This window comes from Choloepus didactylus, chromosome X (genome assembly GCF_015220235.1).
Source record: "Choloepus didactylus isolate mChoDid1 chromosome X, mChoDid1.pri, whole genome shotgun sequence".
Classification (NCBI taxonomy): Eukaryota; Metazoa; Chordata; class Mammalia; order Pilosa; family Megalonychidae; genus Choloepus; species Choloepus didactylus.
Window position 1 is genome coordinate 100,735,015 of NC_051334.1, and position 72,089 is coordinate 100,807,103.

General features: G+C 38.7%; 2 pseudogenes; one reads left to right on the plus strand and one right to left on the minus strand.

The window, feature by feature from the left end:
• Positions 1 to 19,440: 19,440 nt before the first annotated feature.
• On the minus strand, positions 19,441 to 20,131 carry LOC119523390 (annotated as a pseudogene).
• Positions 20,132 to 38,859: 18,728 nt separating this feature from the next.
• Positions 38,860 to 39,444, plus strand: LOC119522008 (annotated as a pseudogene).
• Positions 39,445 to 72,089: the final 32,645 nt, after the last annotated feature.

Sequence of the window (72,089 nt, forward strand, 5' to 3'; positions counted from 1 at the left end):
AGACTGAGAAGAAAGGACACAAGACAATGGTTCAAAAAGGCATAAAGAAATAAAGGCATGTGGTACTGTTAACCATTTGGGTAAATATAAATATTAGTATATTTGAAGAGAGTGTTTGGTATGTAACTCCATTTCTAAAACCCTACAGGTGCTAAAATGCAAATGCATAAATAGTAATGATAAAACTGTGGTTTTGAACACAAATGTACAATGATAAAAGTGATAACAAGTACAAAAAATATGGGGGGACAGAGGGGTATAGAAAAATTGTATGTGTATGCTATTGAAGATGAGTTGCAATCAAGCTAAATATGATTGTTGTATACTTAGGGTGTTCTTTATTTTTTAATTCAATTTTATTGAGATATATTCACCTACCATACAGTCATCCAAAGTGTACAACCAATGGTTCACAGTACCATCATATAGTTAAGAATTCATCATCACAATTTTTGAACATATGCATTACTTCAAAAAATAATAGAAATAAAAGTAAAAAAGGACACCAAAAACATCCTACTCACCTCCACCTCCCCTATTCATTTAATTTTGACCTATTTTTCTACTCATCTGTCCATACACTGGATAATCAGAGTGTGAGGCACAAGGCTTTCACAAGACACAGTAACAAAGTGTAAGCTATATACTTATACAATCCTCTTCAAGAATCAAGGCTGCTGGGTTGCAGTTCAACAATTTCAGGTATCTCCTTCTAACTATTCCAATACTCTAAAAACAAAAATGGGATATCTATATAATACATAAGAATAGCCTCCAGAATGAAGTCTCAACTCCATTTGAAATCTCTCAGACACTGAAACTTTATTTTGTTTCATTTCTCTTCCCCTTCTGATCAAGAAGTCTTTCTCAATCCCATGATACTTGGTCCAGGCTCATCCCTGGGAGACATGTCCCATGTTGCCAGGAAGATTTACACCCCTGGGAAGCCTGTCACATGTTGGGGGAAGGGCAGTGAGCTTACATGCAGGGTTGGCTTAGAGAGAGAGGCCACATCTGAGCAACAAAAGAGGTTCTCTGGGGGAGGCTCATAGGCACAATTATAAGTAGGATTAGCCCCTCCTTTACTGTAACAAGCTTCATAAGTGCAAGCCCCAAGAATGAAGGCTCACCCTTCTAAATTGGTAGTCCCCAATGCTTGTGAGAATATCATTAATTCCCCAGGTGGGCAAGTTTAATATTTCCACATTTTCCCCCACTCACTCAAGGGGGCTTTGCAAATACATTTTTATTCTCTGCCCAAATTATTCCAGGATGTTGGGGCTTCACAATAACCTTTACAAACCAACCAGATCTCACTCCCTATTCAAAGTTCCATGTAATTATGGTGTCTTAATAAACTTACCATACAAGTTAAAATATATAGTGTACTACAGAAAATATAGATTTTTCCACCAAATAAACCTCTCTTCATTTGGACTTACGCAGAAGTTGAAGTTTTAAAACACCATCAATATTGTCTTTTACCCTTTAGTCTGATTTGCCTTAGTCCTAACCTGATCAATTTCATTCATATCTCTAATTGAAATCTCAACTCTTTTTCACCTTTTGTAACAGTTGCTGCATGGGGTAATCCTGTCTTTCATATCTGCAGAACTCTGGCTCTGAGTCTTGGGTGTCACACAGATACCCGAAGTTCCAGGGACTGATCAGTTTATACACAAAGAGTGCAGCATCTCAGAATTTAGAAATAACCATTACAACCCAGGAATAGAAGTGACTGTTGGAAGTGATTACAATACAGGAACTTTTACCATAAGCCTTACCCTGATAACTTATGCTCTCATTCAATTTGCAGAATTTGCACATTATAGTTAGTCCATATTAGTGAGGCATTATAATGTTTCACTTTTCATTTCTGGTTTACTTCACTCAACATACTTTCCTTAAGGTCCATTCACCTAGTTTCATACCTCACAACAACATTATTTCTTGTAACCACTAAATATTACATTGTATGTGTACACCAGAGTTCTCCATTCAGTTCTTCAGTGGATGTACCCTTAGTCCACCTCCATCCATTGCAAATCATGAATACTGCCACCATAAAACCAGTGTTCAAATGTCCATTCATGTGCTGTTCTCAGTTCTTCCAAGTAAATACCCAATAATGGGGTTGCAGTCCCATACGGCAATCCCATACTTAGCTTCCATGGGAACCACCACATTGTCCTCAATATGGGCAGTACCATTCTACTTCCCCCCAAACAGTGATTAGGTACAGACCTCACTCCACCTTTTATCCAGCACTGGTATCCCTTTGTTTATTCTTAAACAATTCTTCACACACTATATAGTCCATAAGTAAATTAACAATGGTTCTAAGTATAATCAGATACTTTGGCATTCACCACCACAATCTATATGAAGATATTTCCATTTCTTCCACAAAGAAAGAAGAAAAGGAGAAAAAGAGAAAAAAAAAACACAAAAAAAAACAAAAAAGGGAAAATAAAAAATTGTCAAATAAAAAATAAATGAAAAAATAAAAATACAATACAGTACAATAAAAAGTTCAGACAATGTCACCAGCACCAAGAATACCGTAACACTCCCTTATATCCCCCTCTTATAGACACTTAGCTTTGGTGTACTGTCTTTTTCAAAATTAATGGAAGCATATTACAATGTTACTGTTAACTATAGACACTAGTTTGCATTGATGATATTTTTTCCTCAATACCATCTGTACTGGTTTACTAATGCTGCTGTTATGCAAAATACCAGAAATGGATTGGCTTTTATAAAGGGGGTTTACTTGGTTACACAGTTACAATCCTAAGACCATAAAGTGTCCAAGTTAAGGCATCAATAGGGTACCTTCACTGAAGGATGGTCATTGGCATTTGGAAAGCCTCTGTTATCTGGGAAGGCACATGGATGGCATCTGCTTGCTCCCAGGTTGTGATTCAAAATGGCATTCTCCAAAATGTTGCTCTGGGGTGTTTTGTCCTCCATTAGCTGCAGCTCCTCTTCAAAATGTCACTCTCAGTTGCTCTGAGGTCACTCTGGTTGTGAGCTCTTTTCCTAGGACTCTAGTGAACTACTCAAGACTCACCCCGAATGGATGGGGCTACATTTCCATGGAAACATTCAATCAAGAGGTCACACCCTAATCACACGTGTCTCTCACAGTTGGGTGGGTCACATCTCCATAGAAACAGCCTAATCCAAAGATTCCAACCTAATCAACACTAACACATCTGCCCCTACAAGATTTCATTAAAAAATATGGCTTTTTCTGGGGGACTTAATATACACAAACCAGCACACTATCCCACTTTCAACACCTTGCAAAGTTGACATTCATTTGTCCTCCCTCAAGTGAAAACATTCTTAAATTTGTGTATTTAATCACCATCATTGACCACTCTAGGATTTACTAAGTTATACAGTCCCAGTCTTTATCTTCTATCTTTCCTTCTGGTGTCATAAAAGACCCTAGCCTTCCTCTTTCCACTATACTCATAGTCGTCTTTGTTAGTGTACTTACAATATTGTGCTACCATCACACAGTATTGTGCTATACATCTCTGGATTTATACAATAATCCTCTTGAACATTCTATACTCCTTCATCATCAAATGACCAATCTCTACCCTCTTTCTATCTCCTGATAAACTGTGTTCTCAGCTTAACTCTAAAAGTTTGCTCATTAATGTTAGTTCATATTAGTGAGATCATACTCTATTTGTCTTTTGTTTCTGGCCAATTTTACTCAATATGGTGTCCTCAAGGTTCATCCACGTTGTTACATGCTCCATGACTGTTTTGTCTTATAGTTGTCTAATATTTCGTTGTGTGTATATACCACAGTTTTCCACTCAGCCATTGATGGACATTTCAGCTGTTTCCATCTCTTGGCAATCATGAATAATGCCACTATAAACATCACTTTACAAATGTCCTAGCTTTCAGTTCCTTTGATTATATAACTAGTAATGGGATTGCTGGATCAGATAGCAATTCTATACTTAGCTTCCTGAGGAACTGCCACACTTCCCTCCAGAATGGCTGCTGTTCTAGTTTGCTAATGCTGCTGGAATGCAAAACACCAGAAATGGATTGGCTTTTATAAAGGGGGTTTATTTGGTTACACAATTACAGTTTTAAGGCCATAAAGTGTCCAAGGCAACACAGCAGCAATTGGGTACCCTAACTAGAGGATGGCCAATGGCATCTGGAAAACCTCTGTTAGCTGGGAAGGCATGTGGCTGGTGTCTGCTCCAAGTTCTGGTTTCAAAATGGCTTTCTCCCAGGACATTTCTCTCCGGGCTGCAGTTCCTCAAAAATGTCACTCTTAGTTGCTCTTGGGGTGTTTGCCCTCTCTCAGCTTCTCCAGAGCAAGAGTCTGCTTTCAACAATCATCTTCAAACTGTCTCTCATCTGCAGCTACTCTCTCAGCTTCTGTGCATTCTTCAAAGTGTCCCTCTTGGCTGTAGCAAGCCCGCTCCTTGTGTCTGAGCTTATATAGTGCTCCAGTAAACTAATCAAGGCTCATGATGAATGGGTGGAGCCACACCTCCATTGAAATTATCCAATCAGAGCTACCACCCACAGTTGGGTGGGGTGCATTTTCATGGAAATAACCTAATCCAAATATTCCAACCTAATCCCCACTAATATGTCTGCCCCACAAGATTGCATCAAAGAACATGGCTTTTTCTGGAGGACATAATATATACAAACCAGTACATCTGCATTAATCTTCATCACCGGAAACAGTGACTAAGTGTGACTTTTTATCCACATCCTTTCCAGCACTTGTAATTTTATTTTATTTTATTTTTTTAGTAATGGCCACTCTAGCAGGTGTGAGATGATATCTCATTGTGGTTTTGATATGCAAGTAACTAGCAAGTGAAGTTGAGCATCTTTTTACATGTTTTTGACCCACTTGTATTTCCTTTTAATGAAAGTGTCTGTCCATGTCTTTTGCCCACTTTTTAATTCAGTTGTTTGTCTTTTTGTTGTTGAATAGTATGATCTATTTATATAAAAGGATAGTAAACACTTATCTGATATGTGGTTTCAAAATATTGTCTCCCATTGCATAGGCTGCATTTTAACTTTTCTGACAAAGCCCTTTGATGAACAAAGTGCTCAATTTTGAGGAGAGCCCATTTATCTATTTCTTATTTCATGGCTTGCACTTTTGGTGTAAGGTCTAGGAAACCACATCCTATCACAAGACCTTTAAGATACTTCCCTACATTTTCCTCTAAAATTTTATGGTCTTAGCTTTAGTGTTTAAGTCTTTGATCCATTTCCAGTTAATTTTTGTATAAGGTATATGATAGGAGTCCTCTTTCATTATTTTGGATATGTATATCCAGTTCTCCAAAACTATTTATTGAAGAGATTGCTCCATCCCATATGTGTTGGCTTGACAGTCTTATCAAAGATCAAGTGTACATAGGTGAAAGGATCTATTTCTGAACACTCAATTTGATTTCATTGGTCAGTATATCTATCTTTATGACATTACCATGCTTTTTAACCACTGTAGATTTGTAATATGTTTTAAAGTCAGGTAATGTGAGACACCTCACTTCATTACTGTTTCTCAGGAAGCATTTGGCTCTTCCAGCCACCTTGCCATTCCATATAAATTTGGTTATTGGTTTTCCTATTTCTGTAAAGTAAGATGCTGGGATTTTAATTGGTATTGCATTGAATCTATAAATCAGTTTTGGTAGAATTGACATCTTAACTATATTTGGTCTCCAATCCATGAACATGATACGTCCTTCCATTTATTTAGGTTTTCATTGATTTCTTTTAGCAGTTTTTGCAGTTTTTTTATAAAGGTTTATGTGGTTTTGGTTAAGGTTATCCCTAAATATGTGATAATTTTTGTTATTGTAAATTGAAGTTTTTGCTTGATTTCCTCTTCATGTTGCACATTACTAATGTATAGGAACACTACTGAATTTTGCATGTTGGTCTTCTACCATGCCACTTTGCTGTATTCATTTATTATATCTAGTAGGTTTGACATAGATTTTTGGGGATTTTATACATATAAGATCATGTCATCTGCAAACAGTGAAGGTTTTATTGCTTACTCTCCAATTTGGATGCCTTTTTCTCCCTTTTTCTTGGCTAATTGCTCTAGCTATATCTTCCAGCACAATGTTAATAACAATGGTGACAGTGAGCATCCTTTTCTTGTTCCTCATCTTAGATGGAAAACTTTCAGTCTATCCCCATTTAATATGACCTTACCTGTGGGGTTTTCATTCATTGCCTTTTATCACATTGAGGAAAGCCCCTTTTATTCCTATCCTTTTGATGGTTTTCATTAAGAAAGGAGGTTGAGTTTTTTCAATTGCTTTTTTTGCATCAATTGAGATGATCATGTGGTGTTTTCACTTTGATTTATACATGTGGTGCATTACATTACTTGATTTTCTTTCTTACTGAACCAGCCTTGCATATGTGGAATAAATCCAACACGGCCATGGTGCATAATTCTTTTAACATGCTGCAGGATTCAATTTGCAAATATTCTGTTGAAGATTTTTGCATCTATATTCATTAAAGATATTGGCTGATAATTTTTTTCTTGTAATATCTTTGTCTGTCTTTGGTATTATGGTAATGTTGCCTACATAGAATGAGTAAAATAGTTTTCCTCCTTGTTCCAGTTTGCTAATGCTGCAACTATGCAAAATACCAGAAATGGATTGGCTTTTATGAAGAGGATTTATTAAGATACAAATTTACATATCTAAGACCATAAAAGTGTCCAAACTAAGGGATCAACAGGATGATACCTTCACTTAAGGATGGCTGATGGAGTCTGGAAAACTGTTAGAAAGCCATGTGCCTGGTGTCTGTTGATCCTCAGCTCCTCAGCTCCTGTGCATTCTTGGTTCTTTCTCCAAAGATGTTTCTCTCTAAGTGCCTGGGAGTCCTGTCTTAGCATATCCAGGGTCAAACACTGGACTTCATCTCTTAGCTAAAACTCCCTCTGTCTGCATCTCCATGTATCTCTAAGAATCAGCATGTGTCTGGGCCTGGGTGGCTCTTAATTTTATTGAGATTGTTCACATATCATGCACTTATCCAAAGATTCAAATTGTACAATCAGTTGCCCATGATACCATCATACAGCTGTGCATCCATCACTAAAATTATTTTTTTCAATTTTTAGAATATTTTCATAAATCCAGAAAAGAAATAAAAACAAAAAAGGAAACTCAAATCCTCCCATACCCCTAACCAACCACCTCCATTATTGACTCATAGTATTGGCATAGTACATTTGTTACTGTTGATGAAAGAATGTTAAACTACAACTAACTGTAGTATATAGTTTGCAATAGCTATATTTTTCCCTATATTCCCGTCTATTATTAACTTCTAGTTGTAGTGTCATACATTCATTCTGGCTCATGAAAGATATTTCTAACATTTGTACAGTTAATCATGGTCATTTCCTACCACAAGATTCACTGTTTATACATTCCCAACTTTTAACCTCCAACTTTCCTTCTGGTGACATATGTGACTCTGAGCTACTCCTTTCCACCACATTCATGCACCATTCAGCACTGTTAGTTATTCTCACAACATGCTACTGTCATTTCTGTCCATTTCCAAACATTTAGGTTCAACCTAGTTAAATATTCTGTTCATAATAAGCAACCACTCCCCATTCTTTAGCCTCATTCTATATCCTGGTAACTTATATTACATGTCTATTAATTTACATGTAACAATTAGTTCATGTCAGTGAGACCCTGCAATATTTGTCCTTATGTGTCTGACATTTCATTGAATATAGTGCCCTCAAGGTTTCTTCATCAACCCATTTTTTAAAGATGGTTTTGTTCACAAACCATACTTTTTGCCCTATGTGAACAATTGATGGTTCCCTGTATAGTCACATATTTATGTATTCACCACCATCAGCACCATTTACAAAAGGAAATCTCCATTTCTTCCACAAAAGAAGGAGGAAGAGTCAAAGAAGGTAGAGAGACAAAAGAAAAAGAAAAAAGAAAGAAAAAAAAAAACAAGAAAAAAACCTTGACAGCTAGGAAGCAACAAAAGGAAAGATAACATTAACCTAAAGTAGAATAAAGAGTCAGAAAATATCACCAATGCCTCGAGTCCCATACCCTTCCCTTATGTCCCCCTCTCATATGCAGTTAGTTTGGGTATATTGCCTTTGTTACAGTAAAGGAAGCATAATACAATTTTTCTGTTAATTATAGTCTAGTTTGCATTGATTGTATTTTCCCCCCAATACCTCCCTATTTTTAACACCTTGCAAGGTTGACATTCATTTATTCTCCCTCATGAAAAAACAGATTTGTACATTTTATCACAATGTTGAGCACTCTAGGTTTCACTGAGTTATACAGTCCCAGTCTTTATCTTTTCTCTTTCCATCTGGTGTCCCACATGCTCCTAACCTTCCTCTTTCAAACATACTGACAGTCATCTTTGTTCAGTGTACTTACATTGCTGTGCTACCATCACCCAAAATTGCGTTCCAAACCTCTCACTCCTGTCTTTTCCTATCTGTCTGTAGTGCTCCCTTTAGTATTTCCTGTAGAGCAGGTATCTTGTTCACAAACTCTATCACTGTCTGTCTGTCAGAGAATATTTTAAATTCTCCCTCATATTTGAAGGATAGTTTAGCTGGATATAGGATTGTTGGTTGGTGTTTTTTCTCTGTCAGTATCTTAAATATATGACACTACTTCCTTCTTGCCTCCATGGATTCTACTGAGAAATCTGCACATAATCTTATCAAGCTTCCTTGGTAGGTGATGCATCAATTTTCTCTTGCTTCTTTCAGGATTCTCTCTTTGTCTTTGATGTTTGATAATCTGAGTATTGTCTTGGCATAGCTTATTCTCACATCTATTCTGTTTGGGGTACACCGAACTTCTTGGATCTGTAATTTTATCTCTTTCATAAGAGATGGGAAATTTTCATTGATTATTTCCTCTATTATTGCTTCTGCCCCTTTTCCCTTTTCTTCTCCTTCTGGGACACCCATGACACATGCATTCATATGTTTCAGGTTGTCACTGAAATCCCTGAGATGTTGCTCAAATTTTTCCATTCTTTTACTTGTCTGTTCTTTGTGTGTATGATTTCAGGTGTCTTGTTTTCCATTTCCTGAGTGTTTTCTTCTGCCTCTTGAGATCTGCTGTTGTATATCTCCATTGTGTCTTTCACCTCTTGTGTTCTGCCTTTCACTTCCATAGATTCTGCCAGTTGTTTTTTCAAACTTTTGACTTATACCTTATGTATGCCCAGTGTTTTCATTGTATGCTTCATGTATTTTGCCATATCATCCCTAAACTTTTTGAACTGATTTAGCATTAGTTGTTTCAATTCCTGTATCTAGTTGAAGTGTAATTTTGTTCCCTTGACTGGGCCATAACTACATTTTTCTTAGTGTAGGTTGTAGTTTTCTGTTGTCTAGATATCTGGCTTCCTTGGTGTGCCAGTTCAATGTGTTTTGCCCCCTCAGAATGCTGTTATCTTTGATGCAGTCTTCTGTGGGCAGATGTGTTGGTGTTGACTGGATTTTGGAGTCCTTTGGGTGTTTCTGTGGAGATATAATTCAATCACCTGTGGACAAGACCTTTGGTTGGATAGTTTCCAAGGATGTGTTGCCCCACCCATTCAGAGTGGGTCTGAATTAAGTTGCTGGAGAACTGTATAATCTCAGACAAAAGGAGCAGGCCTGCTACAGCCAAGAGGGACACTTTGAAGAATGCACTGGAACTGAGAGAGGAGATTCATCTTACAGAAACATTTTGGAGATGGCCTTTGAAAGCAGACTTTTGCTCTGGAGAAGCTAAGAGAGGACAAACACCCCAAGAGCAACTAAGAGTGACATTTTTGAGGAGCTGAAGCCTAGAGAGGAATGTCCAGGGAGAAAGCCATTTTGAAAGCAGACTCTGGAGCAGATGCTGGCCATATGCCTTCCCACCTAACAGAGGTTTTCCAGATGCCATTGCCCATCTTCCAGTGAAGGTACCCAATTATTGATGCATTACTTTGGACACTTTATGGCCTTAAGACTGTAACTGTTTAACCCAATAACCTCCCTTTTATAAAAGCCAATCCATTTCTGGTGTTTTGCATTCTGGAAGCATTAAGAAACTAGAGCACTTGGTTACCCCAATCAGGTTTTCCCAGACCAGAATAGGATCAGGTCCCAGAAGTGGGCAATATTCAGTATCAGGTTTCCCTGAGGGTCTTTTAGAAGATTGACACACCCTTTGAGGCCTCAAGCCACTGTGATTTTCCTAACCTGTCCAGCTGGTGGAACCTGTTGGCCTGTAGCTCCTGACTGGTGTAAGGAGGTGTGGCCTGCTTAGTTTCTGTTTTAGCTGTTTACCCCCAGGCTCTTGAGTCTGGTTCTGAATGGGAGGCAGGTACTAGACCTGGGTACCACCTCCTTCCTCTTAGGGAAGATACACCCCTTAGGGAGTTATCATCTGCATTTAAATAGGTTCTTTGTCTCTCTGCCTCTATTTCCACCCTTGTCTGGGTCAGAGCACTGTGAACTGAATATGGCTTAGGCTTTCTCCACTGAGCCACTCAAGGTGAGAGAGAGAAAAACGAACAGAATGCCCCCTTTCAGGGCCATTCCATGGTCCTCAGTTTCACCTGTCAGCCAGAGATAGCACCCAGTACTCTGGGCTCACCCTCCCAGAACAGAGATGTCCCCTGGCTCTTCAAGGCCGGTCATCACCAAAAGCTTCTGTCTGCTTGTTGGGGAGTTGTAGCTTGCATTATGCAGTCCACATTTGCCAATTAAAACCACAGTTGGTGCTGGACTGAGGAATATTCACTTTCTCAGAGAGTGCTGTGCTCTATCACAGTGAGGCTTTGCAGTTTGGGCTGCCATGGGGGGAGAGCTCTCCCAGCTGAAGCCCACAGTTTCTATTCACAGATTCCATGCTGTGATCTCAGGCATTCCTCCCAAACCAGGTTGATGCATGATGTGTGGACAGTCACGATTATCCCACAGACATTATTCCAGATCATTTACTAGTTGTTCCTAGTTGTTTATTAGTTGCTCCAGGGGGACAAACTAACTTCTACTCTTTTCTATGCCACCATCTTTTTCCATATCCTGGGTGGTTCTTTTAAAGGACTCCAGTAAACTAATCAATACCTATGTTGAATGGGAAGAGCCACAGCCCCATGGAAATAATTCAATTGGAATTATCACCTATAGTTGGATGAGTCACATCTCCATTGAAACAACCTAATCCAAAAGTCCCACAAGACTGGACTAAAAGTTTATAGCTTGGGAAGAGCTAAGATGGCAGCATAGAGAGGAATGGAAGCTAGTTAATCCCCTCTGGAACAACTAATAAACAACAGAAATAACCAGCAAATCACCTGGAATAACTGTGGGGAGACTAACATGAATGCCCACTCTTCATACACCAACCAGAATTGGGAGGAATGTCTGAGATTGCAGCATAAAATCTGTAAGTAAAAACTTTGGTCCTGAGCCAAGAGCCCCTCCCTCATGAAAGCCTCACAGTGCTAGAAAGCAGCACATTCTGAACAAGCAAATATACCTCAGCCCAGCCCCAACTGGGGTTTTAATGTTAACTGCTCAAAACAGACTGTGAATCCCCAACAAGCAGAGGCTTTTGGTGATGACTGACCTTGGAGAGTCAGGGGATGTATGTGTCTCAGGATGGGGAGCCCAAATGATTAGGTGCTATCTCTGCCTGATGGGTGAATCTGGGGACTTTCTGTCCCTTTCTCTCTCTCTCAACTGGGGTGGCTCAGTGGAGAAAACCACAACCATTTTTGGCTTGCAGTGCTCTACAGTAGAGAAAGCCTCAGCCATTTTAAACTCACAGCACTCTGACCCAGACAAGGGTGGAGATAGCAGAATCAGAGAAACAAAGAATCTATTTATATGCAAATGACCCCTCTCTAGGGGGCATGTCTTCCCAAGAGGAAAGAGGTGGGGACCAGCTCTACTACCTGCTTTCCATTCAGAACCAGACCCCAGAGTCTGGGAGAAAAAAAGCCATGGGCCATACCTCCTTACACCAGTCTGTAGTGACAGGCTGACAGGCACCACCTGCTGGGCAGAAAAGAACAGGGAGTGTCAATCCTCTAAGACACATCATCAGGGAAACTGGACACTGAATATTTCCTCCTTCTGGGACCTGAGCCTGTTCTCATCTGGGAAAACCTGTTTGGGGTGGCCAAGGCAGTCAGATACCTAGACAACAGAAAATTACAACCTACACTAAGAAAAAATGAAGTTATGGCCCAGTCAAAGGAACAAACTTACACTTCAACTGAGATACAGGAATTTAAACAACTAATGCTAAATCAATTCAAAAAGTTTAGGGAAGATAAGCCAAAATACATGAAGCATATAATGAAAACACCGGGCATACATAAGGTAGACATTGAAAGTTTGAAAAAAACAACTGGAAGAATCTATGGAAATGAAAGCCCCAACACAAGAGATGAAAGACACAATGGAAACATACGACAGCAGATCTCAAGAGACAGAAGAAAACACTCGGGAGTGGGAGAACAAGGCACCTGAAAGCCTACACACAAAAGAACAGATACAGAAAAGAATGGAAAAATATTAGCAACATCTCTGGGAACTTAAGGACAAAATTAAATACAAGAATGTACATATTATTGGTGGCCCAGAAGAAGAGAAGAGAAAAGGGGCAGAAGCAATAATAGAGGAAATAATCAGTGAAAATTTCCCATCTCTTATGAAAGACATAAAATTACAGATCCAAGAAGCACAGCACAACCCAAACAGAATAAATCTGAATAGGCCTATGACATGACACTTAATAATCAGATTATCAAACATCAAAGACAAAAAGAGAATCCTGAAAGCAGCAAGAGAAAAGTGATTCATCACACACAAAGGAAGCTTAATAAGACTATGTGCGGATTTCTCAGCAGAAACCATGGAGACAAGAAGGAAGTGGTGTGATATATTTAAGATACTGAAAGAAAAACTGCCAACCAAGAATCCTATATCTGACAAAACTGTACTTTGAATATGAGGGAGAGTTCAAAATATTCTCTGACAAACAGACAATGACAGAGTTTGTGAACAAGATATCTACCCTACAGGAAATATTAAAGGGAGCACAACAGACTGATAGGAAAAGACAGGAGTGAGAGGTTTGGAACACAATTTTGGGTGATGGTAGCACAGAAATATAAGCACACTGAACAAAGATAACTATTAATATGTTTGAAAGAGGAAGGTTAGTAGCATGTGGGACACCAGAAGAAAAAAGGAAAGATAAAGACTGGGACTGTATAACTCAGTGAAACCTAGAGTGTTCAAAAATTGTGATAAAATGTACAAATATATTTTTTCATGAGGGAGAACAAATGAATGTCAACCTTGCAAGGTGTTAAAAATAGGGAGGTATTGGGGGGGAAAATACAATCAATGCAAACTAGAGACTATAATTATCAGGATCAATGTATTATGCTTCCTTTAATGTAACAAAGACAATATACCAAGGTAAATGCAGATAAGAGGGGGGCAAAGGGGAGGGGTGTGAGAATCTTGACATTGGTTGTGTTGTCTGACTCTAGTCTGCTTTGATCTAAGGTTATCTTTCCTTTTGCTGCTTCCTAGCTGTCATGTTTTTTCCCCTTCCTTTTTTCTTTTTCTTTTGCCTCTCTACCTTCTTCAACACTTCTTCCTGCTTTGTGTAAGAAATAAGAAATGTAGATGTCCTTATACAGATAGTGGTGAGGGTGGTGGATGCATAAATATGTGACTATACAGGGAACCATTGATTGTTTCCTTAGGATGGAATGTATGGCATGTGAACAAAACCATCTTAAAAAAAAAAAAGGATGACAAAATCTTGAGGGCAATATACTGAGTGAAATAAGCCAGAAACACAAGGACATGTATTGCAGGGTCTCACTGATAGGAACTTATTATAATACAGAAACTCATAGACATGAAATATAAGTTACCAAGATATAGAACAAGGCTAAAGAATGGGGAGCGGTTGCTTAGGATGGGCAGAATCTTCAACTAGGATGAACTTAAATGTTTGGAAATGAACAGAGTTGATGGTAGCACATTGTGGGAATAACTAACAGTGCTGAATTGTGCATGAATGTGGTGGAAAGGGGAAGCTCAGAGTCATATGTGTCACCAGGAGGAAAGTTAGAAGTTAAAAGATGGGAATGTATAAAACAGTAAACTTTGTGGTGGGCAACGCCTGAGATTAACTGTACAAATATTAGAAATCCCTTTCATGAACCAGAACAAATGTATGACATTAAAACTAGAAATTAATAATAGAGGGGCATATAGGGAGAAAATATATACCTTTGGCAAAGTTTATACTACAGTTAGTACTATTTCAATGTTCTTTCATAATCAGTAATGAATGTACTATACCAATACTACAAGTCAACAATGGAGAGGGGTGGTTTGGGATATGGGAGGATTTGAGATTTCTTTTCATTTTTTTTATTCTTTGTCTTCATATTTTTCTGGATTAATAAAAATGTTCTAAAAATTGAACAAAAATTAATTGTGGTGATGGATGCACAGCTGTATGATGGTTCCGGGGGCAACTGATTGTACACTTTGGATCTTTGGATAATTGTATGGTATGTGAACAATCACAATAAAAAAAGATTATGGCTCTTTTGGGGGGACATAATATATACATACTGGCACATTCCACCCCCTGGACCCCAAAAAGATATAATCTTTCCATATACAAAATATATTCATCCCATCAAAATATCACAAATACTTAAGTTATTTCAGTAACAATATTTAAATATAAGATCCCATCAAAATCGGTTACAGACATGGTCTGTTGAAGGCAAAATTCTCTTCTGGCTGTGGGCCTGTGAAACTCAGAACAAGTTATCTGCTGCCAATATGCAAATGAGGAACAGTCATAGGATAAATGATCCCATTGCCATAGGGTGAAACTGAAAGGAAAACAGGGTTCAAGGGACCAAAACTCTTCCTAAAACCTGCAGTGCAAACTCCATTAGATTTCAAAGTCTGAGAGTCATTTACAGAATAATATTTTATCCTTGGGGCTTGAGAGAGTGACAGTCCCACACTTTCCAAAGGCTTATGTGGCAGCCCTTTTCTCTCCAAATCCTGGGGTGAGTGTGCCAACATATCCATGCATTGGGGAGACCACCTTCTCAACCCCACCTCCCTCAAGCATTGGGGTGCCAAACAGACTATGCTTCTCTGGGGCAACAGTTCTCCTCTCTCCACTATGGGGTGGTGGCCAGGCTCTCCCCAATCCCCAGGAAATGTTCTCCATAATCTCCAAGGCCTGGGGCAGCAGCATTCTTCCTGAGGAAACTCTGCCTCTTGAGCAAGCTCACCCTTTCCATGGGCATGCATTGCTCTGCACTCCTTGCCCAAGATTTCTTGACTCCAGACATCAATTTCCATGTTTTCTTGAAGAACTTTCTCCTTCAATCTGTCCTTTTTTTGTCCCTTTCAATCCAGACTGGCAATTTTTCCATTTGTACAGGTGTTGCAAAAAATGTGTTTGCCTCACATGCATATTACAGCGGTCAAAACCATCAGACAAGAGTACTTTCCACAAATCCTTTCTGGAAAACTCCTTCTCCAATCCTGGCTTGTACTGAAATGGTGATTATGTTCTATGTTTGGTTAAATCCTCATGTGGGGCTGTAGCCACTGCAGTTTTGTTTTCTGGAAGCCCAGAGTTTCCAGATCATCAATTTCTGATTTCTTTTTACCCAAGAATTCAGTTCTTAGCTTGTTTCTCTCTTCTCACATTTTATTATAAGCTGCAAGAAGCCAGGATGAATTTTTGATATTTACTTTTGAAATTTCCTCAGTTACATATCCCAGCTTGTCACTTTCAACTTCTGCCTTCCATTCAAACCAGAACTCAATTTTGTCAAATTCTCTGCCACTTTAAAACAAGGATTGCCTTTCTTCCAGTTTGCAGCAACACATTCAACAATTCTGTTCAAGGCCTCATCAGAGCTGTCTTTAGTGTCCATATTTCTACCAACAGTCTCTTCAAAGCCTTCTAAGCCTTTCTATCAATCTCCTTACATTTATTCCAGAATCTCCCCCTTATCCTTTTAAAAAGCCATTCAAACATGGTCCAAGGGACATGTGTCAGCGTGGGTTCCAACCCCACTCCTGGTACCAAAATCTGTTCTGGTTTGCTAATGCCAACATTATGAAAAATACTAGAACTGGATTGGCTTTTATAATGGGGATTTATTAAGATACAAATTTACAGTTCTAAGGCCATAAAAGTGTCCAAAGTAAGGCATCAACAAGATGATATTTTCACTGGGGGATGGTTGATGGTGTCTGGAAAGCCTCTGTTAGATGGGAAGTCTCATGGCTGGTGTCTGTTGACCCTGGTTTGTGCTCAATCTCCTCTATCAGCCCCTGTGAATTCTTGGCTCCTTACCCAGGATGTTTCTCCCTAAGCACCTGGGGGTCCTCTCTTAGCATATCTAGGGGCAAACTTTGGGCTTCTTCTCTTACGTAAATGTACTTCTGTTTGCATCTCCAAGTACCTCTAAGCATCAGCATCAGCAAGTGTCTGGGCCTTTGTAGCTCTTTTAAAGGACTCCAGTAAACTAATCAAGACCCATGCTGAGTGGGTAGGGCAGCACCTCCAAGGAAATAATTCAACCAGAATTATCACCTATAGTTGGGTTAGTCACATCTCCATGTAAACAGCCTAATCCTAATATCCCACAAAATTAGATTAAAAGATCATGGCTCTTTTTTGGGGACATAATATATCCAAACTGGCACCTTACTCTTCAATGTTTTTTGAAGATTTTGAGCAGGATTGGTACTAACTCTTTCTTGAAGGCCTGGTAGAATTCGCTTGGTGAAGCCATCTGGTACTGGACTTTTTTTTAGGAGATTTTTCATGATTGATTCAATCTCCTTACTTGTGATTGGTTTGTTGAGGTTGTCTATTTCTTCTTGAGTCAATATTGGTTGTTCATGCATTTCTATGAAGTTGTCCATTTTGTCTACATTGTCTAGTTTATTTGCATATAGTTGCTCATCATATCCTCTGATTATCTCCTTTATTTCTGTGAGGTTGGTAGTTACATCCCCTTTCCCATTTCTGAATTTGTTTATTTGCATCTTTTCTCTTTCTTTTTATAAAACTAGCCATGGTCCTATTTTATCAATTTTCTCAAGGAATCAATTTCAGGTTTTGTTGTTTCTATTGTTTTCATGTCCTCAATTTCATTTATTTCTGCTCTAACCTTTGTAATTTCTTTCCTTCTGTTTGCTTTGGTGGTAGTTTGCTATTCTTTCCCTAGTTCCTCCAGGTGAACAGCTAATTCCTCAATTTTTGCTCTTTCTTCTTCTTTAATATAGGCATTTAGGGCAAGATATTTACCTCTCAGCACTGCCTTTTCTGTATCCCATAAGTTTCGATATGTTGTGTTTTCATTTTCATTTGCCTCAAGATGATTACTAATTTATGTTGTAATTTGTTCCTTGACCCACTGGGTGTTTAACCGTGTGTTGTTTAGCCTCCATATATTTGTGAATTTTCTGGCCTTCTGCGTGCTATTGATTTCCAACTTCATTCCATTACAATCCAAGAAAATGTTTTGTATAATTTAATTCTTTTAATTTTTTTTTCACAGAAGGGCAGAATTAAATTTTATTTCACCCTGATACAAACTATGTAAAAGATTTACATTTTTCCACACCGCAGCAAAACTTTTCAATGGAATAAGGTATCTTACCATAAATAAAATGTTTATTTGTATAACTGAATATAACTGTTTATATTCTTCAAAATAAAAGATAACGTGTTTGTAAATGATTGTTTAAAAGTTTTAAATCCAGACGTAAACATATGGCTTAATTATTAACATTCTATATTGTACACTGCCAAATTATTTCTTTATCAATTAACACCCATTTATACTGATGCAATTCCATCATTGTTTTATTAGTTGGAATACAGTCCAAAAAGTAGCAATTCAAAATACCAAGCATACACTTCAATTAAATATTAAGCCATGTGGTAATTATACCATATGTATCAAGTTCTGACTACCCTTTATTACCCAGAAATTTGTTTTCAAATAATTTTAAACAGTAATCATAAAATACTGACTACATAAAATCAAAGGATTGCTATTTTTGTTTGCACAAAAACTAAAATATCATTTGATTAAGGTCAAAATTTCAAAGATGTTCATTGGCAGATAAAAACCAAAGCAAAATTTTCTGATGGATTCTAACTTTCCACAGTGGCTGGGTTTCAAACATGTACAAAGTACGTGAAATTAAACTCTATACTACAAGGAGAATCATCTTAGATCAAATCACCTTAGAAATTACAATTTTTAAGATCGAGTCTTAAATATTTCAGAACATAGTACGGTATGATCTAATCATTCTTCTAGTTGATTACAGAAAATTAAAATCACAGAACCATTCCTGTTCCCTGAACTAAAGATTCTAATAACTGAGTAAGTCTAAACTTGGACTAAAAAACAGTTGAAGAAATAAGTAGCACAGAAGTTTTAAGTGATGTCTGGTTTCATTATAAGTATAAATACATCATAAATACCATATGTCTGTGATTCAGAATGTCAAATTACAGCATTTTTTAACAACAGATGTCTATGGCAGGGAAGCAATATTTGGTCTCCTATGAAGGATAATAAAGGAAGAACATGTGTTTTTTCTAGAAAGGAGAAAAGAGTATTAAATGGAAATGATAAGGAAAAAAAAAGTCTGGTCCCCCAAATAAAAGGCCCATTAATTGAAGAGAGCAATAATATTACTCTTTCATTAACACTTAAAAGTATTATCCCTATTAATAGGAATTATATAATGCCATATTCTTTTATATTATCATTTTGATGCATAACTATACCACCTTAGTTTGTATTACAATTATTATGTATATATGAATACATATATAAAAATACAGCCACTGTATGGTGACTAGGCAGTTTTGGAATAAATCCATTGTCTAAGTTATGATGTGCTTAAATCATTTATATCTTAATTACTCATTTATACCTGAACAAATTTTCTCTAAGCATACTAATAACTTCCAAATGATGTAATGAATATTCTCATTGCAGCATTTTATTATTTTTCTGAATTACATTTGGGGAAAAGAAGCCAGCTGCTTCACCTATTTTAATACCAGTATTACTCTGGGATCACATTATACAAATACATGAATAGAAACTTAAAAGGGCATACATTTCCCATGAGGAGACATTTAGTTTGTGTCATTGGCATGTATTCACAAAACATTCTAACACTGCAAACAAGAAGTTTCAGGATTGGGCACATTTAAAAGCTTCTACTCTACTACAGTGATGCTAGTGTACTTCTACCAAAGCCTCCTAGTGATGTCAATCAACTGATGGTAGCACTTTATCAATGAATTGCTGGATATCCATCATTTCCTGGTGACATGAACTGTGCATCAAGCCCCCATAGGTTTTGAAGGTTACATTGGCTGGATTTACTAATGTTTTTAGCTTTTCAGTAGTAAGGGAATCAAACATTAGGGGGACTAAGGGGTCGCAATCTCCATGGCACTGGAGGATAGACATACCTTTATTAGCGCCAGTGATAGGACCCTGTGGAAGCGAATCCCGAAGTGGAAGTCAGCAACTGAGTGCAATGACACCTGCCAGTTTCTGCTACATGGTAAGAGCAGTATATAAAGATAAAGCTCCTCCCTGGGAAAATCCTCCCAAAATAATCCTGTTAGAAGGAATTCCATTCTTCACTTCTTGGTCTATCCAAGATTTGATATTTTCTGCTGCCTGCTTGATTCCAGGTTCATCTTCCTGTGAATCAGGTGAAAGCCCAGTAATATCAAACCAAGAAGGCATACTCATATCCATATTTAATGTTACAGGCATAACCGGTGCATGTGGGCAGATATATTTGATACGTGAACTTCTGATACCTGCAAAGGCTTCTGCCCATCCGTGCCGTGTCTCCCAATCCGTGAAGAAAAACAACCGCCGCAGCGGCCTTGCGGCCGGCGGGCGCGATAGCAGGCAGCGGGGCTGACATGTTATTGTCGCACATGCATGGCTTGGCGGCCGCGGTCGCAAGCGGAAGGAAGAACCGGGCGCCAGTCGCGGCCCGGGTTAAGCAAGCAACAAGCGGTAGTCCCGGCCGGCACCTCCCCACCCCACCCCGGGCGCGCGCTCGGACGCGTGCGCTCTTTTAAATTTTTTAAGACTTGCTTCGTGACCCAACGTATGTCTATACTGTGGAATGATCCATGAGCTCTTGAGAAACGTGTATCTTGCTATTGTGGGATGTTGTTTTCTATAAATATCCATTAATTCTAGTTCACTCACTGCAGAAATCAGCATTGCTGTTTCCTTATTGATCCTCCGTCTAGATGTTCTAGCCATTGATAAGAGTAAAGTATTGAAGTCTTCATTGTCAGTATTTGCCTCATGTATTGTGGGGCACTCTGGCTCATTGCAAAAATAATTACGGTTGTTTGGTCTTCTTGAAGTATTGTCACTTTTATTAATATATAGTGTTCTTCTTTGTCTCTTTTAATTGTTTTAAAGTTGATGTCTTATTTTTCTCATATTAATATAGCTACCACCACTCTTATCTGGTTGTTGTTTGCGAAAAATATTTTTATCCAACCTTTAACTTTCAACCTATTTTTGTCCTTGTGTCTAAAGTGAGTCTCCTCACTTTAGACAGAATATAGATGGGTCCTGTTTTTTAATCCTTTCTGCCAATCTATTATTTTTACTGGGGATTTTAAGGCATTAATATTTAATGTTATTACTGTAAGGGCAGTACTTTCTTCTACAATTTGACTTGGGATTTTATATGACATATCTTATTTTTTCTGTCTCTCCTTTTATGCTTCCTGATAGTCTTCATTTCTATATTCTTCTCCAAACCTCTCTCTCCTGTCTTTTCCTGTCAGTCTGTACCACTCCCCGTAGTATTTCTTGTAGAACAGGTCTCTTGTTCACAAAGTCTGTCAGTGTCTGTCTGAAATTATTTTAAACTCTTCCTCATTTTAGAAGGAGAGTTTTGCCAGATATAAAATTCTTGGTTGGGAGTTTTTCTCTTTCAGTATCTTAAATATACCACTGCTTTATCTATTCCATGTTTTCTGCTGAGAAATCCATACATAGTCTTATCAAACTTCCCTTCTAAGTTATGATTGCTTTTCTCTTGCTGCTTTCAGAATTCTCCCTTTAAGTTTGATGCTGGACAATCTGATCAGTAAGTGTCTTGGAGTAAATCTATGCAGATCTATTCTGGTTGGGGTACACTGCACTTCTTGAACCTGTAGTTTTATGTCTTTCATAACAGTTAGGAAATTTTCAGTGATTATTCCCTCCAGTATTCTCTCTGCCCCATTTCCATTTGCTTCTCCTTCTGGAACACACATAACATGTATATTCATGCACTTCATGTCATCATTCAGTTCCCTGAGACCCTGCTCTTATTTTTCCTTTCTTTTCCCTATCTGTTCTTTTCTATGTATGATTTCAGATGTCCAGTCTTCTAGTTTACTGTTCCTTTTTTCTGCCTCTTCAAATCTGCTGTTGTATCTCTCTGTTGTGTTTTTCATCTCTTCTATTATGTCTTTCATTCTCATAAGTCTTGCCACTTGTTTTTTCAAGCTTATTAATTCTTTATGGTCACACAGTGTCTTCCTTATATCTTTCACCTCTTTTGTCACATAGTCCTTCAACTCATTGATTTGATTTTGAAAATTTGAACATCTTTATTTAGTTGTTTCAACTCCTGTACCTCAGTTGAGGTGCTGGATTTTTTTTTTCCTTTGCTGCTCCATATCTTCATACTTCCTAGTATGACTCATGATTTTTTCTCTCTAAGCATCTGATTTTCTTGTACAAAATTGGCATCTCTTTGGGCTTACAAAAGAGGTGAAGTTTGAAAATATAGACATTATATTCCTTTACCCTGTTTTCTGATTTATATTAGTACCATTTTTTCAGTTTGCTAATGCTGCCAGAATGCAAAATACCAGAAATGGATTGGCTTTTACAATGGGGAGTTATTTGGTTACAAAGTTGCAGTCTTAAGTCCATAAAGTGTCCAAGGTAAAGCATCAACAATAGGGTACCTTTACTGGAGAAAGGTCATTGGCATCTGAAAAACCTCTGTTAGCTGGGAAGGCATGTGGCTAGTGTCTGCTGATGCCAGCTCCTGTGCATTCTTCAAAATGTTGTTCTTGGGGAATTTGTCTTTTCTTAGCATCTCCTGAGCAAAATTCTGCTTTCAAAGGCCATCTTCAAAATGTCTCTGTAAGCTGCAGCAGCAAGCTCCTTCTGTCTGAGCTCTTATATAGGGCTCTAGTAAACTAATCAAGGCCCATGCTGAATGGGCAGGGCCACACCTCCATGGAAATTATCTAATCAGAATTATGACCCACAGTTGGGTGGGTCACATCTTCATGGAAACAATCTAATCCAAAAGTTCCAATCTAGTCAACACTAATACATCTGCCCCCACAAGATTGCATCAAAGAACATGGCATTTGGGGGGACATAATACATCAAAACCAGCACAATATTCAGTGGTTAAATGCTTAGAGATTTCCACCTATATATTCAAGAACAAGAAAATGTCGCCCACTGTCACCACTGTTATTCAACATTGTCCTGAAAGTTCTAGCTGGAACATATAGGCAAAAAAAAAATAAGCCCTCCAAATTGGAAAGGAAGAAGTATAATATTTTCTATTTGCAGATGGCATCCCACTATACATAGAAAACTCTGAAAAACATCACAAAAATTATACTAGAGCTAATACATGAATTTAGAAAAGTGGCAGTGTACCATGTCAACATCCAAAAATCAGTGGTGTTTCCATACATTAGTAATTAATCTGAAGAGGGCATCTAGAAGAAAAACTCCATTTAAAATAACAACTCCATTTAAAATAGCAACTAAGAGAATGAAATATCTGTGAATAAATTTCACCAAGGATGTAAATGACTTGTACACAGAAAACTGCAAAACATTGCTAAAAGAAAATAAAGAAGTCCTAAATATTGGAAAGAAAATCTGTGTTCATGGATTGGAAGACTAAATATGCTTAAGATCCATCCAAAGAAATTTTCAGATACACTGCAATACCAATCAAAATTCCAGAAGCATTCTTTGCAGAAATGGAAAAGTCCATCTTCAAATCTATATAGAAGGGTAAGAAACCTCATGTCCCAAAACAATGTTGAAAAAGAATAAAATTGGTGGACTTAAACTTCATTTTAAAAATTTATTACAATGCTACAGTAATCAAAACAAGGTAGTATTGGCACAAGTACAGATATGTAGACCAAAGGAATGCATTTGATTGTTCAGAAATAAACCCTCACATATATGGACAATTGATTTTTGACAGATGTGCCAAGTCCACTCAATACGGAAAGAGAAATTTATTCAACATATTGTGCTGAGAAAACTGGATAGTCATATGCAGAAAGTGAATGTCATTATGTATCATACACATATCCCATATCATATGCAAAAATTAACAATGGATCAAAAAAGTAAATATTAAAACCAACTACAAAACTCATAAAAGAAAATATAAGGAAACATCTTCAGGACCTTGTGTTAGGCAATGGTTTTTGGACTTAAACTCAAAAGATCAAGTAACAAAAGAAAAATTAGATAAATGAGACTTCATCAAATTTAAAAACAGTTTTGCCTCAAAGGACTTCACCAATGTATTAGTTAGGATTCTCTAGGGAAACAAAACCAATGAGAGATAGCTATAAATATAAGATTTATAAAAGTGTCTCATGCAACTGTGGATATACATGAGTCCAAATTCCATGGGGCAGGCAGCAAACTAGCAACTCCTGAAGCTGTTCAATGAACTCAGGAAATGAACTGGCAACTTCAATGAACTCCTCAGGAAATGCTTTGCTGGTCAGCCAAAGAAGAAGTGAAGGTCCTCTATCTGTCTCACTTAAAAGTCTTCAACTGATTGGAATAAATCCAGCTAACTGCATTATCTCATTGTGGAAGATAAGACCTTTGCTGACATCATCAGTCACAGTTGCAGCCAATTGACTGATTATTCAATAAAACAGCCTTTTGGCTTATTAACAAGCCACAAACATCCTTGCAGCAATGGTTAGGCCAGCACTTGCCTGACCAGACAGCTGGGTACCATCATCTGGCCAAGTTGACACATGAACATAACCATCACAGTTCACCCCTTGTCAACTTGGCAGTTATACACATCACCTAAAACCATACTTTATCTCTAAGTAGAGAACAATAACAGACATATATTTTGCCTGAAAATACTCTGCTGTGCAGCCTACAACCGGAAATGCACTAAATCTCTCCAGAATAGGGTGAAAGTCCTTGGGTGACATTAACTCTTCAAATTGATTGCCTTCATCTTAAATACAGTAAAATGAACAATACAGCTTATGTCATGTTATAAGGGGATAAGACAGAGAAAAAAGCAAAGATATTTGCTTTACAGGCAAATACAAACATACCATAACAAAACAAGGATGAAATATTCATGCCATCATAGTCCTCATTTCTGTAACTGGTCACATGGCCATAGTTAGTATTTATCATTACCTTCCTCCACTACCCATTCCATGTTCTCATTATGCTCAGCAAGCACTTCAGCTGGCCATGGTTCTTTGCCTGGTGGGGTGACCCAAACCTTCATTCCTGAAGTTTCTTGGCCATTGTTAGCCCTGCCTGGATTGATTGGGTTTTTGCAGTTTTCCATTGACTTTAATCACAGGGCATGGTAGTATTAAGAGATGCCCTAGGGGATCTCCTCTATTCCAGAAAAATACTTTATTTCCATTATGTAGTTGCAGTGCTATTTCCCCTTGATAGTCAGGATCAATCACTCCAGCCAGTACAGTAATCCCCTTCCTTGCCTGTTGATTCAGAGGCATAAGAAGCCCAAAGTGGCCAGGCAGTAGTCTTCACTTCCAGTTCAATGGGATTATTGCTGTTTCCTGGTGGACACACTCCTCCTTTTGGAACAAAGACTTGTAGACCAGTAGAGCTGAACCTTGCAGGGTCAGGGAGTAAAAATTTACCTAGTGGATTACTAGGAGTGATAGTGAGTGGTGCCACTCCTGTTTCCACCCCTTGATTCCTGGACCCATGAATCCTGGCTATGGGAGAAACAGCACCATAGAGTGGACACTGATTCAGAGCAAACACAGCCTCCTGGAGAACACTGCCCCAGCCATGCAAGGTATTGCCACCTAGTTGGCACCATAATTGAGTCTTCAACAGGCCATTCCACAGTTCTATCAACCCAGCTGCCTCTGGATGATGAGGAACATGGTAAGACCAGAGAATTACATGAGCATGTGCCCATTCTCTCACTTCATTTGCTGTGAAGTGGTTTCCTTGGTCAGAAGCAATGCTATGTGGAATACCATGATAGTGGATAAGGCATTCTGTAAGTCCATGGATGTTAGTTTTGGCAGAAGCATTTCATGCAGGGGAGGCAAACCCATATCCAGAGTATGTGTCTATTCCAGTAAGAACAAATCACTACCCTTTCCATGATGGAAGTGGTTCAATGTAATCAACCTGCCACCAGGTAACAGGCTGATCACCTTGGGGAATAGTCCCATATCAGGGACTGAATGTGGGTCTCTGCTGCTGGCAGATTGGGCACTCAGCTGTGGCTGTGGCCAGGTCAGCCTTGGTGAGTGGAAGTCCATGTTGCTCAGCCCATGCATAACCTCCATCCCTACCACCATGGTCACATTGTTCATGAGCCTATTGGGCAATGACAGGAGTTGCTGGGGAAAGAGGCTGATTGGTATCAACCAAACAGGTCATTTTATCCACTTCATTATTAAAATCTTCTACTGAAGTCACCCTCTGGAGAGCATTCACATAGGACACAAATATCTTCATATTTTTTTGCCTGCCCAGAAAGATCTATCCACAAACCCCTTCCCCAGACATCTATTTCACCAATCTTCCAATCACATTCCTTCCAAGTCCCTGACCATCCAGCTAAACCATTAGCAACAGCCCATGAATCAGTATACAAATGCACCTCTGGCCAGTTCTCCTTCCAAGCAAATTGAACAACCAGGTACACTGCTTGAAGTTCTGCCCACTGGGAGAATTTCCCCTCACAGCTGTCCTTCAGGGACATCCCAGAAAGGGGCTGCAGTGCTGCAGCTGTCCACTTTCAGGTGGTACCTGCAAATCATGCAGAACCATCTGTAAAACAGGCCTGAGTTTTCTCTTCCTCAGTCAACTGATTGTAAGGAACTCACCAAGATGCCATAGCTGTGGGCTGGGAAAGAGAAGGTAAGGTGGAAGGAGTGGGGGCCATGAGCATTTTGGCTACTTCCTCATGTAACTTACTTGTGCCCTCAGGACACACTTGAGCTCTATCTCATATATAACATTTCCATTTTATGACAGAGTGCTGCTGTGCATGCCCAACTTTATGGCATGGTTGATCAGACAACACCCAGCTCATGATAGGTAACTCAGGTCTCATGGTAACTTTGTGGCCCATATTAAGCGTTCTGTCTCTACTAAGGCCAAGTAACAGGCCAACAGCTGTTTCTCAAATGGAGAGTAATCTGCAGAGGATGGTAAAGCTTTACTCCAAAATCCTAAGGGCCTGCATTGTGATTCTCCCATAGGAGCCTGTCAAAGACATCAAACAGCATCTCTATTTGCCACTGACACTTCCAGCACCATTCAGTCAGCTGGATCATATGGTCTAAGTGGCAGAGCAGCTCATACAGCAGCCTGGACCAGTCACAGAGCCTCATCTATTTCTGGTCCCCACTCAAAACTAGAAGTTTTTCTAGTCACTCACTAAATGGGCCAGAGTGGTACACCCAAATGAGGAATATGTTTTCTCCAAAATCCAAAGAGGCAAACTAAGCATTGTGCCTCTTTTTTGGCTATAGTGGGGGCCAGTTGCAACAGCTTATCCTAGTTTTAATGTATTATGTCCCCCAAATGCCATTATCTTTGATGTAATCTTGTGTGGGCAGACGTTATCAGTGTTGATTAGAATGTAATTCTTTGAGTGTTTCTTTGGAATGCACCCCACCCAGCTGTGGGTGATGACTCTGATTGAATAATTTCCATGGAGGTGTTGTTCTGCCCATTCGGGGTGGGTCTAAGTTGAGTTACTGCAGCCATATAAATGAGCTGATGGACAGAGGGAACTCAGTGCAGCTGTGAGTGATGTTTTGAAGAGGAGCTACAGCCAAGAGAGACACTTAGAAGAAAGCACAGGAGCTGCAGAAGAGAGATAGTTTGAAGACAGCTATTGAAAGCAGACTCTTGCTCTGGAGAAGCTAAGAGAGGACAAATACTCCAAGTGCAACTAACAGTGACATTTTTGAGGAACTGCAGCCTAGAGAGGAATGTCCTGGGAGAAAGCCATTTTGGAACCAGAACTCTGGAGCAGATACCAGCCATGTGCCTTCCCAGCTAACAGAGGTTTTCTGGACACCATTGGTCATCCTCCAGTGAAGGTACCTGATTGCTGATCTGTTACCTCGGACACTTTATGGCCTTAAGGCTGTAACTGTGTGGCCAAATAAACCCCCTTTTATAAAAGCCAATCCATCTCTGGTGCTTTGCATTCCAGCAGCATTAGAAAACTAGAACAGATTTTGGTACTGGAAGTGGGGTGCTTTTGCTGCTCAGTTTGCAAATATGAAACATGTTGGAATGGCTTTTCAAATGGATAAGGGGAAGATTCTGGAAGAATTGTGAAGAGCTTGATAGAAAAGGCCTAAACTGCTTTGAAGATACTGTTTGTGGAAATATGGACTCTAAAGGTACTTCTGACGAGGCCTTGAACAGAAATGATGACTGTATTGTGAACTGGAAGAAAGGCAATCCTTGTTTTAAAGTGGCAGAGAATTTGGCAAAATTGAGTCCTGGTTTCAGATGGAAGGAAGTATTTGAAAGCAACAACCTGGAATACTTAGCTGAGGAGATCTCCAGACTATGGGTGGAGGATGTACCCTGGCTTCTCCTTGCAGCTTATAGTAAAATGCAAGCGGAGAGAGATAAACTTAGAATTGAACTCTTGGGTTCAAAGAAACCAGAAGCTGATGGCTTGGAAAATTATAGGCTTCCAGGGGGTGGAATCCCAGAAACTACAGCCCAACATGAGGATGTAACCAAACATGGAACCCAGCTGTCATTTCAGTACAAGCCAAGATTGGAAAAGGAGTTAAGCAGAAAGGATTTGTGGAAAGTCCTATTGTCTGATGGCTTTGACCCCTGTGTGCTTCATGTGAAGCCAACAGAATTTTTGTGAGATCTTTATAGACAGAGCTGCTGCCAGTCTGGACTGGAGGAGACAGACAAGGAACAAATTGAAGGAAAAATTTATTCAAAGACAAGAGCCATGGAGGTTGAGGTCTGGAGTCAAGAGGTCTTGGGCTGGGAGAGCAGAGTGGCCCACATGAATGGAAAGGGTGAGTTTGCCCAGAGGTTGAGGGTGGGCCTTTGACCTTGATGCTCTGGAAGAGTTTTGTCACCCCAGGCACCAAAGAGGGTGTTGCACATTCCCAGGGAATTAGGGAGAGCCTGGCTGCCACCACACTGTTCTGGAGGGGCTGAGCATGTGCCCGAGATGGAAAGGAATCTGGGTGCTGCCCCAATGTTTGAGGAGGGTGGGGCCAAGAAAGTGGTCTCCCCAATATATGGATATGCTGGAGCACTCACCCAAGCATTTGGAGAGGAAAGGGCTGCCACAAAGGCCCTTAGGAAGGGTTAGACACCCACTCTCTCAAGCCCCAAGGATGCAATGTCATTCTGTAAATGACTCTCAGACTTTGAAATCTAATGGAGTTTGTCCTGTGGGTTTTAGGAACTGTTTTGGTCCTGTGAACCCTGTTTTCCTTACTGTTTTTCCTTATGGCAATGGGAATTTTTATCCCATGAATGTCCCTCCTCTGTATATTGGAAGCACATAATTTGTTCTAAGTTCACAGATCCACAGCTAAAGGAAAATTATGCCTTAGGACTGACCATGCCTATAATTGATTTTGATGGACTTTTGTACTTAACTATTGTTACTGAAATGATTTAAGTTTTTGTGATATTGTGATGGGATGAATGTATTTTGTATATAGAAAGATAATGTCATTTTGGGGTACAGGGGTTGAAATGTGCCAGTTTGAATGTATTATGTCCCCCCAAATGCCATTATCTTTGATGTAATCTTGTGTGCGCAGACATTATCAGTGTTGATTAGATTGTAATTCTTTGAATGTTTCTTTGGAATGCACCCCACCCAGCTGTGGGTGATAACTCTGATTCGATAATTTCCATGGAGATGTTGTTCCGCCCATTCAGGGTGGGTCTAAGTTGAGTCACTGGAGCCATATAAATGAGCTGCCAGGCAGAGGGAACTCAGTGCAGCTGTGAGTGATGTTTTGAAGAGGAGCTACAGCCAAGAGGGACACTTAGAAGAAAGCACAGGAGCTGCAGATGAGAGATAGTTTGAAGACAGCTATTGAAAGCAGACTCTTGCTCTGGAGAATCTAAGAGAAGACAATACCCCAAGTGCAACTAACAGTGACATTTTTGAGGAACTGCAGCCTAGAGAGGAATGTCCTGGGAGAAAGCCATTTTGGAACCAGAACTCTGGAGCAGACACCAGCCACGTGCCTTCCCAGCTAACAGAGGTTTTCTGGACACCATTGTTCATCCTCCAGTGAAGGTACCTGATTGCTGATCTGTTACCTCGGACACTTTATGGCCTTAAGACTGTAACTGTGTGACCAAATAAACCCCCTTTTATAAAAGCCAATCCATCTCTGGTGTTTTGCATTCTAGCAGCATTAGCAAACTAGAACAGAAAGGATATCTCAACAGGCCCCACACCACTGGACACCTAGAAATTTTACTGAAGTGGAAGGCCCCTGTATTTTTGTGGGATTTATCTCTGATCCTCTGCCATGCAAATGCCTTAACAACAAATCTAGAGTAGTTGCTACTTCTTGCTCACTAGGTCCAATCAACATGATATCATCAATATAATGGACTAGCATGATATCTTGTGGGAGAGAGAAATGATCAAGATCCCTGTGGACAATATTATGACATAGGGCTGGAGAGTTGATATAACACTGAGGTAGCACAGTGAATGTGAACTACTGGCCTTGCCAGATGAATGCAAACTGTTTCTGGTGGTCCTTACTAACAGCTATTCGGAGAAAAGCATTTGCCAGCTCAATATCTTCATACCAGGTACCAGGGGATGTGTTGATTTGTTCAAGCATTGATACCACATCTGGAACAGCAGCTGCAATTAGAGTCACAACCTGGTGAAGCTTGCAATAATCCACTGTCATCCTCCAAGTCACATCTGTTTTCTGCATAGGTCAAATAGGAGAGTTGAATGGGGATGTGGTGGGTATCACCAACCCTGCATCTTTCAAGTCCTTAAGAGTGGCATTAATCACTACTGTCCCTCCAGGAATCCACTATTGCTTCTGGTTTACTATTTTGCTAGGCAGGGGCAGTTCTAGTGGCTTCCACTTGGCCTTTCCCACCATAATAGCCCTCACTCCACGAGCCAGGGAACCAGTGTGAGGATTCTGCCAGTTGCTGAGTATGTCTATTCCAATTATGCATTCCAGCACTGGGGAAATAACCACAGAATGGGTCTGGGGACTCACTGGATCCACTGTGAGACAGACCTGAGCTAAAACTCTATCGATCATCTGACCTCCAAAAGCCCCAAATCTGACTGGTGGACCAGAGTGATATTTTGGGCCTCCTGGAATTAATTTCACTTCTGAACTGGTGTCTAGTAATCCATGAAATATCTGATCATTTCCTTTTCCTCAATGCACAGTTACCCTGGTAAAAGGCCATAGGTCCCCCTGGGGAAGGCTGGGAGGAAGATTATCAGTATAAATTTTTGGCAGTGTAACAGGGTCCTTCCCCAAGTGTACCCAGCCTTCCCCTCATTCAAGTGGCTCTGGATCTGTAAACTGTCTTATGTCTGGGAATTGATTAAGGGGACATGACTCTCTGTTTTTAAAATTCAAGGGAGAAGCAGTGCTAAGGGGGAAATTTATAGCACTAAACGCATATATTAAAAAGGAAGAAAGAGCCAAAATCAAAGATCTAATGGATCAACTGAAGAAGCTAGAAAATGAACAGCAAACCAACCCTAAACCAAGTAGAAGAAAAGAAATAACAAGGATTAAAGCAGAAATAAATGACATAGAGAACAAAAAAACAATAGAGAGGATAAATATCACCAAAAGTTGGTTCTTTGAGAAGATCAACAAGATTGACAAGCCCCTAGCTAGACTGACAAAATCAAAAAGAGAGAAGACCCATATAAACAAAATAATGAATGAAAAAGGTGACATAACTGCAGATCCTGAAGAAATTAAAAAAATTATAAGAGGATATTATGAACAACTGTATGGCAACAAACTGGATAATGTAGAAGAAATGGACAATTTCCTGGAAACATATGAACAACCTAGACTGACCAGAGAAGAAATAGAAGACCTCAACCAACCCATCACAAGCAAAGAGATCCAATCAGTCATCAAAAATCTTCCCACAAATAAATGCCCAGGGCCAGATGGCTTCACAGGGGAATTCTACCAAACTTTCCAGAAAGAACTGACACCAATCTTACTCAAACTCTTTCAAAACATTGAAAAAAATGGAACACTACCTAACTCATTTTATGAAGCTAACATCAATCTAATACCAAAACCAGGCAAAGATGCTACAAAAAAGGAAAACTACCGGCCAATCTCCCTAATGAATATAGATGCAAAAATCCTCAACAAAATACTTGCAAATCGAATCCAAAGACACATTAAAAAAATCATACACCATGACCAAGTGGGGTTCATTCCAGGCATGCAAGGATGGTTCAACATCAGAAAAACAATCAATGTATTACAACACATTAAAAACTCGAAAGGGAAAAATCAATTGATCATCTCAATAGATGCTGAAAAAGCATTTGACAAAATCCAACATCCCTTTTTGATAAAAACACTTCAAAAGGTAGGAATTGAAGGAAACTTCCTCAACATGATAAAGAGCATATATGAAAAACCCACAGCCAGCATAGTACTCAATGGTGAGAGACTGAAAGCCTTCCCTCTAAGATCAGGAACAAGACAAGGATGCCCGCTGTCACCACTGTTATTCAACATTGTGCTGGAAGTGCTAGCCAGGGCAATCCGGCAAGACAAAGAAATAAAAGGCATCCAAATTGGAAAAGAAGAAGTAAAACTGTCATTGTTTGCAGATGATATGATCTTATATCTAGAAAACCCTGAGAAATCAACGATACACCTACTAGAGCTAATAAACAAATTTAGCAAAGTAGCGGGATACAAGATTAATGCACATAAGTCAGTAATGTTTCTATATGCTAGAAATGAACAAACTGAAGAGACACTCAAGAAAAAGATACCATTTTCAATAGCGACTAAAAAAATCAAGTACCTAGGAATCAACTTAACCAAAGATGTAAAAGACCTATACAAAGAAAACTACATAACTCTACTAAAAGAAATAGAAGGGGACCTTAAAAGATGGAAAAATATTCCATGTTCATGGATAGGAAGGCTAAATGTCATTAAGATGTCAATTCTACCCAAACTCATCTACAGATTCAATGCAATCCCAATCAAAATTCCAACAACCTACTTTGCAGACTTGGAAAAGCTAGTTATCAAATTTATTTGGAAAGGGAAGATGCCTCGAATTGCTAAAGACACTCTAAAAAAGAAAAACGAAGTGGGAGGACTTACACTCCCTGACTTTGAAGCTTATTATAAAGCCACAGTTGCCAAGACAGCATGGTACTGGCACAAAGATAGACATATAGATCAATGGAATCGAATTGAGAATTCAGAGATAGACCCTCAGATCTATGGCCGACTGATCTTCGATAAGGCCCCCAAAGTCACCGAACTGAGCCATAATGGTCTTTTCAACAAATGGGGCTGGGAGAGTTGGATATCCATATCCAAAAGAATGAAAGAGGACCCCTACCTCACCCCCTACACAAAAATTAACTCAAAATGGACCAAAGATCTCAATATAAAAGAAAGTACCATAAAACTCCTAGAAGATAATGTAGGAAAACATCTTCAAGACCTTGTATTAGGAGGCCACTTCCTAGACTTTACACCCAAAGCACAAGCAACAAAGAGAAAATAGATAAATGGGAACTCCTCAAGCTTAGAAGTTTCTGCACCTCAAAGGAATTTCTCAAAAAGGTAAAGAGGCAGCCAACTCAATGGGAAAAAATTTTTGGAAACCATGTATCTGACAAAAGACTGATATCTTGCATATACAAAGAAATCCTACAACTCAATGACAATAGTACAGACAGCCCAATTATAAAATGGGCAAAAGATATGAAAAGACAGTTCTCTGAAGAGGAAATACAAATGACCAAGAAACACATGAAAAAATGTTCAGCTTCACTAGCTATTAGAGAGATGCAAATTAAGACCACAATGAGATACCATCTAACACCGGTTAGAATGGCTGCCATTAAACAAACAGGAAACTACAAATGCTGGAGGGGATGTGGAGAAATTGGAACTCTTATTCATTGTTGGTGGGACTGTATAATGGTTCAGCCACTCTGGAAGTCAGTCTGGCAGTTCCTTAGAAAACTAGATATAGAGCTACCATTCGATCCAGCGATTGCACTCCTCGGTATATACCCGGAAGATCGGAAAGCAGTGACACGAACAGATATCTGCACGCCAATGTTCATAGCAGCATTGTTCACAATTGCCAAGAGATGGAAACAACCCAAATGTCCTTCAACAGATGAGTGGATAAATAAAATGTGGTATATACACACGATGGAATACTACGCGGCAGTAAGAAGGAACGATCTGGTGAAACATATGACAACATGGATGAACCTTGAAGACATAATGCTGAGCGAAATAAGCCAGGCACAAAAAGAGAAATATTATATGCTACCACTAATGTGAACTTTGAAAAATGTAAAACAAATGGTTTATAATGTAGAATGTAGGGGAACTAGCAGTAGAGAGCAATTAAGGAAGGGGGAACAATAAAAAAAAAAAAAAAAAAAAAAAAAAATTCAAGGGAGACTTTTGTTCACTTGACCTAGAATTCTTCTGCTTATATATTTCAAACAAGAATTTAGTCAATTGCTCGTCTATTTTACTACCTGGTACTCCATGATCTACTAGCCAATGCCATAAGTCTCTGCAAGCCAGATTATTTTGATTGCTGCTTTGGGCCTGTTTTCCATTATGGGAGCCATGCTTACCTTATCTGTGGTGATTAACTATAGCCACTTGGCTTCTGTTGACTTGGGACATGATTATCCCCATTGTGTTTAAGGTTTCCAGCTCAGTGACAGTTCTGATGGTAATATCTGACCTACAGAGAAGGGCAACTACAGAGCTCTTCAGGGATGATGGAGCTAGTCTCACAAATTTATTCCTCACAGTCCCAGTAATAGGTGTGTCCTCTGGACATTCCAAGGGTATGCGAGCAGGTCTTCCATGATAAATCCACTCCAACATTCCAATCTCTCTAAGTCTTTGAATCCCCTCCTCTACATTATACCAGGGCAGTTCTGGCATTTCAACCTCCCATAACATTGGCCTCCTTTTGATCCATGTTTCAGCCAACCACCCAAAGAAACTGTTCACGCCCTTTCTAACCCCTTGAGCTACAACATTGAATGAAGAATCTCTCCTTAGTGGGTAAATTCAGCCTGATCCAACCTTATATTCCACCATTATCCCACAACCTTAATATCCATTCCCACACATATTCCCCTGGTTTCTCTTTGTATAAGTTGGAAAACTCATAACAGTTCTTTTGGAGTATAGTGTACTTCCTCATGGGTCACACTTTGTACCTTACCCTTCGGGACCTTTTGGGAATTTTGTCTTGTTATAGGTCTTGAAGCAAAGACTAGCGGTGGGGGTGGGTCATGAAAAGAATTATAAGTTTCCTTCAAGCCATTTACCTCAAGACATTCTGCTGCATTTTCATCTCGTAAAACAGGATTAATCTTTCCAGACAGAGGACTGAGGGCTGCTACCGCAGGGGAGATGATTACACCATTAGCAGGTACTGAAGGATCAATTGCTTTAGGTGGAGGTTGGATTGCAGGCTCCTTAGGGCAGACTGGAGGTGAGGAAGCTGTTTCCTCAAGGCAGACTGGAGGTGGGGGGCTGTTTCCTCAGGACAGTCCACTACAGGTAAATTTAACAAAGACTCAGCAGAAACCGGGATTCCAATGTCCTCACTACCATTTTTATCAATCCGTATGTCCCCATCCCAAGTTTCAGAATCCCATTCTTTTCCAATTAATGCCTTTACTTTAACAGTAGACACCCTGAGAGGTTGAGATTTTAGCTTACATTGTGTCTGGTTTTCAGAAATCTCAAGTCTGCGACCACAGGAAATAAGATTTTCTTTCAGGACACACACAGAAGCATTTACATCTGTAATACGGCACTTAAGTTTTAAATTTGAAGACTTTAGCTCATTCCTTTCCCTTATAACTTTATCCAACATATCTAAGAGCCTCCAGCCAACATCATTATACCTCTTAATTCTGCAAAACTCTGTTAAGGTGTCAAAAACACTGTCACCCAGAGCCTTGCTTCATACAAGAGTATGATTAGGAGAATCAGATGGTTCTATTTTGTGTATTTCCATTGCCAACTCATGCCTTGGACTGTCAGTGCCATCTTGATTATTGGAAATGGAGTCATTAGTGCCTTTGAATCTAATCAGAGTAGAAAACAACTTGTAAAAGTCCATTTTAAGATTGTTTTTCAAGAACCATTACTAGTACAAAGTTGTATTAGTTAGGGTTCTCTAGGTAAACAGAATCAATGAGAGATATCTATGAAGATTTATTAAATGTCTCACACAACTGTGGTATGCATGAGTCCAAATTCCATAGGTCAGTCAGCAAACTGGCAACTCCAGTGAAGATGTTCAATGAACTCCTCAGGAAATGCTTTGCCGGTCAGCCAAAGAAGAAGTAAATGTCCTCTATCTGTCTTGCTTAAAAGTCTTCAATTGATTGGATTAAATCCAGCTGACTGCATTCTCTCATTGTGGAAGACATACCCTTTGTTGATGTCATCAGTCACAGCTGCAGCCAATTGTTGATTTAATAAACCAGCCTCTTGGTTTATTAACCAGCCATGAACATCCTCACTGCAATGGTTAGGCAGGTGCTTGCTTGACCAGACAGCTCGGTACCCTTACCTGGCCAAGTTGACACATGAACTTAACCATCACAATCATTAAAGTAAGAAGATGGTCTACAAAATGGGAGAAAATATTTGGGAACCACATATGTAATAAGATTTTAATATCCACAATATAAAAGAAATCCTACAACTCAGTAACAAAAAAGACAAACAACTCAATTATAAAAAATGAGCAAAAGGTATGAAAAGTCATTTCTCCAAAGAAGTATACAAATGGCCAATAAGCACAGGAAAAAGGGCTCAACATCATTAGCCATTAGGGAAATGCTAATGAGAACCACAATGTTATACCATGTCATGTACACTAGAATGCCTACTATTAACAAAACAGAAAATAACAAGCATTGGAGAGGATGTGCCAAAATAAGAAAATTTTTGTTAGGAATGTAAACTGGTGCAGTTGCTGTGCAGAAGTTTGGTGCCTCCTCAGAAAGTTAAGTGTAGAATTACCATATGACCTGGCAGTCCCACTTCTAGGTATATACCCAAAGAATTGGAAGCATGGTTGTGAACAGATACTTGCACACTGTGGTAGTTTGAAGCTGTTATGTACCCCAAAAAAGGCCATTCTCTTTTAATCCATTCCTGTGGGTGTAGACCTAATGTAGGTGAACATTTTGATTAGGTTATTTCATTTGAGATGTGACCTGCCTCATTCAGGGTGGGTCTTGATCCCCTTGCCAAAATCCTTTATAAGAGGATAAAATATGTACAAAAGCTAAGACATGAAATTGAGAGAAATTTAGAGAAAAAGCCACAGGCAGAAGCTGAAGCAATGGAACCCAGGAAAGAAGGACCAGCAGATGCTGGCCATGTGCCTTCCCATTTAACAGGGGTATCAAGGATGCTAGCAGCCTGTCTTCAGAGTCTAGGTATCATCTTACTGATGCCTTGAGTTGGACATTTTCATGGCCTAAGAAATGTAAATTTTAAGTTAATACATTCCCATTGTAAAAAGCAACACATTTCTAGTACATTGCATTCCAGCAGCTTTAGCAAACCAAAACATGCACCAGTGTTCATAATGGCATTATTCATAATTGTTAAAACATGGAAGCAAGCCATATGTCCATCAACAGATGAATGGTAATCAAGATCTGCTATATACATACAATGGAATATTATGCAATTGTAAAAAGGAATGCTGTTCTGAAACATGCTACAACATGAGTTAACCTTGAAGACATCAAGTTAAGTGAAATAATCCAGATATAAAAGGACAAATGTTGTATGGCAACATATATTAAATAAATAGTATATGAACATTCAAAAAGTTAGAACTAAGAATAGAGTATACTTGGGGCTAGAATAGCAGTAGGGAATGAGGAGTGCATGCTTAATTTGTACAGAGTTTCTCTTTGAGGTTGTGGTAGTTTGGAGCTGTTATGTATACCAGAAAAGGCCATGTTATTTTAATCTATTCCTGTAGGTGCAGATCTATCTGGGGTGGGACTTTTTGGTTAGGTTATTTCAATTGAAATGTGACCCAGCCCATTCAAGGTGGGTCTTAATCCTTTTACTGGAATCCTTTATGAGCATAAAAGACAGAAAAAGCCCAAGGAGCTCTGAAAGAAAAAAAAAAAAAAAAAAAAAAAAACACCTAGAGGATCTAAGCAATGAAAACAGGGAGAGAAAGACAAGCAGACAGTGCCATGTGCTTTCCCATGTGACAGAGGTGTCCCAGATGCCAGCGGCCTTTCTTCAGAGACAGTATCATCCTGTTCATGGCTTAATTTGGACATTTTAATGGCCTGAGAACTGTTAATTGTAAATTAGTAAATCCCCATTGTAAAAGACAACCCATTTCTCATATATTGCATTCTGACAGCTTTAGCAAACTGAAACAGAGGTGATGGAAAAATTTGGTAATGGATGGTGGTGATGGTAGCACAACATTGTGAATATTATTAACACCACTGTATTGTATATTTGAATTTGGATAAAAGAAGGTGTTTGAGATTGTATATATGTCACTAGGACACATTTTTTTAAACCCATAGGACCACAACACAGTGTAGTCTAATGTAAACTAAGGATAATAGTTAATATTATAATTATAATAATATTGATTCATCAATTGTAAAAATTGTACCATGTTAATGCAAAATGTTATTAATAGGGAAAACTGTGTGTGAGAGAGGGATAATGGGTACTCTGTACTTTCTGCATGAATTTTCTGTAAATATACAACTTCTCTAATAAAATAATAAAACAAAAAAGAAACATAATAGCTAGTACACATAGAATTGACCACAATGTACATGTTTCTAATTCACATACATGTAGTGACCCATTTAATCTCAGGACAATTATCCAACAACTTAACTATATAGGCATAAACAACTCTCTAAAATTGCAAGGGATGGCAAAAAAGCAGATCTATTTCCCCTGAGAATTGTTTATTCTTTAACTGTTAAAAGCAGTGCTACTGGTGTGTCACTTCCTGGCGCTCACTGGGGGGCCCAGCTTTCACCCACTGCTGCCACCTAGGGGCTGGTGTCCCAAGATGGCGGCTCCTCCCAGCGAGTACTTCAGCAGTGAGAGCCACGTGTCAGGCCAGACGTGCTAGGAGCAACAGCTGCAGGGAGAGGTGGTAACCTCCGACTACGGGTCCAAAATGCTGGCTTTAACATGTCCCTCTTCCAGTGAAAAGTCCAACTATGCAGACATCTTGCTCATAAACTTATAGTATGTTTCAGAAGCGGAAATAATTAATGACTGAACAGAAACCCTCCTCCCCCAGCTTCACTCAAGGTTAGTAAGCTTACCAGCGAAGCAGGGACAAAGAAGGAAGAGAAGCTGAGCCAGGCCTATGCAATAGCGCTAGTGTCTCCTTTGAAGGCCAGCAGCTCTTCCAGGCCATTCACAAGACCATTAAAGACTGCAAATGGCAAGAAAAAAACATTGTAGTCATGGAAGAAGCTGTTATTACACCCTCATATCAAGTAGAAAACTATAAAGGTAAAGAGGGAATGCACTGAGCCATGAACGCAAAATATTTGAAAAACATTTTAGAGATGTGGAAAGTCAAAAGATACTGTAGTGTTCATAAGCCCAGCAACCAAAGAAGGAGGCTGCCTTGTCATCCTGAGACCATATACATGGAGGACTCTTCCAGCATCTGGCCAAGGAGGCGATGATGGCTTCACAGGAGGCAGACCAAGGGAGGAAAGGGATCTTTGACTTCCTGTTGACTCTTGTTAACAGAGGGTCAGCATTTCCAAATCTTAGACTTGAACAAATGAAATACCCAATGAAAAAGAACAAGAGAATAGTTTAAAAGTTGAATCATTACTTGACTAACAGATTTTGGTCCACCCACGTCCTTTTCACAGACCCCTCCTATAGCAGTCACCTTGTTAATTTTATTTTTTAAAATTCTCTTCCTCTCCTACTCTGCCCTTTCATTCTGTTTTTATAAGACATTCTGTTTATGTAAGTGGTTACACTTGCCTTCTGAGTGATTGAAAGAACCTTTTACATCTCTTCCAACATAAAAGTAACAAGCTGACTATGATATTAGTTTTATTTTTCTTAACTTTAAATATATATATGGAAAAATATATTAAAGTGTCCTCTAAATATTTTCTGCTTCTTGCAGGCCTCTTTTTAACTAGATCATGGCCTTTTTCCCCACCTCATCCCTCCAAAAATAAAAATGTATTGCCTTCTCACCACTCAAAGCCAGGCAACTAACTTGACTTAGTACACAGCAAGAAACTCCTGCAGCATATGTAGAGCCAGTGTGTGCAAATGAGATTTGGGGTTTGAGGGTTCTTGATGGCTTTTTAGTCTTTGTGTGTGTACCAGTCTCACATTTGGCTAAAACTTCAGGATTCTCCCTTTGCCTTATATCTTATTTCATGGTATTAGAAGAACCGCCTCACCACTCTCCTGAATGGGAGAGTCAGTTGCTCTTTCTCCTGTGCCTCTGCAGGTAGAATGAATTTATATGGAACTTCTCAGCTCCTCCTTCTTGAGGGATGACTTTCTTTTATAAGAAACCTTGAGTTCACCCAACTGAACTCTCTTTCTATTGATTCACTAGCCTAGGAAAAAGCTAGGGTGACCTGTAGTTTCTCTTCTCCAACCAACATCCTGCTCCTGTTTGCCACTCCCTGCCTTTACATTTTACAAGCTTATGCCAGTTTGTATGTGCTCTCAGCCAGTGGGCAGAAAACCTGTAAAGAGTTTTTGGACTTTAGCCCACCATTTTGTCTGGTTTTGACTAACCTGCTGGGAGCTAAAACAGGTACCCATTGTCCCTGTGCCTTCAGGTGGTCACATGGGGCAGTGTGTGCCACCAGCTGAATATTAGGCACTGAATGGGATGTGGGTGATGTTCATGTGACTGGCTAGAGCTCTGGTTTTGGGGTGGGAGGGGGTTAGTTACTATTTTTTTTTGGCCATGATCTCTTTCCCCTTCCCTTTTTATTAATTAAATAAAATGATCAAAATTAAATAATTCAAGCCCTGCCTTTAAAATGAATTGTTTTAGTATTGTTTAGCAAAAATAATAGAACCCAGTTTTTTTAACCATCAAAAAAAAAAAAAGCAGTGCTATCAATTGACATTTGTGAAGCAATTGTATTCAAAGCACCTGCACAGGCATGGTGACCACTTTTTGCTCTGGGACCTAATAATTTAAAATACAACATTAATGATATTATTTTTCCATTTTTATTGTACCTTACAAATCTAATGGTGTAGGAAGTTGTTCCCAATTTGATCCCACCAACAGATACCAAGGTAGCAACTTCAAAGGCAGCCTTTTAATCACTAGAATGAATGTTTCAGTGTGTTTTATATTGCGGGTGCACCAAAAGTGATGTTACAGTATAATTGTAACATGGGAGATGAAAACTTAACAGCTTTGTTTTGAAACAGTCTTTATTGGATGTCTGAAGAGCTGGCTTCCATTCCCACCTCTGACACTGACAGGAACACTTAACTTTCCTGGACCTCAGTTTTAGTATCTGTGAAATTAGCATGGTGAAAAATGGTATATATAAGCTGTTTATAACTCTAAAAGCCTGACTCCATTAAAGCCACTAACTACACTTAAAATTCAGTCTAATTATTTAATAAGATCTCTTCTAGCCAGTCTGACAAAATTAATGGTAGCTATTTTGCCGCTTGTTGATGAGACATATAAGATTAAGACATGAACAACGTTTACTCTGCCACAGATTTGAGGAGAACTCTGTCCCTAAAAATCATAGCATCAGATAGAAATTCCGTTAAAAATATCTACATTATGTCATGTGTGAGCAGGATATTACTATCATGACACCAGTAGATGGAGAGTTCACATAGTGTTATGAAGTAGTGCTAATTTAATAATACATGGAAGTTATCAAGAGGAAATTTTCAAGAGCTGATATGCTATGACAAACTGTCAGTCAGTAATGAGATGTTATACTAGAGAGCCCAGGCAAAAAGAATTGCTGGCACCAAGGATAGGAATACATGATCGCTATCTGGCACCAAAAATCTTGGTCTGTATAGGAGTAGAGCTAAGACTCATAAAGAATTTGCTGGCTGAAAGGCTATCTGAGAAGTTATAAACCATATGTCTGGTAAGCTGTTTTAATGGACTTTAGGTACAGAACAAATGAGGTCAGGAGAAAACTTCCTGAGGAAGTCATCCTGTAAGATTTATTCTTTCCTCTTCAGGCACTGTGTAAAATAATAATAAACATAAAATTTCAACAGAATTACTAAACAAGTAAAGAACATCTTGCCTAACTCCTGAGTGAAGGAGACAGTGGAAAAAATAAATGAAGGGACAAAAAAATATCTGTTTTTAGAGCATCTCAGAGGGAAATACAGTTTTAATGAATGTTTATAAGTACAAAGAAGTCAGTCATGCCATAAACTCAGGAAGCATAAGATTTATAAGGATTTATTTTTAGCTCTAACAAGACTGAAGTGTATGCACTAAAAAATTACTAGGGTAAAATATGAAGCTGAAAAAGTTATCACAGTTACATGCTTTACTTTTTTTTCCAGTTTTATTGAGATATATTCACATATCATACAATCATCCATGGTATACAACCAAATGTTCACATTACCATCATATAGTTGTGTATTCATCACCCCAATCTATTTTTTGAACATTTTACTTATACCAGAAAAAGTAAAAATAAGAATAAAAAACAAAAGTAAAAAGAACACCCAAATCATTCCCCCTCCCATCCTATTTGTCATTCAGTTTTTGTCCCCATTTTTCTACTCATCCATCCATACATTTTTCCAGTGTTTTTAAAGCATCTTTAAAAGGATACTTGATATCCTCCTACACATAAAATTTCCTAATCATGCTTTTGTATTATATATATATATATATATATATATACATAATTTTATTGAGATTGTTCACATACCTTAAAACTTTCCAAAGATCCAAAGTGTAAAATCAGTTGCCCATGGTACCATCATACAGCTGTGCATCCATCAACACAATTAATTTTTTTTCAATTTTTAGAACATTTTCATTACTCCATAAAAGAAATAAAGACCAAAAAAAAGGAAACTCAGATCCTCCCATACCCCTAACCACACCCCCCTCCATTATTGATTCATAGTTTGGTATAGTACATTTGTTACTGTTGATGAAAGAATGTTAAAATACTACTAACTGTAGTATATAGTGTACAATAGGTATATATATTTTCCCTATATACCTCTCTATTATTAACTTCTAGTTATAGTATCATACATTTGTTCTAGCTCGTGAGAGAGATTTCTAATATTTGTATAGTTAATCATGGACATTGTCCACCATAAGATTCACTGTTTTACACAGTCCCATCTTTTAACCTCCAACTTCCCTTCTGGTGACATGTATGACTCCGAGCTTACCCTTTCAAACACCTTCACACACCTCTCAGCACTGTTAGTTATTATCACAACCTTCTACCATCACCCTTGTCCATTTCTAAACATTTACGTTCACCCTAGTTGAACATTCTTCTCATAATAAGCAACTGCTCCCTATTCTTTGGCCCCATTCTCTATCCTGGTAACTTATATTTCATGTCTATGAGTTTACATGTTATAATTAGTTCATATCAGTGAAACCCTGCAATATTTGCCTTTATGTGTCTGTCTTATTTCACTCAATATAGTGCCCTCAAGTTTTCTTCATCAATCCATTTCTTTTAAGATGGTTTTGTTCACACACCATACATCCCATCCTAAGTAAACAATCATTGGTTCCCTGTATCGTAACATATTTAGTTATTCAGCACCATTGCAACTCTATGTAAGAGCATCTCCATTTCTTCCACAAAGACAGAGGAAGAGTCAAAGAAGGCAGAGAGCAAAAGAAAAAGAAAAGAGAAAAACAGAAAAAACAAACAAACAAAAAATCAAAACTTGATAGCTAGAAAGCGACAAAAGGAAAGATAGCATTAACCTAAAGTAGAATAGTTAGACAACATCACAATGCCAGAAGTCCCATAACCTTTCCCCATCCCCCACCATAAGCATTTAGCTTTGGCATGTTGCCTTTGTTATATTAGAGGAAGCATAATACAATATTTCCGTAAATTACAGTCCCTAGTTTGCATTGATTTTATTTTCCCCCAATCCCACCCTATTTTTAACACCCTGCAATATAGACATTCATTTGTTCTACCTCATGTAATAATATATCTGTTCCTTTTATTACACTTGTTGAACACCCTAGGTTTCCCTGAGTTACACAGTCCAAGTCTTTATTATTCATCTTTTGTTCTGGTGTCCCACATGGCCCCAGCCTTCCCCTTTCAACCATATTCATAGTCATCTTTGCTCAGTGTACTTACATTGTTGTGCTACTATCTCCCAAAATTGTTTTCCAAACCTCTCACTCCTGTATTTTCCTTTCTGTCTGCAGTGCTTCCTTTAGTGTTTCCTGTAGAGCAGGTATCCTGTTCACAAACTCTGTCATTGTCTGTTTATCAAAGAATATTTTAAGCCCTCCCTCATATTTGAAGTATGGTTTTGCCTGATATATGATTCTTGGTTGGTGTTTTTTTCTTTTTCAGTGTCTTAAATATATCACACCATTTCCTTCTTGCCTTCATGGTTTCTTTTGAGAAATCCACACATAGTCTTATCAAGCTCCCTTTGTATGTGATGGATCGCTTTTCTCTTGCTGCTTTTGGGATTCTCTTTATTTTTGACACTTGATATTCTGATTAAGTGTCTTGGCGTAGGTCTATTCAGATCTATTCTGTTCTGGGTATGCTGCCTTTCCTGGATCCGTAATTTTATGTCTTTCATAAGAGATGGGAAATTTTCATTGATTATTTCCTCTATTATTGCTTCTGCCCCTTTTCCCTTCTCTTCTCATTCTGGGACACCAATGACATGTACATTCTTGCTTTTCATTTTGTCCTTAAGTTCCCAGAGCTAATGCTCATATTTTTCCATTCTTTTCTCAATATGTTTTGTGTGTAGGCTTTCAGGTGCTTTGTTCTCCAGTTCCTGAGTGTTTTCTTCTGCCTCTTGAGATCTGCTGTTGTATGTTTCCATTTTGCCTTTCATTTCTTGTGTTGTGGTTTTCATTTCCATAAATTCTGCCAGTTGGTTTTCCAAACTTTCAGTTTCTACCTTATGTACACCCAGTGTTCTCATTATATGGTTCAGCTCTTTTGCCATATCTTCCCTAATCTTTTTTAATTGACTTATTATTAGTTGTTTCTATTCCTGTATCTCAGTTGAAGTGTAAGTTGGTTCCTTTGACTGGACCATGACTTCATTTTTCTTAGTGTAGGTTGTAGTTTTCTGTTGTCTTGGCATGGTTTCCTTGGTTACCCCAATTAGAGTTTCCCAGACCAAAACAGGCTCAGGTCCCAGAAGGAAGTAATACTCAGTATCCAGTTTCCCTGAGAGTGTGTCTTGGAAAATTGGTACACCCTGTGCTGCCTCAGGTCACTGTGCCTTTCTGCCCAGCAGGTGGTGCCTGTCAGCCTGTTATTCCAGACTGATGTAAGGAGGTGTGGTCCTTGGCAGTTTTCCCCTAGGCTCTGGGGTATGGTTCTGAGTGGAAGGCAGGTAGTAGAGCTGGGCTCCACCCCTTTCATCTTAGAGAAGATAAACCCCTATAGGGAGAAATCATTAGCATTTCAGTGGTCTCTGCCTGTGCTATCTCCACCCTTGTCTGGGTCAAATCACTGGGAACTTGAAAGTGGCTGAGGCTTTCTCCACTGAGCCATTAAAGGGACAGAAATTTCCCCTCAAGGCTAGTCTGCAGTGACCCTCCAGCTCTCCAAGGTCAGTCATCACTCAAAGTCTCTGTCTGCTTTTTGGGGATTCATAGCTCGTAGTGAGCAGTTCACACTTGCTAATTAAAACCCCAGTTGGACCTCAGCTGAGCTATATTCACTTGTTGGGAGAGAGCTTCTCTCTAGCACCATGAGGCATTGCAGCTCAGGCTGTGGGGGGAGGGGTCCCCCAGCTTGGATCCACAGTTTTTACTTACAGATTTTATGCTGTGATCTCAGGCATTCCTCCCAATTCAGGTTGGTGTGTGATGAGTGGACAGTCACGTTTGTCCCCCCACAGTTATTCTGGATTATTTACTATTTTTCCTGGTTTTTTTTAGTTGGTCCAGGGGCCTAACTAACTTCTACTCCTCTCTATGCCACCATCTTAGATCCTCTCACATGTTTTACTTTTAAAAAATATATATTAATATTGACTTACAGTATTTCCATGAAATATAAAGCATCCCTCTCTTATTAGTAAAAAGTATTTTAACCAGCAAGTCTAGGGCCTTTTAAAAAATTCCTGATAATGCTATTAAGGCAACTTACCTTCCAGTGTGGGGTGCAAGGGGGTGGGAACAACAAATAGGTTTTCCAGGTTAAGAGATTTTAAGAAATTCAAATATACATATGAAAAATATTTTGATTAATATAATTTCTTTATTACTCTGCTTTTATTTTTGATGACCTCAGTAGTCACCAAAAAGTATTCACAGAAAAAAAAAAAATACCCATTTATTAAGCTGCTTCCAGAGAGCACTCTTTTTGATAAAGTAAAATAAATTTGAATAAAAAGACCAGAGTGGATGTGGAATCCCAGACTATTTGAACAGAAAGGACTTTATAGGTATTCCAGTCACTTATTGAAATTTTTTGAAGGAAATTTTGTTTCTTTGGGAAGTCTGCTGGCTAACATATCCAAGACGTCCAGTTAGGTAAGCCAGTGCCATCACAGAGAAGACAGATGAACAAGTTCAACAATAAAAAACAAAGCAAAATAATCACTGAGGAAAAAAAATGTGTTCTTGTCAGGTAATTCAGGCTTTGTAATGTAAAAATGTGAATGTGAAAAGGCTGCTGATGAAATAGCCTACAGCCACTTGGCCAATGCAGGGAATGGCACTGAAATTTTATATAAGCAGACAAACCATGCTTGTAATTATAGAATTTCTACAGTCATTATTTGGAGAGACATGGTAGCAGTATTTCTGAATTACCAAACAATATTACGATGCACAAATTTTACAGTGGACGAGCTAAATAACACAAGGAAGATTTACTTCATGAAATCTCTCTCCTGTCAATGAATGACATCCAAGAGGAGAGACACCGAGAAAGGAATCCTACAAACTAAGAATTACTGAGTATGTAATCTTGCCTGTTTAGGAAAGGCCTTTAATGCCTGTCCTTGCCCTGCATTCCTCTCTGTGACGCTCTCTTCTTTGTGTTGTTTCCATCTTCTTTCTTTTAGCATTTTTTCTTGTCCCAACAATTAGGGGAAAAGTGATTACAGGAAAAATAAAACTATGCAATTTCTTTCAGATTTTACTATAGTAATGTACCCAAATTGTTGTAATTGTGGTATATCCCTCCCTACCCCATTCCCCATCTCTCTCTCTCTCTGTCTCTCTCTCTCTCTCTCTCTCTCTCTCTCTCTCTCACATACACACACACACACACACACACTTAAGAGACTGGACTGAGTGTCCTAGAAGGCAAATATATCACTATTTTAGCTGTATATTATACTTACTACAGATTTATGATGGCCATACTTAAAAATCAAAAGTTCTCCTTTTGGAGATATAGAAGAGATTGTGGATTATAAGAATTCTAATGATAATTTAGAAAATTTAGATACAGGGAACACCTCTTATGATTGAAAGCCACTCTCTAGAGTTCAGTATGGAGAATGGAAAGAACATTTAGACAAAATCTTCCCTTAACCACATGTACATGACAGCCACTGATACTGCCAGGAACTGTGTATATACATCTGTCCCAGTTTGCTAATGCTGCCATTAAGCAGAATACCAGAATTGGATTGGCTTTTATAAAGGGGGGTTATTTGGTTAAAAGTTACAGTCTTAAGGACAAAAAGTGTCCAAGGTAAGGCATCAACAACAGGGTACCTTCACTAGAAAATGGCTGACAACATCCGAAAACCTCTGTTAGCTGGGAAGGCATGTGGCTGGTGTCTGCTTGCTCCCTGGTTGCATTTCAAAATGGCATTCTCCAAAATATCAGCTTTCAATGGCTGTTCTCCAAAATGTCACTCTCAGTTGCTCGAGCATCTGGGCCTGTGTGGCTCTTTTTCAAATTACTCCAGTGATCCAATTAAGACCCACCATCAATGGGTGGGGCAACACCTCCATGGAAATTATCCAATGAAAGGTCTTGCCCACAGTTGATTGAGTCACATATCCAACCTAATGAATACTAATACATCTGTCCCCACAAGATTGCTTCAAAGAACATGGAATTTTGGGGACAAAATACATCCAAACTGGCACATCTAAAACAAGAATTTGTTTTATAGTAACTAAAGCTAAAATGAATCAAAAGGGCTTTGTGTAGGATTAGTAAATCATACAGATCACACATGTACATGGATTACCTGTTTCCCCAATAGAAATCATAATGCAAAACAAAGTTTATTTGAATGTGTCTACATTCATTTAAATGTGTCAATTTTAACCAAGTTGAAGCAAAATCTGCACTTCTACATAAGAACACAACATTCTAAAGAATCCTACAAATAAAACCCCAGGCCAAGATGGCTTCACAAAAGAATTCTAACAAACCTTCCAAAAAGAACTGATACCATTTCTACTTAAATTCTTTCAAAAATTAAAGAAAATGGAACACTACCTAACTCATTTTATGAAGCTAACATCACTCTAATACCAAAACCAGGTAAAGATGCTATAAGAAAAGAATACTACAGGCTAATTTCCCTATTGAATATAGATGCAAAAATTCTCAACAAAATGCTTGCAAATCAAATTAAAAGAGATATTAAAGAATTATACACCCTGACCAAGAGGGGTTCCTCCCAGGCATGCAAGGGTGGTTCAAGATAAGAAAATCAATGTAATACAACACATTAACAAATATGATGGGAAAATCAAATGATCATCTCAACAGATGCTTAAAAAGAATTCAACAAAATCCAACATCCTTTTATGATAAAGAAAAACACTTCAAAATTTAGGAATTGAAGGAAACTACCTCAATATGGTAAAGAGCATATATAAAAAGTATAGTAATCAATGGTGAGAGAATGAAAGCTTTCCCTCTAAGATCAGGAATAAGATGCCTGTTGTCATCACTATTATTCCACATTGTTCTAGAAGTTCTAGCCTGAGCAATTCATCAAGAAAAAGAAATAAATGGCATTGAAATTGGAAAGGAAGAAGCAAACTCATTATTTGCAGGTGATATGATCTTATATTTGGAAAACCCTGAGAAATTGATGGCACATTGATGACACACCTACTTGAGTTAATAAACAAATTCAGCAAAGTGGCAGAATATAAGATTAATTCACATAAGTTAGTAATGTTTCTATGCAGTAGAAATGACATAACTGAAGAGAAACTCAATAAAAAGATTCCATTCTCAATAGAAACTAAAAATTTAAGTACCTAGGAATAAATTTAACCAAGGATGTAAAACACCTCTACACATAAAATTACATAACACTACTAAAAGAAACAAAAGATGTCCTAAAACATGGAGAGATATTCTGTGTTCATGGATAAGAAGGTTAAATGTAGTTAAGATGTCAATTCTACCCAAACTGGTCTATAGAATTAACGCAATTCCCATCAAAATTCCAACAATCTACTTTTCAGACTTGGAAAAGTTAGTCATCAAATTTATTCAGAAGGGAAATATGCTTCAAACCGCTAAGAATATTCTAAAAAAAAGAAAAATGAATTGGGAGGACTTACACTGCCTGACTTTGAAGCCTAGTATAATGTCACAGTAGTCAAAACAGCATGGTATTGGTACAAAGATAGACATATTGATCAATGTAATTGACTTGAGAATTTGGAAATAGACTCCCAGATCTATGGTTGACTGATTTTTGATCAGGTCCACAAATCCACTGAATTGGGACATGACAGTCTCTTCAAAAAATGGGGCTTGGAGAATTGGATATCTATATCTAAAAAAAAAAATGAAAAGGGACCCCTACCACTTACCCTATAGAAAAATTAACTCAGCATGAATCAAAGATCTCAGTATTAGACATTGCACCATAATGCTCCTAGAAGATAATGAAGGGAAACATCTTGATGACCTAGTATTAAGAGGTTGCTTCTTAGACTTCACAACTAAAGCACAAGCAATGAAATAAAAAATAGATAAATTGGAACTCCTCAGAATTAAAAGTTTCTGTACTTCAAGGGAATTTGTCAAAAAGGTAAAGAGACAGCCAACTCAACAGGAGAAAATACTTGGAAACCATCTGATAAGAGACTGATATCTTGTATATTTAAAGAAATCTTACAACTCAACGACACTAGTACAAATAGCCCAATTATAAAATGGGCAAAATGTATGAGAAGACATTTCTCCAAAGAGGATATACAAATGGCTAAAAAAAAAAAAAAAGAAAAAGAAAAAGCATGCGTCTTCACTATTAGGGAGATGCAAATCAAGGCCACAATGAGGTATCGTCTCAGACCAATAAGAATGGCTACCATTAAACAAACAGGAAATTACAAATGCTGGAGAAGATGTGGAGAAATTGGAACACATTCATTGCTGGTGGGACTGTATAATGGTTCAGACACTCTGGAAGACAGTTTGGCAGTCACTTAGAAAACTAGGTATTGAGTTGCCTTATTATTCCTGTTTGCTAATGCTGCCATTATACAAAATAACAGAAATGGATTGGCTTTTACAAAGGGGTTTTATTTGGTTACAGAGTTACAGTCCTATGGTTGCTCTCCAAAATGACACTCTCAGCTGCTCTGAGGTCCTTCTGTTTGTGAGCTCTTTCTTGGACTCCAGTGATTAAATCAAGCCTCACCCAGAATGGGTGGGGTCCATATCACTGTGGAAATAATCCAATGAAATGTTATACTCACAGTTGTTTGAGTCACATCTCCATGCAAACACTCAAAGGATTCCAACCTAATCAACACTAATATGTCTGGCCCTACAAGACTGCATTAGAGAACATGGCATTATGGGGGATGTAATACATCAAAACTGGCACATTCCACCCCCTGGATTCCAAAATGACATTTTTCCATATAAAAAACACTTTCATCTCATCACAATATCACAGAAACTTAAATCATTTCAGTAACAATAGGTAAGTACAACATCCCATCAAAATCAGTTTCAGGCCTAGTCTGTCCTAAGACAAAATTCCCCTCTAGCTGTGGACCTGTGAAATTCAGAAGAAGTTATCTGCTGCCAATATAAAAAGGAAGGACACTCATAGGATAAACATATCCATTGCCATAAGGATAAACTGAAAGAAAAACAAGGTTCACTGGACAGAAACAGTTCCTAAAACCCAAAGGGCAAACTCCATTAGATTTCAAAGTCTGAGAGTCATTTATAGAATGACATTTTACACTTGGGGCTTGAGAGAGCAGGATTCCAACCCTTTCTAAGAGCCTTTGTGTTAGCCCTTTTCTCTCCAAACACTGGGTGAGTGCTCTAACATATTCATGCATTGGGGAGACAGCCCTCTTGGTCCCACCTTCCTCAAATATCCAGGCTGCACCTGGGCCCTCTTCCGTCTCCAGAGCACTTGCTCAACCCTTTCAGAAGAGTGGGGCTGGTGACCATGCTTTCCCCAATACCTGGGGAATGTGCTCCATCCTCTCTGAGGCCTGGGGTGGCAGCACTCTTCCTGAACATTGATGTGGAAGGCCCAGCTTCTGCCTCCAGGGCAAACCCACCCTTTCCACATGCATCAGTTCTGCTTTCCTTTCCTGAGATTTTTTGACTACAGATCTCAATTATCATGGTTCTATCTTTGAAGAATTCTTTCCTTCAATTTGCCCCTTCTCTGTCCCTTCCATTCCAGACCAGCAGTGGTTCTGTCTATACAGAACTTCCAAAAATTTTGTAGGCTTGGCATGCCATTTACAGGGGTCAAAACCATCAGACAATAGGACTTTCCACAAATCCTTTCTGGATAACTCCATCTCCAATTCTGGCTTGTACTGAAATGGTGGTTGTGTTCCATGTTCGGTTAAACCCTCACATGGGGCTGTAGCCTCTGTGGTCTCACTTTCTGGGACCCCAGAATTGTCCAAACTATCAGTTTTTGTTTTCTTTGTACCCAAGAGTTCAATTCTTACCTTGTCTTTTTCCTTTCACATCATCTTACTCTAAGCTGCAAGGAGAAACCAGGCTACATCTTCGAGAGGTAATTTGGAGGTCTTTTCAGCCATGTATTAGAGCTCGTTGCTTTCAAATTCTGCCTTCCATACAACACTGGGACACAATTTTGGCAAATTCTCTGCCACTTTGAAACAAGGAATGCCTTCCTTCTATATTTCAACAATAAATTCATCATTTCTGCTCAAGTCCTCATCAGAGGTATCTTTAGTGTCTATGTTTCTGCCAACAGTCTCTTCAAAGCCACCTAGGTTTTTTTTTGTTTGTTTTTTTTTATCAAGCTCATCACAATTCTTCCAGAATCTTCCCCTTATCCATTTCAAAAGTGGTTCCAACATGTTTGGTATTTGCAAGCTCAGCAGCACCCCTCTTCCCAAAATCTGTTCCAGTTTGCTAATGCTGCTGTTATGCAAAATACCAGAAAAAGATTGGCTTTTATAAACAGGGTTTATTTGGTTACAGAGTTATAGTCCTAAGGTCATAAAAGTGTTCAAGGTAAGACATCAACAGTAGGGCACCTTCTGTGAAAGATGGCCAATGGTGTCCAGAAAACTTCTGTTAGCTGGGAAGGCACATAGCTGGCATCTGCTGATCTCAGGTTGTGTTCCAGCTCCCCTCTCAGCTCCTGTGCATTCTTCAAAATGTATTTCTTGGAGCATTTTGTCCTCTCTTAGCTTCTCTGGAGCAAAGACTGGGCTAACAACTCCAAAGGGTCAGCAAAAGTCTGCTTTCAGTGGCTGTGCCAGTTTGAATGTATTATGTCCCCAAGACACCATTATCTTTGACATAATCTTCTGTGGGCAGATGTATTAGTGTTGATTAGATTGTAATACTTTGAGTGCTTCCATGGAGATGTGACCCACCCAACTGTAGGTGATAACTCTGATTAGATAATTTCCATGGAGGTGTGCCCCTGCCCATTCAGTGTGGGTCTTGATTAGTTTACTGGAACACTATATAAGCTCAGAGGAAGTGAGCTTTTTATAACCAAGAGGGACACTGAAGAATGTACAGGAGCTGAGAGAGGAACTTTGGTTTACAGAGACATTTTGGAGATGACTTTGAAAGCAGACTTATGCTCTGGAGAAGCTAAGGGAGAACAAATGCCCCAAGAGCAACATAGAGTAACATTTTGGAGAGAAGCTGAAGCCTAGAGAGGAATGTCCTGGGAGAAAGCCATTTTGAAACCAGAACTCTGGAGCAGACACCAGCCACATGCCTTCCAAGCTAACAGAAGTTTTCTGGACACCATTGGACATCCTCCATTGAAGGTACCCAATTTTTGATGCATTACCTTGGACACTTTATGGCCTTAAGTCTGTAACTGTGTAACCAAATAAACCCCCTTTTATAAAAGCCAATCCATTTCTGGTGTTTTGCATTCTGGCAGCATTAGCAAACTAGAACAGATTTTGGTACCAACAGTGGGGTGCTGGTGCTGCTGAGTTTGCAAATACCAAACATGTTGGAATGGCTTTTTAAATGGATAAGGGGAAGATTCTGGAAGAATTGTGAGGAGCTTGATAGAAAATGCCTAAACTGCTTTGAAGAGACTGTGGAAATATGGACTCTAAAGATACTTCTGATGAGGCTTTGAGCAGAAATGATGAATGTGATGCTGCCAACTGGAAGAAAGGTGATCACTGCTTTAAAGTGGCAGAGAATTTGGCAGAATTGAATTCTGGTGTTGGATGGAAGACAGAATTCGAAAGCAATGAGCTGGGATACTTGGCTGATGAGATTCTGAAACTAAAATTTGTAGATATAGCACGGCTTCTCCTTGCAGCTTATGGTAAAATGTGAACAGAGAGAGATAAACTTAGAACTGAACATTTAGGTTCAAAGAAACCAGAAACTGATAGTTTGGAAAATTCTGAGATTTCAGGGGGTGGAACCCCAGAAGCTATAGCCCAACATGATGGTTTCACCAAACATGGAACTCAACTTGCAGTCCAGTACAAGACAAAATTGGAGATGGAGTTATCCAGAAAGGATCTGTGGGAAGTTCTATTGTCTGATGGCTTTGACCCCTTTGTCCTTCATGTGAAGCCAATAGAATTTTTGTGAGATCTTTATAGATGGAGCCATTGCTGTTCTGGACTGGAGGAGACAGACAAGGAACATGTTGAAAGAAAAATTTCTTCAAAGACAGAACCATGGAAGTTGATGTCTGGAGTCAAGAAATCTCAGGCTGGGAGAGCAGAGTGGCCCACATGCATGGAAAGGCTGAGTTTGCCCTGGAGGTTGAGGATGGGCATTCCACCTTGATGTTCAGGAAAGATGTTGTCACCTCAGGCCTCCAAGAGAGTGGAGCACATTCCCAGGGGACTGGGAAGAGCCTGGCCAACACTCCACTCTTCTGAAGGGGTTGAGTGTGTGCCCCAGATATGGAAAAGAATCCAGGTGCTGCCCCAATGTTTGAGGATGGTGGGGCTGAGATGGTGGTCTCCCAATGTGTGGATATGTTTGAGCACTCACCCCAGCATTTGGAGAGGAAAGGGCTGCCACAAAGGCCCTTAGGAAGGGCTATACTCCCACTCGCTCAAGCCCCAAAGATGCAACATCATTCTGTAAATGACTATCAGACTTTGAAATCTAATGGAGTTTGCCCTGCAGGTTTTAGGAATTGTTTTGGTCCCTTAAAATCTGTTTTCCTTTCAGTTTCTCCTTATGGCAATGGGAATGTTTATTGTATGAATGTCCCTCCTTTGTATATTGGAATCAGATAACTGGTTCTAAGTTTCACAGGTACAGAGCCTGAGGGGAACTTTGCTTTTGGACAGACCATGCCTGTAATTGGTTTTGATGGGATCTTGTACTTACCTATTGTTACCGAAATAATTAAAGTTGTTGTGATAGTGTAATGGGATAAATGTATTTTGTATATGGAAAGATCATGTCATTTTGGGGTCTGGGGGTGGAATTTGCCAATTTGAATGTACTATGTCCCCCAAGATGCCATTATCTTTGATGTAATCTTGTGTGGGCAGATGTATTAGTGTTGATTAGATTGTAATTCTTTGTTGGGTGCTTCCATGGATTTGTGACCCACCCAACTATAGGTGATAACTATGGATAATTTCCATGGAGGTGTGGCCCCACCCATTCAGCATGGGCCTTGATTAGTTTACTAGAACACTATATAAGCTCAGACAAAAGGAGCGAACTTGTTACAGCCAAGAGGGACACTTGGAAGAATGCACAGGAGTTGAGAAAGGAACTTCAGTTTACAGAGACATTTTGGAGATGGCCTTTGAAAGCAGACTTTTGCTCTGGAGAAGCTAAGAGAGGACAAATGCCCCAAGAGCAACTGAGAGTGATGTTTTGGAGAGAAGCTGAAACCTAGAGAGGAATGTCCTGGGAGAAAGCCATTTTGAAACAAGAACTCTGGAGGTGCCAGCCACATGCCTTCTCAGCTAACAGAGGTTTTCCGGACACCATTGGCCATTCTCCATTGAAGGTACCCAATTGTTGATGTGTTACCTTGGACACTTTATGGCCTTAAGACTGCAACTATGTAACCAGATAAACCCACTTATATAAAACCCAATCCATTTCTGGTGTTTTGCTTTCTGGCAGCATTAGAAAACTAGAACAGTGGCCATCTCCAAAATTTCTCTCTTGGCTGCTCTCCAAAATGTCACTCTCAGCTGCTCTGAGACCCTTTTATTTGTGAGCTCTTTTATAGGACTCCGGCAATTAAATCAAGCCCAACCTTGAATGGATGGGTTCCAAATCTCCATGGAAATAATCCAATGAAACATTTCACTCACAGTTGATTGAGTCACATCTCCATAGAAACAATCAATCAAAAGAATCCAACCTCATTAACACTAATATGTCTGCCCCCGCAAGATTGCATTAATGAACATAGCATTTTGGGGAACATTATACATCTAAACTGTCACACAATTTCACTTCTTGATATTTACTCAGAGGACCTGAAAGCAGTGACATGAACAGAGATTTGAACACTGATGTTCTCAGTGGCATTGTTCACAATTTTCAAGAGATGGAAACAACCTAAGTGTCCTACATCAGATTACTGTGTAAACAAATTATGTTGTGTACCTATGATGGAGTACTACACAGCAGTGTGAAGCAATGAGATCATGAATAATAATGACAACATGAATGAACCTTGAGGACATAATGTTGAGTGAAATAAGTCAGATACAAAAGGAGAGACATTGTATGTTACCACTAATGTGAACTCTGTAAAAAATGTAAAACAAGTGTCTTATATTATAGAATATAAGGGATCTAGAGATAGATAGCAACTAGTGAAGGGGGAATGATAATCTAATAAGAACAGATAAGATATTCAGGGTAATCTTAATGATATGGGAATGCTCAGGAATGACTATAGTTTGTTAATTTTCTTGTGGTATTGTAGGAGCATATTGGAAGCAATTAAATTATTTTGGGACATTTGTTTTTCCTATACCTGTTTTGTTTTGATTAGAAATGTCTCTTTTTTTCATTTTTTGACAAATGAACTTAAAAAAAATGAAAAGGCAGACTTTTATTTAAGAACTGGAAATCAACTCCAATTGGGGGATGAAAACATGCTCCAAAGTGACAAATGAGAACCTGCAGATAAAAGGCCTTGCACAAAACAAACAGAGTGAACACTGAGTGTACACAGTGAATTTCCTATTATCCATATCAATGAATGGGAACAATCACACAGAAAATTCACATTGTGGGTAATGAACAAATGTCAATATTTGGTTTGAAGTTTCTGGAGCTAGCTTTGAATATGAATATAATCTGACACAATTTTGTGACTCCGCTGTGAAGAATCTGATTTACACTTTCTGCTGGTAATTGAGTTTGGAAAGTCACCCAGCTCCCAAATTCTGTTTACATCCTGTCACTACCATGTAGGCAAATATTACTCAAATTTATACAAAAGAGCCTTGGAATGTAAACTTTGCAAACTTACTTTTTCCCAACTTTCTTAGAGCAAAGACCCAAATGATTAATCCAAATCCATTTCTTCCAGGTTTCTGTCTGTCTGGCTAGAATGATAAAAAGAAAAAGTTTAATGTGTTTTAAACTTTTAAATGTAGTAACAAATATACAATTCATAATTTCCCATTTTAGTACATTCAATTGTACTATTCAGTGATATTGATTACATAACAATATCATTCTACCATCACTAAGATGCATTACTCCAATTTTTCATCACCTCAAACAGAAATTTTGCACCATTAAACAGTAACTCCCCTTCTATTTACCCCATGGGTCCTGGCAACCTATAATCTATTATTTGTCTCTATCATCATATTATTTAATTCAAAAGGATAAAAAGAAGACCTTAATAAGGTTTTTAAAAGTTGTATTGTCTGATGCCAGACAAACTAAAGAAAAAAATGAAATAAAAGTTATTAATTCAAGACCTGGAATACTAATATAATAAGTAGTTACAGTTAGAGGAAATGAGAAAGGGGGCAGAAGATGCCTGTGACTGCAGTTTTGGTGTGTGAGCAGCCATGGAGGGCCTCCTATAGTACTTGGTGGGGATGTGGACGGAAAGGTGGAGAGACTGTGCCTTGAGGAATGGGATGAGTTTGTTCAGCTGTGACAGCCTCCTGGGGCTGGAAGCAGAAAGATGGCCACTGGGTAAGTGAGTGAGCAGAGGCTCTCCACTCCTCTGCACCCACCTTAACAATTAACTTTGGACATAATTCTCCACAGCCACATGGCCAGGAGCTACTGTGAGAGAACCTGGAAGGCAGCAGAGGAGTATTGACTGCATTTACTCTCCCACCATGGAAGTCTGGGGTGTGCAAGGGTGAAAAGTGGGCATAGGAAAGGGTGCAATGTGGAAGCACTAGGAGTCCCACCCACACCCTAGAGGCTTGCAGGTGCATGACAGGCAGGGAGAGGGGAACATTTGAGATGGAGGGTGCCCTTGAGTGGGTTCCCTGCCAAACTCCACAAGGCCCACATCACACTCCCAGGGCAGGCAGTGCCCAGTGCACAAGGAGAACTGGTGCAATGATTGGATTACCACTTAGTTTGGACCCTACCCAGGGCATCAGTGAAGTTGGGGGAAAGCTGGCTTGAGAGTAAGAGTTGGCTCAAGAGCACTATCTGCTTGTAGGACAAAGAAAGTGCACTCCAGCAAGCAGTAGCTTTGCCAAATTATATATGAAAGTTCAAATAATCATGCATTTCCCAAAATAATCTTATCAAGATAACCAAATGCCCAGAAGCCAACATAAAGCAACTGAAAAAACAAGAAGATATGAACAAGTCAAATGAGCAAATTAAAAAACTGGAAGAGATGCAAAATTTGGAGCAATTAATTAAAGAAGTACATGCAAATCTCCAAACAACATCAATGAGATGGCTAAAAACATAAAGTACATCAAGAAGACTCTAGAAGAGCATAAAGAAGAATTTGAAAGAATAAATAAAACAATAGCAGACCTTATGAAAATTAAAGATACTGTTGCTAAAATTAAAAATTCACTAGAGATACACAAGAGCAGATTTGCAGTAGTAGAAGAAAGAATAAGTGCACTAGAGGACAGCACAATTGAATGTGAACACACAAAAGGACAGATGAAAAAAAATAAAAATAAAATTGAAATGGATCTCAGGAAAATAATGGACAAGATGAAGTGTACAAATATAAGAATCATTGGTGTCCAAGAAGGAGAAGAGAAGAATAAAGGGCTAGGAAGAGTTTTTCAAGACATAGTTGGGGAAAACTTCCCAACCTTTATAAATGACATAAATATGCAAATCAAGGCTTCCCAACAAACTCCAAATATGATAAATCAAAATAAACCCACTCTGAGACAAATACTGATCAGATTGTCAAATGCTGAAGAGGAGAATGCTCTGAAAGCAGAAAGAGAGAATCAATTCACCATATACAAGGGAAACAACATAAGACTAAGTAATGACTACTCAGAAGACACCATGGAGGTGAGAAGGCAATGATATGACATATTTAAGATTCTGAAACAGAAAAATTGTGAGCAAAGCTCTCCTTCAAAGTTGAGGGAGAGTGTAAAATTTTCACAAATTCTGAGAGAGTTTGTTAACAAGAGACCCACTCTGCAAGAAATACTAAAGGGAGCTCTACTGGCAGAAAAAATCAAAAGAAGAGGCCTGGAGAGGACACATAACTGAAGAGTATTATAAGGGTAACTTAAGGGACAAAAAGAGAGAGAAGGAAAAATATATCTGAAAACTAAAAACCAAAGAATAAGATGGCTGGTTGAAGAACTCCCTTCACAGTAATAACTTTGAATTTGAATGGATTAAACTCTACAATTAAAAGACACAGACTGGTAGAATGGAATAACAAGTATGACCCATTGATATGCTATTTAAAAGAGACTCATTTTAGACTATGCAACACCAAGAGATTGAAAGTGGAAGGATGGAAAAAATATTCTACAAAAGTTGCAACTGAAAGAAAGCAGGGGTAGCTATACTAGTATCAGACAAAATAGACCTTAAATGCAAGAATGTAATAAGAGGGCGGGGCAAGATGGCAGACTGGTGAGCTGTATGTTTTAGTTACTCCTCCAGGAAAGTAGGTAGAAAGCCAGGAACTGTGTGGACTGGACAACACAGAGCAATCTGACTTTGGGCATACTTCATACAACACTCATGAAAACGTGGAACTGCTGAGATCAGCGAAATCTGTAAGTTTTTGCGGCCAGGGGACCCGCGCCCCTCCCTGCCAGGCTCAGTCCCGTGGGAGGAGGGGCTGTCAGCTCCGTGAAGGAGAAGGGAGAACTACAGTGGCAGCCCTTATCGGAAACTCATTCTACTGATCCAAACTCCAACCATAGATAGACTGAGACCAGACACCAGAGAATCTGAGAGCAGCCAGCCCAGCAGAGAAGAGACAGGCATAGAAAAAAAACAACACGAAAAACTCCAAAATAAAAGCGGAGGATTTTTGGAGTTCTGGTGAACATAGAAAGGGGAAGGGCAGAGCTCAGGCCCTGAGGCGCATATGCAAATCCCAAAGAAAAGCTGATCTCTCTGCCCTGTAGACATTTCCTTAATGGCCCTGGTTGCTTTGTCTATTAGCATTTCAATAACCCATTAGATCTCTGAGGAGGGCCCTTTTTTTTTTTTTTTTTTTAATCCTTTTTTCTTTTTCTAAAACAATTACACTAAGAAGCCCAATACAGAAAGCTTCAAAGACTTGCAATTTGGGCAGGTCAAGTCAAGAGCAGAACTAGGAGACCTCTGAGACAAAACGCAATAATCCAGTGGCTGAGAAAATTCACTAAACACCACAACTTCCCAAGAAAAGGGGGGTGTCCGCTCACAGCCATCATCCTGGTGGACAGGAAACACTCCTGCCCATCGCCAGCCCCATAGCCCAGAACTGCCCCAGACAACCCAGTGTGACAGAAGTGCTTCAAATAGCAGGCACACACCACAAAACTGGGCGTGGACATTAGCCTTCCCTGCAACCTCAGCTGATTGTCCCAGAGTTGGGAAGGTAGAGCAGTGTGAATTAACAAAGCCCCATTCAGCCATCATTTCAGCAGACTGGGAGCCTCCCTACACAGCCCAGCAGCCCAGAACTACCCGGGGGGACGGCACTCACCTGTGACATAGCACAGTCATCCCTCAACAGAGGACCCGGGGTGCACGGCCTGGAAGAGGGGCCCACTTGCAAGTCTCAGGAGCCATACGCCAATACCAAGGACTTGTGGGTCAGTGGCAGAGACAAACTGTGGCAGGACTGAACTGAAGGATTAGACTATTGCAGCAGCTTTAAAACTCTAGGATCACCAGGGAGATTTGATTGTTAGAGCCACCCCCGCTCCCTGACTGCCCAGAAACACGCCCCATATACAGGGCAGGCAACACCAACTACACACGCAAGCTTGGTACACCAATTGGACCCCACAAGACTCACTCCCCCACTCACCAAAAAGGCCAAGCAGGGGAGAACTGGCTTGTGGAGAACAGGTGGCTCGTGGATGCCACCTGCTGGTTAGTTAGAGAAAGTGTACTCCACGAAGCTGTAGATCTGATAAATTAGAGATAAGGACTTCAATTGGTCTACAAATCCTAAAAGAACCCTATCAAGTTCAACAAATGCCACGAGGCCAAAAACAACAGAAAATTATAAAGCATATGAAAAAACCAGACGATATGGATAACCCAAGCCCAAGCACCCAAATCAAAAGACCAGAAGAGACACAGCACCTAGAGCAGCTACTCAAAGAACTAAAAATGAACAATGAGACCATAGTATGGGATATAAAGGAAATCAAGAAGACTCTAGAAGAGCATAAAGAAGACATTGCAAGACTAAATAAAAAAATGGATGATCTTATGGAAATTAAAGAAACTGTTGACCAAATTAAAAAGACTCTAGACACTCATAGTACAAGACTAGAGGAAGTTGAACAATGAATCAGTGACCTGGAAGATGACAGAATGGAAAATGAAAGCATAAAAGAAAGAATGGGGAAAAAAATTGAAAAAATCAAAATGGACCTCAGGGATATGATAGATAATATGAAACGTCCAAATATAAGACCCATTGGTGTCCCAGAAGGGGAAGAAAAGGGTAAAGGTCTAGGAAGAGTATTCAAAGAAATTGTTGGGGAAAACTCCCCAAATCTTCTAAACAACATAAATACACAAATCATAAATGCTCAGCAAACCCAAAATTGAATAAATCCAAATAAACCCACTCTGAGACATATACTGATCACACTGTCAAACACAGAAGAGAAGGAGCAAGTTCTGAAAGCAGCAAGAGAAAAGCAATTCACCACATACAAAGGAAACAGCATAAGACTAAGTAGTGACTACTCAGCAGCCACCATGGAGGCGAGAAGGCAGTGGCACGATATATTTAAAATTCTGAGTGAGAAAAATTCCATATCCAAAAGAATGAAAGAGGACCCCTACCTCACCCCCTACACAAAAATTAACTCAAAATGGACCAAAGATCTCAATATAAAAGAAAGTACCATAAAACTCCTAGAAGATAATGTAGGAAAACATCTTCAAGACCTTGTATTAGGCGGCCACTTCCTAGACTTTACACCCAAAGCACAAGCAACAAAAGAGAAAATAGATAAATGGGAACTCCTCAAGCTTAGAAGTTTCTGCACCTCAAAGGAATTTCTCAAAAAGGTAAAGAGGCAGCCAACTCAATGGGAAAAAATTTTTGGAAACCATGTATCTGACAAAAGACTGATATCTTGCATATACAAAGAAATCCTACAACTCAATGACAATAGTACAGTCGGCCCAATTATAAAATGGGCAAAAGATATGAAAAGACAGTTCTCTGAAGAGGAAATACAAATGGCCAAGAAACACATGAAAAAATGTTCAGCTTCACTAGCTATTAGAGAGATGCAAATTAAGACCACAATGAGATACCATCTAACACCAGTTAGAATGGCTGCCATTAAACAAATAGGAAACTACAAATGCTGGAGGGGATGTGGAGAAATTGGAACTCTTATTCATTGTTGGTGGGACTGTATAATGGTTCAGCCACTCTGGAAGTCAGTCTGGCAGTTCCTTAGAAAACTAGATATAGAGTTACCATTCGATCCAGCGATTGCACTTCTCGGTATATACCCGGAAGATCGGAAAGCAGTGACACGAACAGATATCTGCACGCCAATGTTCATAGCAGCATTATTCACAATTGCCAAGAGATGGAAACAACCCAAATGTCCTTCAACAGATGAGTGGATAAATAAAATGTGGTATATACACACGATGGAATACTACGCGGCAGTAAGAAGGAACGATCTCGTGAAACATATGACAACATGGATGAACCTTGAAGACATAATGCTGAGCGAAATAAGCCAGGCACAAAAAGAGAAATATTATATGCTACCACTAATGTGAACTTTGAAAAATGTAAAACAAATGGCTTATAATGTAGAATGTAGGGGAACTAGCAATAGAGAGCAATTAAGGAAGGGGGAACAATAATCCAAGAAGAACAGATAAGCTATTTAACGTTCTGGTGATGCCCAGGAATGACTATGGTCTGTTAATTTCTGATGGATATAGTAGGAACAAGTTCACAGAAATGTTGCTATATTATGTAACTGTCTTGGGGTAAAGTAGGAACATGTTGGAAGTTAAGCAGTTATCCTAGGTTAGTTGTCTTTTTCTTACTCCCTTGTTATGGTCTCCTTGAAATGTTCTTTTATTGTATGTTTGTTTTCTTTTTAACTTTTTTTTCATACAGTTGATTTAAAAAAGAAGGGAAAGTTAAAAAAAAAAAAAAGAAAAACAAGGAAAAAAAAAGATGTAGTGCCCCCTTGAGGAGCCTGTGGAGAATGCAGGGGTATTCTCCTACCCCACCTCCATGGTTGCTAACATGACCACAGACATAGGGGACTGGTGGTTTGATGGGTTGAGCCCTCTACCACAGGTTTTACCCTTGGGAAGACGGTTGCTGCAAAGGAGAGTCTAGGCCTCCCTATGGTTGTGCCTAAGAGCCTCCTCCCGAATGCCTCTTTGTTGCTCAGATGTGGCCCTGTCTCTCTAGCTAAGCCAACTTGAAAGGTGAAATCACTGCCCTCCCCTCTACGTGGGATCAGACACCCAGGGGAGTGAATCTCCCTGGCAACGTGGAATATGACTCCCGGGGAGGAATGTAGACCTGGCATCGTGGGACGGAGAACATCTTCTTGACCAAAAGGGGGATGTGAAAGGAAATGAAATAAGCTTCAGTGGCAGAGAGATTCCAAAAGGAGCCGAGAGGTCACTCTGGTGGGCACTCTTATGCACACTTTAGACAACCCTTTTTAGGTTCTAAAGAATTGGGGTAGCTGGTGGTGGATACCTGAAACTATCAAACTACAACCCAGAACCCATGAATCTCGAAGACAGTTGTATAAAAATGTAGCTTATGAGGGGTGACAATGGGATTGGGAAAGCCATAAGGACCACACTCCACTTTGTCTAGTTTATGGATGGATGAGTAGAAAAATAGGGGAAGGAAACAAACAGACAAAGGTACCCAGTGTTCTTTTTTACTTCAATTGCTCTTTTTCACTCTAATTATTATTCTTGTTATTTTTGTGTGTGTGCTAATGAAGGTGTCAGGGATTGATTTGGGTGATGAATGTACCACTATGTAATGGTACTGTAAACAATCGAAAGTACGATTTGTTTTGTATGACTGCGTGGTATGTGAATATATCTCAGTAAAATGAAGATTAAAAAAAAAATCCTTTAAAAATTGTAAAATATAGCATTCATATAGGAAAGTGCATGAAAACATATGTACTGATTGACAAATAGTTATAAACCAAGAGAAGAAATGGAATATTGCCAATGTCATAATATCCCTCTTATACCAAGCCAAACAGGCCCTTCCTACTTACAATGAAACTTGAAGTTATGCAGTATGTATTCTTTTGGTCAATATATAAGATTCACCCATGTTTATTAATTTACATGTAGTTTGTTAAAAATAGATGTAGTTTGTTAATTTATTTGCTGTGACATATCCCATTGTACGACTGTACCTTAATTATCTATTCTCTTGTTTATGGACATTTAGTTCATTACCAGATTGGGGCCAGTAAAAATGATGCTACTGTGAAAAAAAAAAAAAAAAAGTTTCTTCAGGACAAGAATGATGGCCCCTTTTGCATCTATTTTCTTCCTCAAGAAGGTCTAGCATGATGTCCTGTGCTCAATAAATAGTTGATAACTTGCAAAAAAAAAAATTAGGGTGAAAGCATTAGAAAAGGTTCTAATTTTTGCTATGTACTCTCATAAATTCTTACTACAGTTTTAAAATATATGTGTTATTATTTAATCAATATCTACCTTCCCACCACACAAGCTGCAGGAGGAAAAGTGTTTCTTCTACTCATTATCCTCAGAACCTAGTATTTTGGCTCGCACAAATCAGGCATTCAACACACGTATATAAACATAAATAAATGAATGTTTGGAAATATGTAATACCAGATTTATGTTCCTTTTGTATAAGCATAGGAAAAATATCTAGAAGAATAGGCATCAAATCATTAGTAATCATGGATACGAGATTGGAGGAATGGAAGGGGTACTTCAACTTCATATTTCATATAATCAAAAATGTAGTTTAATGGGGAATTCTTCTTTCTTGTACTTTTTGTTATAACAATGTAAGTTTATACTATGAAAAGCAGCAAAGTTTTCTGTAATGATTATGTAAAGTAGACTTAAAATTCCTTTTATATCTATTAATGAAAATAGGGATATGAATAACATGAAAAAATTCAGTAAAATTTCACTTCATTATGTCCTAGGGATTCTTAAGAATAAGTCATACAAAGAGAGAAATATTTCTGAACACTAGCTGAGAATCAGAATCACCTCTGAAACTTTTAAAAGACTTAGATGAGCAGGACTCACTGCTGGAGATTCTGATTCCTTGGACATGAAGGGTAGAGGAATGTACCTTTTTAAAAGTTTAGGAGATGATTGAAGTGCCACCAGATTTGATAACCATGAAAAAGTAATTTATTCTCTTAATTACATGTAATAAAATGCACCCATAATAAATGTACAGTTTTAACAACATATACACCTGAGTTACCACCAAATCAAGAAATTTCCAACACCACAAAAGATTCCTTTATGCCCCTTGCCAATTATCCTCACTCCCACCACCTCCAGCCCACTCCTGGCCTCAGCAGCCACTTTATCTGCTTTCTGTCACTAGAGATAAGATTTGATTTTTTTATAGAATTATCACATGAATGAAATCATACAGTACAGACTCTGGATTCTTTTGGTAAGCATAACGTTTCCAAGATTCATCAATGTCGGAGCATATGTAGGTCGTTTGTTACTTTTCGTTGCTGAGTAGTATACCATGGTAAATTTATCCATTTGCCTGTTCATGGATATTTGGATTGCTTCCAGTTTGGGGCTATTTTAATAAAAGCTGTTATAAACAAAACAAAAAAAAAAGAATGTAATAAGAGAAAAAGGAGACTATGTATTAATAAAGTATATATTAATAAAAGGGACAACTCACCAAGAAGAAATAACAATCATAAATGTTTATGCACCCAATCAAGGAACTTTAAAGTACATGAGAGAAACAATGGCTAAACTGAAGGGAGCAGTAGACATTTCTGCAATAAATAGTGGGAGACTTCAATACACCACTCTCTTCTATAGATAGTAAAAGTAGACATAGAACCAATAAGGAAATTGAGAACCTAAACAATATCTAAATGAATTAGACGTAACAGACATATTTAGATTGTTACATCCCAAAGTACCAGGACATACATTCTTCTCTAGTGCCCATGAAATATTCTCCAGGGTAGAATAAATTTATTCTGCTTTCCTTTCTGATTCCATTTATTTGGGTTTCTATCTTTTTTCAAATTTTTGAATAATTTGAAAATTATTCAAAGCACATTCTTTGGAACACAGATAGAAATCAATAACCACCAAAGAACCAGATCTTTCAGAAATACATGGAGGTTAAACACACACTCCTAAACAACTGATGGGTCAAAAAAGAAATTGCAATAAAAATAAATTAATATCTGGAGAAAAATGACAACAAGAACACAAACAAGAGCACAAGTAGTGCTGAGAGGGAAATTTATATCTCTGAACACATACATCAAAAAACAAGAAAAAGCTAAAACCAAAGACTTAACTGAACAACAGAAGAGGCTAGAGAATGATCATCAAACTTACCCTAAAGCAAGTGGAAGAAAAGTAATAACAAATATTAAAGCAGAAAGAAAGGAGCTGGAGAATGAAAAAAATAAAACAATAGAGAGAATAAATGAAACCAAAATTTGATTCTTTGAGAAGATCAACAAGATTGACAGACCCTTAGCTAGACTGGCAAAGTAAAAAAGACAGAAGTCCAAATAAATGGAATCAGAAAGGAAAGCAGAATAACCAGAGAATTTTTTTAAAAATTATAAAAGTATACTATGAACAACTAGATGCCAACAAGCTAGACAACTTAGATTAAATGGACAATTTCCTGGAAAAACATGAACAACCAGGAATGACCAAGAAGAAATAGAAGACCTCAACAAACCAATCATAAGCAGAGATCCACTCTTTCATCAAATATCTACCTGCAAATAAAAGCCCATTGCCAGATGGCTTCAGAGTGGAATTTTACCAAACCTTCCCAAAAGAATTGACACCATTACTGCTCAAGCTCTTTCAAAATATTGAAGAAAAAGGAACACAATATAACTCAATATGAAGCTAATATCACTCTAGTACCAAAACCAGATAAAGATACTAAAAAAGGAAAACTATATGCCAATCTCCCTAATGAATATAGATGCAAAAATTCTCAACAAAATAGTTACAGATTAAATCTAAATGCACATTAAAAGAATTATACACCATGACCAAGTGGGGTTCATTCCAGGCATGCAAGTGTTTCAACATAAGAAAATTAATCAATGTAATACAGCACATTAATAAACCAAAAGGAAAAAATCAAATGATCATCTTAAGAGATGCAGAAAAACATTTGACAAAATTCTGCATCACTTTTTCATAAAAACATTTCAGAAGGTAGGAAGTGAATGAAATTTCCTGAATATGAAAAGGGCATATACGAAAATCCTACAGCCAGCACAGTACTCAATGGTGAGAGCCTGAAAACCTTGTCCCTAATATCAGGAACAAGAGAGGATGCCCACTGTCACCACTGTCATTCAGCATTGTGCTAGCCAGAGCAATTCAGGAAGACAAAGAAATAAACGGCATCCAAATTGGAAAGGAAGAAATGAAACTGTCATTATTTGCAGATGATATGATCTTATATTTGGAAAATCCTGAGAAACTGATGACAAAGCTACTTGACCTAATAAACAAATTCAGCAGAATGGTGGGATATAAAATTAATGCATATAAGTCAGCAATGTTCCTATACACTAAAAATGACTTAACTGAAGGGGCAATAAAAAAATTCCAGTCACAATAGCAACAACAACAACAAAAATCAAGTACCTAGGAATAAATTTAACCAAGGATGTAAAAGAAGTCTACACAGAAAACTACAAATTATTACTAAAAGAAATCAAAGGGACCTAAATAGTTGGAAAGATTCTGTGTTCAGGGATAGGAAGGCTAAATGTTAGTTGGAAGTCAATACTACTCAAACTGATCTACAGATTCAATGCAATTCCAATCAAAATTACGAAAACATACTTTGCAGACTTGGAAAAGCTAGTTACCAAATTTATTTGGAAGGGAAAGAAGCATTGAATTGTCAAAAACATTCTGTAAAGAAGTGGGAGGACTTACACTTCCAGATTTTGAAGTCTCCTATAAAGACACAGTGTTCAAAAAAGCATAGTATTGGTATGAAGATAGACATATTGTTCAACGGAATCAAACTGAGAGTTCGGAAATAGAACCCCTGATCTATGGTTGACTGATTTTTGATAAGACCCTCAAATCCACTGAACTGGGACAGAACAGTCTCTTCAACAAATGAGGCTGGGAGAACTGGATATCCACATCCAAAAGAATGAAAGAGGACTCTTGCTTCACACCTTATACAAAAATTAACTCAAAGTGATCAAATATCTCAATATAGGAGACAGCATAATAAAACTCAGAAGATAACATAGGGAAACATCTTCAAAAGCATTAATAGGAGGTAGCTTCTTAGGACTTCACCCAAAGCACAAACAAAAGAAAAAATAGATAAATGGGAACTCCTCAAAATCAAAAGCTTCTGCGCCTCAAAAGACTTTGTCAAAAAGGTGAAGAAGCAGCTAACTCAAAGGAAGAAAATATTTGGAAACCTTATATCTGATAAGAGACTGACATCCTGCTTATATAAAGAAATCCTACAACTCAACAACAATAGTACAAACAGCCCAATTATAAAATGGGCAAAAGAGATATGAAAAGGCATTTTTATGAAGAGGAGATACAAATGGCTAAAAAACACATGAAAAATTGTTCATATTCACTAGCTATTAGGGAAATGCAAATCAAAACCACAATGAGATACCATCTCACACCAATGTGAATGGCTGCCATTAAACAAAGAGGAAACAGCAATTGTTTGAGAAGATGTAGAGAAATTATTCATTGCTGCTAGGAATGTATAATGGTACAGCCACTGTGGAATAAATTTTGGCAGTTTCTCAAAAACGTAGATATTAAATTACCTTATGATTCAGCAATTCTATTTCTCAGTATATACCCAGAAGATCTGAAAGCAGTGGCACAAACAGACATTTGTACACTGATGTTCATAGTGCTACTGTTCACAATTGTCAAGAGATGGAAACAATCTAAGTGCCCACCAACAGATGAGTGGATAAACAAAATGTGGTATATACATATGAAGGCATTCTCTGCAGCAGTAAGAAGAAATGAGGTCCTGAAACATTACAACATGGATGAACCTTGAAGACATAATGCTGAGTGAAATAAGTCTGACACTATAGGATAGATATTTTATGTTACCACTACGATGAACTCCCTGAACAATGTAAAATCAATGTCTTATAATGCAGAATGTTGGGTGCCTTGTAATAGAAGCTAGTGAAGGGGGAATGATAACCTAATATGTTCAAATATGTTAATGTAGGTGAATTTAAAGGTATGGGAATGGATAGGGGTGATGATTGTTAATGGGATTATCTGTATCAGGGCTGCATTGAAGGCAAACAGGATTGAAAGGGGTTATTCAAAGGAATGTTTCCCACAGATCAGCACTACAAATATAGATAGGTGTTTGTATGATATACTTCTAAGATATGACACTGGCACAGAGAGTTTACAACAGAGTGGTATTTGGGAAAAATCTACCTCTTGCATGCTAGGGACAAGAATTAATAGGAATACCTTACTAGTACCACATGAATGCTAGGGACAAATAATTAAGGGCTGAAAGGAAATATAGGGTGTTTTGTTTCATAAGATGTGTTTAAAATGGAGAGTCATAAGGATTGTACAACCAAGAAATGATAATGTGAAATATTGATTACCATGGACTGAACATATGTTATGAAAATAAAGTTACAGTTAGAAGGAACCACGGATTTATATAACCTATAACCTTCATTTTACAGATGAAGAAATTGAAGACTCAGCAGAATAGTCATCACCTGGGAGCTTGTTAGAATTTCAGGCACCACTTCTGACCAACCAACTCACTAAAGTCTGCATTTTAACAAGATCCCAACCCCAGATGATTTGTATGTACATTTAAGTTTGAGAAGCACTGTAAAAACCTTCTCCAAGAACATATCATTCATCACTTACCATACTCACATTATCCAATGGAAGTAGTCTTAAACAAACATGACAGAAAACTTCTAATTGTTTTGGGGAGGGTGACTAGTAATTCAAGCACAATGCCCACTTTCCCAGTGAATAAACTATTCCCATAAACAAAATTAAATATCTTTGAGTTTTGCATAACTCCTACAGACCTTTTGTATTCAATTTTGTGAATTACTATTTTGGTGTAAACATGTGTTGCCAGAGGATAATTTAGGCACTAGAAGAATCTGTTTTTTCCATGATGAATTCCAGAAGCCCTTATTTCCATTTACACCAAGAAGAAATTTGAAGCTCCCTGGCTGCTTCTATTCATTGGTCCACTCTAAAGCCAGGGATAAATAAACACAGTATATTTTTACTCTATCAATTACTGGAAGGCTAGAAGAGAATCAAGTTCTTTTAAATATAAATAACACCTTCATTTTGTAATGTAGCTATTTTACAACAAAGTAAACATCACAAGGTGAGGTTTTGGCTCCCATTTAGATTGTACATATGAAAGGGCACTGAAGGATATCATTATGGATCACCTGTAGATAATGTTAAATTTGGAGTCTAAAAATGTGATGCCATGAGGAACTTCTGGGGAAGACAGCAGAGTAGAGAGATCCAAAACTCAGTACTCCTCCAAAAGAGCTAGTAAATAGGTAGGAACACTCTGTAACAAATGCTCTGGGGTCTGGAGGCCAGGTATACAAAATATTGCTAAAAGAAATCAAAGAAAACAACTAATGGAAGGAAATTTTGTGTTCATGGATTGGAAGAAGACTAAATATCACAAAATGTCAATTCTACCCAAAGCAATTTACATTTTCAATGCATTCCCAATTAAAATTCTAACAACCATCCTTATAGAAATGGAAAAGTAAATGATCAAACATATATGAAAGGGAAATGTTAGATCTCACAAGAAGAAACAAACATGTAGAAGAAGTTTCTAACCCTGGGGCCCCACAGCTTGTCTCACAGAAAAACAGGTGCCCCATAAACTAAAGAATGAAGGCTGTTCAAAGCTGTTCAAGGCTGTTCCAGCCACAGTAACACCTCAAAGGTGGGTAAGGCAAGGTCAGATATGTCCATAAAATAAACAACCAAAAAAGGCCTGCTCCCCCTAGTTGGATAATGCAGCTGCTTTCCTAAAAAGAATATTGTCTCAGAATTCTACCAACCAATCAGCCCAAAACTAGATAGACACTTACCCAATCGAGGCACAGAACATCACAGCAGACACCCTACCCAATGTGGGTTCCTTTTTTCATTAAAAAATGCTGCTCTCAGATAGAGAGTGGGAGCCATTATCTTTTTTTCTTCTTTTCTGCTGGCTCCCACTTGCTTTTTTCTTTAATAAATCTTAAACTTTATACTTAAACTTTGACTCACTGCATTGTGTGGATTCTTGAATGGCTCTGAACCTAACATATGGTGCTGAAGACCCAGGATGGAGGTTTGACTGAGGTTTAAGTTTCCTAGCCCCTCAGGGCAATGGGACAGCCTCCCAGTCAACTCTGTTCCCTGAACTACATAGCCATTCAGGTTTTCATGCATTCAGTGGCTTGAGTCCATCAACTCAGACCACCTTGATGTGATGCCAGCTCACCCACACAGCTCTCAAATAGCTACACCTAATTCAGCCCTAGGTAGGTAAGTGACATCTTCTGCCCAGATCCCCCCTTGAGAGTTTTGTTTGGCATCTTGTGGGCACCCCAGCCCACCTCTATGTGGCGCCTTGGCTCATTCTAATGTGGCGCCCGGCTTTGTAAGCCTAGGAAAACCTGAGCGCTCAGTCAAAACTCTCCAACACTCCATG